The 72,089-nt window shown below is 33.9% G+C and overlaps 1 protein-coding gene across 1 annotated transcript; it reads right to left on the bottom strand.

The window, feature by feature from the left end:
* Nucleotides 1-32,963: 32,963 nt before the first annotated feature.
* Nucleotides 32,964-68,442, bottom strand: LOC134851159 (potassium voltage-gated channel subfamily H member 1-like). Its single transcript, XM_063867124.1, has 13 exons — nucleotides 67,573-68,442; nucleotides 65,172-65,269; nucleotides 64,446-64,578; nucleotides 56,020-56,321; nucleotides 50,840-50,974; nucleotides 49,967-50,257; nucleotides 48,452-48,658; nucleotides 44,624-44,813; nucleotides 38,839-39,038; nucleotides 35,834-36,005; nucleotides 34,834-35,111; nucleotides 34,000-34,351; nucleotides 32,964-33,685 (listed from the first exon to the last, which is right to left on the bottom strand). The coding sequence occupies exons 1-13, from the start codon at nucleotides 67,649-67,651 to the stop codon at nucleotides 33,120-33,122; spliced, it is 3,003 nt and encodes a 1,000-aa protein (XP_063723194.1). The 5' UTR covers nucleotides 67,652-68,442; the 3' UTR covers nucleotides 32,964-33,119.
* Between the last annotated feature and the right edge of the window lie 3,647 nt (nucleotides 68,443-72,089).

Here is a 72,089-nt window from a genome sequence, read left to right as displayed (position 1 = left end):
CCCGACGCTGAATTTACTTCTGAGACGAAGTCGTTCAAATTTTGCACCAAAACCTAAAAAGATAAGACTTGTTAATGTTTAATTACAACGAATACAAAATTTGAATCAAAAATTATTATAAAAGAAGCAAGCAACAATTAGAAACCTGAAGAGCAGAACATTGTGATTATTTCAACATGACGGAAGAGTGTAGTTTGTCCACGCATAACTCTCGTCGTCGAGGTCGATGGCCTTGAAGCGACAGTCGGCCGAGTTCTTCCCATTCTTCTCCATCCCTTCGCAGAACTGACTCATCTGTCTCAGTAGTTCTTGCAACTGATTCCAGATCAATTAACTTTTAGACTACTTTCAATGCATTTAAGTAGAAAAAAATATATATTACAGATAAAAAAGTGCGTGAAAATATTTTCCAAAAATGTTTAATTATGTTTCAAAATTCTTGAAATGAAGAAAGGATGAAAGTTACATCATTTGACTTTCGAGCGCATCATAATAATTTATCTCCCTACTGAAGACGAATTTAGGAATTTCCACAAAAAAACTGATTCTTTTTCGAGCAAGAACAACAAAAAATTAGATGGCACAAAACTTCCAAAAAACTTGCATAACGAAAAATTGTGAACAACTAACTTTTTTCACAACTTGCTACATTTTGCTATGGCAGAAACAAAACTGCTGGGTGGTGTGCATTCTTCATTATCGCAAAACAGTACAGGTCTAGTCTAGAAGGGTTTGATCCATGATGGTTGCTTAAATGTGAAACAACGTGTTTTTGCTTTAAAAACACAACAAAAAATGTGATAGACTTTACTTTTGCCTTGCGATGCTAAAATGTGCGCTGAACAGGCGCAGATTTTTGTGTCTGTATGTTGCTGGATTCTAGATACAGATCTTAAAACAATTAAAAAATTGGTTGAAACGATCAAAGAAAACGACGGAAAAAATAAAGGTCAAAGAGAGCGTCCTTGCTGCGGAATCCGCTTACAATTCACAAAATACACAAGTTGATCTCCCGATGGGGTCCCAACAACGGCACTACGTAGAGTGCCTTTGATTGTATTGTTATGTCAAAAGGTTTTGTCTTTCCGTTGTTCATTGAATCTTTACAGAGGGCAATAACGCCTGTTTATCAACAAACACTTCCGAATGCCTTAAAGATATTATACCTAAATCACTGAGTATGCCAAGTAAGTTAACTGCTTCTTTACTTTCGACTACAGCATTGTGTTCTGCTTCGTTTGTTAAAGTTGACACCCAATGGTGGCGCGTGAAACAAAATCTTGAGGTACTTTTTTTAAACTTTTTTTTAGTGTGTCCAGTCCGCATCCGAATAGCTAACAAGTTTCGAGGCCATACCCCTCCTAAAGATTGAACACAAACGCTTGGTTCTTCGCAGATATGTTAGACAATTATTTCCAGTTTTCTAATGTTAATCAATTTGGTTTTCAATGAAAGAACTTAGACGGTTTGCTGCAAATCAATCAGTTGACAGACTTGATAAAGCAAAGAATTCAAACAACAAACAAATCGTCGATAGTCACAATTTTACATATTGATTTGTTCTATGGTGCCTTCTAAAAAACCGTTTCCTCTTAATAGTTATTCGTTTTTACCTAGGAGTAGTTTTTTGGCTTTGCTTCACTTATCTTCACTCCTGCTAACATCTTATCTCTGTATATCTCTTGGCATTTTCTTTTCAGAGTTTTTTTTTCAAAATGGTTTGACAATTTTGACCGCGCCAAAAACCATTATACTATTCCCACATTCATTAAAAGGTTTTTTTTCCAAAAGACAAATTAGTGAATTTTCTTTTTCGTTAACTGTTAGAATCCTTCAGATGGCTTCATGAAGATATCGTAATCAATTTTAGCATTAAATATGCTGTTCTTTATTTAGTTTGTACTCCTAAACTTAGAAGTTTTTTTTTGGTCGACATCGTTGTAGTAGGTGAAAAAGATCGCTGAAAAGCCCTTCTCTCAACTTGATTAAAGATTTTGATTTGCATCTAGCTTCAAACCTAGTATTAGGTCCCATTAGGTCCATATTTTTTTAGGAAAGTCATCTGCTGCTTAAAGGTTTCTGTCCTCTGTTCTTAAAAAGTTCTCGTATTTCCGTTTTTTTTACAGCGAAATTCAACTTGTTTCCTTGCTTTTCTCTAAAAGCTTCTTTGTCTTTTTTTCTGGTAAATTTTCCACTACTGTTGTGACAAAAGTCCTTTCTCATAAAATTTCAATCACTTTTTATGATCGCTGTTAAAAGCTTGCTCTTTTTCATTTATTTGTCTTTAACTAATAAACGATATTAAATCATTTTTGAACTTGTCTAAACTACTCTCATCTGCTTCTGAACTTTACCTTTGTATAAAAAATTTCAAAATTTTGGGAGACCAATTAAAACAATTGAATTTTTTTTTCACTATGCATCTGGTCCCATAATCTTTCAAAGATAATGCAGCGACAAATGGTTGATTAGCTAAGAAAAAAAATGAGATTTGAACGATTATTCCAGTTGTAATAAAGATCAAAATTATTTGGTGAATCGCCCGCTCAAAATTGCACGAACAAATGGCTAATGGTCATGTTTTGCCAACTAAGTTTATTCAAAAAATTGGGCAGTGATCCAGCAGATCAAATGCTGCTCTTCATAGTGTCTCACTTTTATGTGAATTCAATAGTCAAAAAAATATTTTCTTTGGTCTTAATTAATTAGTGTATATAGTCTTAACTTTTACTTGTCTTAAATTAAGATAAACTTCGTGGGCTCTTTTTCCTTTTCCCCCCACCTCTAACGAGCTTCAATATATCGAGCTTCAATGTAACGAGTGGTTTTACGAGGTTGAGTATGAAGAACAAATATGTTTGTCGTGGCCTTATTAGTCTGTATATGAATTTTCGTAACAATCGGACAATGTGGTCAACAAATTTACATGTAAAAAAATTGCAGGTGGGGGGGGGGGGAGAGGAAAAAGACCCACTTCGTGGTCCAAGTTTTAATTTGTCTTAATTTAAGTTCGATTATTTGGTCTAATTTTTAACGTGCTAGCTTAAGTTCGATTATTTATTTGGTCAAAACTTAATTTGTCATAAGTTAGATTGACTTAACCTAAGTCAGATTATTGTTAGATTATTTGGTCTAAAATTTGACTTGCCTTAATATAATAAATTCGATTGTTTGGTCAAAATTTTGACTGGTCATTTAGATAACTTTGGTTAACTTAAAGTTAGATTAACTTAACTTAAGTCAGATTAATGTTACAATATTTGGTCTAAAATTTGACTGATCCCTGGTTTGACTCCAGTTTTCTGCGAGGCAGTCTTTGCAGGTGAGGATGCCATTCAACCATGAGTGCGTTGATGAAGTGAAGGGCACCGGAGTAGATCAAGTCGGACACTACTTCTATCTCTGAACCCTCAATGTCCAGTTTCGTTATTACTTCTGCAAAAAAACTGGTGCAGTTATGCAATTATGAAAGATAAATGTCTTAGAAGACCTTTGAGCAGAAGAAGCAAATTTGAAGGGGGGGTGGCGGACACCCCCTTACATTAGGGATTAGACCCCTTGCCGACCCAAAGAGTCTCCCCTTTCTACTTTTTTGATATATCAATTTTTGGCTAAGTGACCCAAAAATTTTCTAAAGGCGCCTTCGGTGCCAATCTATTCTAATTTCGAGGGGAGGGGGGGGGGGGGGCGGGAGTATGATTTTCATAAACGTACCTGGTGGTTTATGGCGGCTAATGTTGCCACGCGGGGTTATTTTCCTAGTGGCCACTACTTCTCGTATAAATGACGCCAATCTAATCAGGCGAACTTGCTTGTAGTTTTCCGTTCTGTTCTTGGCAATTGTAATCACATCAGGGGGCAAAATACCCCCACCCCATTCCAAAGCTTTTTGGTCTTCATCGGTGTAAAATTGTCCAACACCTTCTCTATCAGAAACTGCACTTTCAGTGAAAAAGCGAACGAACCATCCACATTTTTTGTAACTTTTCTCAATTGATTTCAGTCTCTCAGTATGGTTTGAATTTGGCTCAAAACCAACCGCGCAAACTGTTTTGAAATTTTCGGCGCCAGATAAATTAGAAGTTAGCAGCCTTCTTTCCTCAATTGACCCAAAATGTGAGTTGAACAGCTCGTGTACTCGTGCGTTCGGATATTTTTCAGGCTCGTACAATTTGCGAACTTGGATTCCTACGTTTGAACCGACGTCCAGATACACATGATAGCAACCATCCAAAAAATTTGGCTCAATAAACGGTCGAGTTGTGGAGTTTTTATGGAGTAAAATGGATGATTTTTGATAAATTGTCAAAACAATTAGAAGGACTATGAAAACGATCGAGTAGAAAAAACATCGTATCCCTTTATTACTGAACATTAACTTCCTAAGATCTTGGCTCTACTCATTACTAAGAGCGCCGATTATTTTACACGTTTTGCTAGTAAGCTCAACTGTAATGAATGGCTGTATTGTGAAACATATGTCTTGTTATTTTGTTACCATTATTCAATATGTTTTTGCGTGAGAACAGCAGCACTCTTTAAAATCATCATCTGTAAAAACAGAGCAAATTTTATATAAGACTTGAGACAAAATGACATAGTAAAACAATTGCTACAGGTGTTTTTTGGTACATTGTAAGCACAATTTTAGCATCCATAATTTCGAAAAAAAAAATCATTTTTTTTCTGACCAAATACTTTAACTTCTTAAAACATATCAATTCAGATTCAATCTATATGAAATTTGTCTTTTAAGATATTCGTAAGCTACAAGAGTTGAATGCGAAAACTTCTTAAGGCATGCCAAAAATACTGATTCGCAATTCCTTTTTTTAACATAAACAAACACTATCAATCTATTTGTTGTTATGGATACAACCTGATGAAAACTAATGAACTTAACTTACGTTTTTGATTAGCCTTGAAATAAGTTACCATTGACCGTGTCTTAGCTTTGATTATCCAAGAGCGAGCGAAAATTGAAAAGCGCTAATTTAAACAAGTGTCAGCATTCCCTTTAAACATGCTAAGTAAGCTTTTGATTTTTCAGTCGAATTAATTGATCAATATATTCTGCGAAGAAATTATCTGTGCTACGTGAAGGAAGAAAATTTAGTCTTTCAAAATGTTACGGTTGTGATAAGAGTATGCAAGACTGCATCAGAACTAGCCCAGGCTGTGATTGGTCAACTTAACGGTGGTTAAATGTTTTAATGTTTGTAATTGAATAAACGCAGAAAAATCTCTCAGGTTCCAGAGAAGCCCTCTCTCAAGGCGAAACCTTGAATGATCCAATTGCCTTTCAAGTGGTCTAATATTTTTTAGCAAAAAAAGACACAAACTTATTGAATGGAAAACACATATACCGCAGTGACAAAATGGATAAAAATCGATTATCCACAAACAAATATACAAATTTCAAATCTGTTTTATTTTTGTATACTATTTGATTATTGTTCCGACTTTCGATACGAAAGTACCGGAATATTTGTGCTCGGGGAGGTTTTTTTTTTTTTTTTTTTTTTTTACAAATTTCGACTTTTTAACTAGCCATTTTTGACGGAATTTTTTATCATTCGAAAGCCCTTGTTATCCTGAACTTAAATTTGAAAAGATATTTCGCCTGTGATCATTTTTCGTAAAGTTATGAGGGTTTAAAGATTGCCATTTTGGCCATTTTAACCAATTTGGGACAATTAACGCGCAATATATTTCGCGCTATTAACGCGTAAGCGGAGATTTAATCCGCCTTATAAATCGTTCCAAATTGGTTGAACGAAGCTTATTTGCCATAATTGATTTGTTACAAGGAACGAAATCTATTTTTTTGTACTTTATATGGCGTGTGGGGTGATGATTGTCATAAAAAATTTCAACTTTTGGCAAAAAAGTTTTCATTTTATTTTATTTCATTTAATTTTTTATGTTATTACTGCTGCTCCATAAACCTTAAAAAGCAGTCGAAACATTCAGGGCTTCGCCCTGATACGAGCAGTCCTGTATTGTTTTCATAATCGATCATTATGCATTTTGTTTTGCAAAGTTTTTGTTCCGACTTTTGATACGAAAGTAACGGAATATTTGTGCTCGGGGTGGGTTTTTTTTTCTTCAGACAAATTTCGACTTTTTAACTACCCATTTTTGACGGAGTTTTTTTAAATCATTCAAAAGCTATTGTTGTCCTGAGCTTAAATTTGAAAAGATATTTCACCTGTGACCATTTTTCGTAAAGTTGTGGGGGTTTAAAGATTGCCATTTTGGCCAATTTGGAACAATTAACGAGCGATATATTTCGCGCTATTAACGTGTAAGCGGAGATTAAATCCGCCTTAGAAATCGTTCCAAATTGGTTCAAGAGAGCTTATATGCCATAATTAATATAATAATAGGAGCGAAATTCATCTTTTTGTATTTTTATATGGCGTGTGGGGGGATGATTGTCATAAAAAATTTCAACTTTTGGAAAAAAATTTTTCATTTTATTTTATTTCATTTAATTTTTTATGTTATTACTGCTGCTCCATAAACCATAAAAAGCAGTCGGAACATTTAGGGCTTCGCCCTGATACGAGCAGTCCTGTACTGTTTTCATAATCGATTATTATGCATTTTGTTTTGCAAAGTTTTTGTTCCGACTTTTGATACGAAAGTAACGGAATATTTGTGCTCGGGGTGGGTTTTTTTCTTCAGACAAATTTCGACTTTTTAACTACCCATTTTTGACGGAATTTTTTTTAATCATTCAAAAGCTATTGTTGTCCTGAGCTTAAATTTGAAAAGATATTTCACCTGTGACCATTTTTCGTAAAGTTGTGGGGGTTTAAAAATTGCCATTTTGGCCAATTTGGAACAATTAACGAGCGATATATTTCGCGCTATTAACAAGTAAGCGGAGATTAAATCCGCCTTAGAAATCGTTCCAAATTGGTTCAAGAGAGCTTATATGCCATAATTAATATAATAATAGGAGCGAAATTTATCTTTTTGTATTTTTATATGGCGTGTGGGAGGATGATTTTCATAAAAATTTTCAACTTTTGGAAAAAAAGTTTTCATTTTATTTTATTTCATTTAATTTTTATGTTATTACTGCTGCTCCATAAACCTTAAAAAGCAGTCAGAACATTCAGGGCTTCGCCCTGATGCGAGCAGTCCTGTACTGTTTTCATAATCGATTATTATGCATTTTGTTTTGCAAAGTTTTTGTTCCGACTTTTGATACGAAAGTAACGGAATATTTGTGCTCGGGGTGGGTTTTTTTTTCTTCAGACAAATTTCGACTTTTTAACTACCCATTTTTGACGGATTTTTTTAATATTATTCAAAAGCTATAGTTGTCTTGAGCTTAAAATTGAAAAGATATTTCACTTGTGACCATTTTTCGTAAAGTTGTGGGGGTTTAAAGATTGCCATTTTGGCCAATTTGGAACAAATAACGTGCGATATATTTCGCGCTATTAACGTGTAAGCGGAGATTAAATCCGCCTTAGAAATCGTTCCAAATTGGTTCAAGAAAGCTTATATGCCATAATTGATATATTAATAGGAGCGAAATCTTTCTTTTTGTACTTTATATGGCGTATGGGGGGATGATTTTCATAAAACTTTTTAAATTTTAGAAAAAAATTTTTCATTTTGTTATTACTGCTCATGAAACCTCAAAAGCAGTCGGAACATCCAATGCTTCGCCCTGATAAGAGCAGTCTCGTTTCTGGTATATCATTGGTGTATAACCATTACCACTCTAAAAATGTTTTCTCTGTATCAAAGTTCATGCATACTTTATACAGATTGCATATAGACTATATACATATTTTCTCATTCATGTTATAGTTACATGTTTTCTAACAAACTTTAAACTGATTATATACAGATTAGATACAGACTACATTTAGATTATATAAGTCTTTGTACAGATTATATATTGATTTTCTCTAGATACTTGCCCATCAAATGATGTGAGTATGATGAAAAAACAGTATAAAATAATAGTTTCAGGTAATTTCTGAGATGTTAGTTGCTGATATTTGATAAAAATTGAATTGTTCTATGCTAATTTTTTTTATTTTTTCGCTGATGTTTTTCAACAAAATTGCACTGAAAAGATATAAATATTCTAAAAAGCATTTGAAATCAAATGCACAAAAAAACTTTGCTTACCGCGGGAACTCTCAGATTGCAAAAGAGGGATCGATTGAAACTCATGGTTAGCGGTAAACATTTGTTCTCAAATGAGGTCAGCTCAATATAACACTAAGGAAGACTTTTCCTGCTCACAGAGTTTCGGTAAAATTTAAGAAAAACACTTGTTAATTAATGTTTTTGATGGTCAAAATTAAACACCTTACGAACACTATAATTTTTAGGCAAGATAACCAATTTATAAAACTATTATTCATATTATTTACAAAACACCTACAGATTACGTAGAGATTGTTTATAGATTATCTACAGATTGTATATACGTTTTATTTTACATAGATTATATTTTGACTATATGCAGATTATCTACAAATTATGTACTGTTCATAGAATTATAACTTTGATTATTTTTGTACTGATATTCATTTTTTGGAGATACAAAAAAATCAATTCTATCTGTCTAGAATCGCTTATTGATCGCAAAATAATTGCAGATGAATCGATTCAATGCTTACTCTACAACTGTAAGATACTGTAACTGTAGTTAATCGATTTTATCCAACTTTGACGCTGCGGGCCCTCACGCACGCACACATACACTCAGTTTAAAGAACATGTGTACACCCTCCCCTTGAAGCATTTTCCTCAGACGTGGTAACCAAAAAGAGCATAACATTTTTTTTTGTATCATGAGGAGTAAAAATTTTTAAAAATATGTATATTGAGTTAGGACCGATGGGTATAACTCATAGAGTAATTTCGGATAGGGTACACCGTCTGCTCGTCACGCTATCTTATTTTCGGCCGGATAGATTCGTGCAACTTCTTAGTCTAATACCGATCCTAATCTTACTCTTATACTGTCTAGTCTCAGGTTGTTTAACTAGTCTCTGCTAGGCTCAATAGATCTAGGGTATACTGGTTTATTGCGGCTGCTGAAGTACTCGGGAGAGTTCAACTAATTTCTAAGTTAAATTCAAATCTCTCTGGTGCTGAAATTACAAGTAATTTTAGCACTTACAAATAAGTGGATTGTTAGTTAGATGGATCATGATTGGTTAATATTAAATACTTTACATTGGTAAAATATCTAATTTATCCAATCATAAAATGTAGTTTAGATCAGGTTCCACCCATCCGGGTTTTACAGAGTTTTTTAGAATAGTCTTTCTGCAATTCAAAAGATGGATGATGGACGTTGGTATTTGGCGAACATCTTATTTCTTCTGGGTTTTCTTATTAGAGAAGTCCCAGATTCAATCGTTGTGTCTTCTCAAGACAACGACTGGGTTTTCGCAACAAACTCAAATCTGATTTCAGAATGGTTGGCTATGTCAGGTTTTTCTGTTTCATTGGTGAGAACTTCTTTGTGTTTGACCTTGTCTGGGAATGGCGTGGAGATTGTGCGTGGAGGGGATGCCTGGTTACTCGGATCTGTACGTATACTTGAACATCGAGGTGGTCATTGGTCTAGTTCAATGAAGTCCTTTTCTGCGAAGTCAAGTCGTACTCTAAATCCTTTGAGTTGTGATTGTGGGCGGCATATTGATTGTAGTTGGCCATTCTTTCTCGAGTGTAGTAGGGTCGTTTTGTCTTTGGATGTTCGTCCTTGGTGTTGTATTCTGATCTATGTATTGCATAATGTAATTTACATTTTATAAAACTTTTATTAGTTTAATATTTTTTAATTATGATTTTAGTTAGTTGTTTTCACAAAAGCTTTTTGTTTTAGTTCAGTTATTTTGAAGAGTTACTCACCCTTGAGTAGCTCTTATTAAAAGTAGGAGTATGGTCACAAAGCGTGGATGTAGCGCGGTGGGTTAGGCCGGCTATAGAGCATGCTCAGGACGTCCTTCCTGGTGGGTTAGGCCAGGAGTGGGAGTATGATTGCATGCGGTTTTTGTGAGAGGTCCTGTTATGTGACAACGTTTTATGTTGGGTTTGTTGTGGTTTTTCTTATGTTTTGTTGGTTGTGTCCTTTTTTCAAAAATCAAATTGTTTGTGGTATGGGTTTGTCTTTCGACTTTTTTGTGTTTTATTATTTCTTTCTTAGACTTTATAATAGTCTTCAAAAGAATAAATTATCCAGTTTTAAACTGGGTTAATCCGGTTTGGGTACCGTTGGTTTCCTTTTCTTAGTCATGCTGTTATGCTATGTGTTGTGGTGTTTAGTAAGCTGCATTGGTTAGTTTTGTTTAGTATATAATTCCTTTCCAACCGGGTTAAAGGAAAGTTTGAAACGTGTTATCTTGTGTTAGAGTTATCGAGTGTGAAAGCTTGAAACTGAAATTCATTATTTTAAACAATTCTTCGTGGGCGAGCTGTGCGAGTTTGGATAGAATTCTTGTGCGAGTGAATGAAAATAGCAAAAGGTTAGTACTGTATTTGCTTCTTATTAATTTACTACATAGAATTTTAATTTTACTGCTAGTTGTTGGGGAAAATTAAGTTACAAATTTTCATCATTATTAGATTTACTGCTTGTGGGGGAAAAATTTATAAATTAATTTACTGCATTGGTATTATATTTATTTAATTGTTGGTGCAAAAATTTAATAGGGTTTTAAACAGTTTTGAAGAAGTTTGCTATTTTTTATTTTTCTTTTGTGAATTTTTCAGATGATCGTTGGATGAAGGCTAAAATTCTAAAGAAAACATGGATAAAGAATGGTGAGTTTCTAATATTTAAATTAGTTAGTAATATGTATAATTCATACTTACCTGTTAGTCGTCGGGGAAGAAACCGTGGGGGAAGATGTCGTGGATGAGATCTGAAGTTGTTAGTAATTTGGCTAAGATGTGGATGATATTTTTAGTTTGAAGCAGTGGCCAAATCAATTGAAGTGCCTTAATGGTGGTTAGTTCTTCAGTGCCAACTGCAAATTCATAAGGTGTGTTTTGGATTAGATTATATAATTTGTGGTTGAATTTAGTGTTATGGATGAATTCTAAAATGGGGATTTCTATAGGTTGTACAAACTCGTGTGGGATGAGGAAGGGTCGGGATTCTTCTGCGTTGAAGGTCTTGGTGATGGGACAAAAGATATACATTTGGGTTATGGGATCATAATTTCGAAGAATACCATGAAGGTTAGTATCTTTAATGCAATATGTGAAGTTAAGAAAGAATGGTGAGGTGTATTTGGAATTGATGAATTGAAAACGATGGTGTGGTTGTCTGGAGGGAGTGTGTAGGTCAAAGTGATTTTGGATGAAACGATAATAAGTATATGTGTGTGTTTGTTTAGTGCGCAACATAATATCGTGTGAGCAGTGCAAATCTCTTTCATGTGGTGCAAGGAAATGAAAGGTTAGTGAAAATATTTGGAAGCGTTCTTTAAAACTTTCGTAGGCTTGCGTGTCTGTTAGTGTTTCTGAAATAATGTGGTCAAACTTGCGATCGAAGATATTTAGTTTAAATACATATGGTGTTTTAATGAAAAATTTCTCGGTGATTTGTGGGTTAGCGAAGCGATCGTCGTCTAAGAATTGATCTTGGTTAGTTCTGAGGATGTTATGATCGTAATGTTCTAGTGTATATTCATTAGCTCGGGGTGCAGTGTGTGTTTTTAGTGATTTTTTATATCCAATGTAAGTAAATTGTCTAGGTGTTAGTGTTGTAGTGAGTCGATATAGTCGTTCTATATCGATATGAGTGTTAGATAAAGGTAAGCAAAGGGGATTTGTAAAATGATAATATGAGGTCCAAGGAAGGGTAGGCATTAAAACGTATTCGTCTACAAAGTTACGTGTCTCGTTAGTGTCATGAGGGGTGTTTAAGGTGTATTGTGGAAATGAGGGTAAGGTGATAGCTAAAAATTCTTTTGTGTTAGTGTGTTGTGGATGGTTGATATATTCACGGGCTGTTCCTGGTTTCGCTGGGAAAGGATGGTTGGGGAACTTCCTTTTAAAAGTGCGGTAAGCTCTATTAGTGCTGAGTGAAGATTCAGTAGTTGTGGATGATGGTGCTAATGATTCAGTATAAATTGAAGAGGGTGTAGGGGTAGGAGGGTTGGATGAATCTATTGTGGATGAGATTTGGTTTATGGTTGGGGTGTCAAGGTGATAGGGTTGTTGTTGTAGGGTAATGAAATTATCTAGTTCTGGGGAGATTCGGGGGGTGTCTGGAGAATGAGATGATTGGTCTGAGTGAAGTGAGGAGTAGGTTGGAGTGACTTGGGAAGCATAAGAGGGTGTAGAATTGGTTGGGTCAGGGTTATTTGGTAGTATGGGTTGAAAAGGGGGTTGGGAAAAATTTAGGGAATTGGTGTGAAAATTATTTGATGGAGATGGTTCAGAGTCGGCAAATTCATCGGGGGTTTCAATATTCGGGTTATTGAGTTGTGAGATGGAGTATAAAACTGAGATGTGTGAATTAGTATCGGAATTCATGCCGGATGTTACATTACTGGATGGGAAATCGGGTGGCGGAAAAGCAAAAAGTGGTATTATTGGGATTGGAGTGGTGAGGTTGGTTGGGTGGGAATTTGATCGGTGTAGGGATCCAAGTTGTCGGCTCATCGTGGGCTAAAAAAATTATTATTTTGAGACTGAAAAGCGGTGGTATGGGGTTGTTCTATAATTTGTTCATAAGTATTTTCATCTTGTGAGTGGTGTGGCATTATATGTTTGATGGGACTTTGTGATATGGTTGATCTAAAATTATTATGTGTTATGGCTAAATTTCGAAAATTACGTGGGACTAGGGATAATGGATGGTTATGTGGTAGGGGTGGTAACTGTGGTGCTGTTGGTGTTGTGTCTGCATTGTTATGTTCTTCGTCGTATGTGTTCTGTCTTGTTGCTATTTTTGTGTTATATTCTTTTATTTGTGCGTCTAAAAGAATTTTGTTTGTAGATGTAGAAAATATTCCAAAAAGTCCTGCAAATAGTATGCGTGCTACACTTGCTTGTCTATTGACTTGTGTGTGTATAGCACATGTGTTATAGATTCCTTTTAAGAGTGAAAAAAGAAATCCAATAAAGTTAAACATTGCGTATAAAATAGTCAGTTTTTCTAAGATGTAGTAGGGCCATCCTAGAAAATCAAGAATTTCATTCTTGAGTGTAACAAAGCTAAAAATATTGAGAGGTGATATATCTTGGGGACGGTATTTTTCACCGTTTAGATATATATAATCTTTAATGTCCTTAAAATATCCGCTATAGTCTTGCGTATAGATGTCTGCAAATCCTGCGGTTTCGGCAAGTTTGCGTAAGTTATGGTCAATTGATTGTCTCTGTATTGTGTCCATTTGTGTTAATAATTCCTGGAATTGTTGTGTTCTAATGTGATGTTGAATATCTGATTTTGAGTATATTCCTATTGATTGTAAGTCTATATTTGGGTTTCGAGCGATAGCGCGAATGCTTTCTGGTGAAAATTTTTTGAGTGATTGCATTAATGTGGGATATGGGGTGAGAAGGTAATATTTATCTTCATCAGGGTTTAGTTGTACTACGTTGTGGCTATTTTCTGATCCACATGGAACTGCGGTATCCCAGAAATAGGTTCTTCGTGAAAGTGTGTCAACGAAATGTACTTTATTCTTATAAAAGATAGGGATTCTTTTATAGCATCGTTTATCTTCAAAAACGTATAGTGGTGATACTTTTTTAGTACAAGTATAAAATCATAAGATGTTTCCTTCATAGTCTAAAAAATTTGATCTATTTCCTGATAGTAAATATCCTGCGTAGGGTATTTTTAATACTGCTAGTGCAAGTGATTGTAATATTTGTGTTCTTTCTAATTCGCATAGTTGGTGTAATGTTTCTAATTCGGAGAGTGACATTTCTTGAAAAATTCGGCTAATCGTGTAGTCTAGTTTCATATCTAAGTGAATATCATAGTGGATATTACCAAAATATGTACTATTCATTAGTGATAGTTCTTGTAAACGTGTGCTTTGATCGTCTTGGGGCTTTAAATGTCCACCAGGTTGACCTGTATTCTTTTGAAAATTAACTGGTATATATGATGTTCCTTCGTTTAGGGGATGACTTGTGGCGTATGGGTCGACTTTTATTTTTCCAGTGGTCATGTCGAATCCATTTTCGTATTCAACTAATATTTCAGAGTTTTGTGTTTTGTGAAGTGGGTTTCTGTATTTACATGCAAGTTCTGTTTCTTGATATATTTGAAAACGTGTTAATTTATTTTCTATATTATGAATGTTTCGAAAATTAGAACTTATTTTTCGTAATGGATTTACTTGTTCATATGGTATTGATTGTATAAAATATTTTTCGTGAAATTTTATCATACGAGCGTGTATTTTTGCTACTTGAAATGTTGTACATGTGTCTTCGGGGAACCAAACAATTGTTGCTTGTGTTCTGGTTGTAGGGTCGCAATAACCTTGGTCGTTTTTACAAGGTAATCTAATTCCTTGATAAATCATTGTGTTGTCTGATAAATCTCGTGTGAGTTGTATTTTTTCGAGTTGTATTTTCCAATCGAAAAACATTATTTCTTGGTATCCTTTATTTTTTGTGTCTGCTTTGCAGTTTGATGGGTCATTTATACCAATGTGTGGTATCCAGTGTTTATCGTGCATGTCATAGGTTAATCGTCCGTGTGCGCCGTTGTATGGGTATTTTTCATCTAATTTTATATGTCCTTGATATCTTTCAAGTTCTGCTTGATGTACAGAATCTGAAAAAACTTGGAAATATACTAAATTTCTATCTGTGTTTTTATTTTTTGTGATGTTTAGTCGGAGTAACTCGTTTTTACAATCTTCGGGATTGAGATGTAAAAGTCGTTCTATATTACTCTGGTAGAATGATTCACGGTCAAGTCGGTTTTTATTTCCGTTTGAGACTTGTGAACAATGTACTTTCTTTTCAGAAAATGTTGCTGTGATTTTATATCCTATAACTGTAGTTGCTCGGGCTTTTGAATAAAGTGTTGCTATTACATTTGTAGTTTCTATGGCTTGGGGTTCTGTTTCGCACTGTGATACTTGATTAATTGCATACTTGTGTAGTGTTTTTTGTTCGTTTTCTTCACAATCGTAATGTGTTACTAATAAATCTTGGGGTCCTGTGCGGGGTGAAGGGTTTATGTTTTGATTTGAGATTACTAGAAAAAGGAGTTGGAGAAAAATTAATAATTTTAGAATATACATGTGTATGATAATCCTGAGTATGGGTTATAAAATGTGATGTAACCAATTGTCTTTTTGGTATATCTGTCGTATTTATATATTACTTCAGTGGTTATAAATGGTGGTGGTAGTGATTGGGCTGTTATGTTTGGTGGGTTTAATGGGTAGGGATGTTGAGTAATGTTGTTTAATTTAACTGTGATTTCAAACTTTAATTGTAACCTGTTTTGTTGGAGTATTTGGATATTGTGATCACGGATATCGTCGTGAATGTCTTGTCGGTATTGTAATCTATTAAGTGCCCAGTTTTGAAGGCGATTACTTTCTAGATGTTGTCCAAATAATGGTGGAGGGGCTGTAAATGTATTCCAATCTAGTCTTAAAGGGATATTTGTTGATGATTGTTCTCGATATCTGGCGTCGAGATTATTTGGAAAATTTAAGTTAAAAGGTGGTGGTGAAATCTGGCTTATTGATGGTGTTGATGGTAGTGATAATGTTTCTGGTAGTGATGAGGATGTTGTTGTATCCGTAGAAATATCTATTGGATCATTGACTAAATTTAATTCACCTTGTGTAAATGAATGTGTTGTCCAATATGGTAGTCGTGATGCCTGGTTTGGGGGGTTAAAGGGATTTTCACGTATTTGTTCAGATGTTGGTGTTGAACCTAAGTAATCTGATGGTAGGCTTGAGGTGCTACGTTGTGAAAGAAGCGTAGGGGTTTCTGGTAATATACCAATGGGGTTTTCTGGAGTGTTTTGTGATGGGGATTGAGGTATGTCAAAATGAACTCGGGGAGTTTGAAAATTTCTGTTTCGTCGAGGATGTATAATTTGTCTATTTATTTCGACTGTATTTTGGTTTTGACTAGGATTTCTTATTCTACTTAATTCTTGTGGTAGTGTTGGGTATAAGTTATATGTTGGTTCGCTTAGAGGTGCTTGTCGTTGAACTGGTTCTAGTGGTTCTGATAAACGAGCGTGTCGTTCTTCAAAAGTGTATGGGTTATCTTGAAAGGAAATTCGTGTAGATGTTTGAGGATTATGGGTAGTTGAAGGTGTTGTTGGGTTATCTTGGGATGATGTCGGTGAAGACTGACTTTGTGACTTTTGGGTAGCAATTTTTGATAGCTTTTTGGTCTATTCTTTTAGTGAAAAAGTTAATGTTTATTATAGTAATCTTCTAAGAAAAGAATTAGGAGGATTGTTGCTAGAGCGAATGTGATGATTGCTTTCTTTATACATTTGCATATGGTCAAAATGAGGGATGATAGAAATGTTATGAAAATTACAAATAGTAGAAAAATATCAGTTCTACTGAAAATAGTTCGTATCATTTAGACAAGTTTTATAAATCGTACCATTGGATATAATCAAGGGTTTTTGAAAGTTGGAGAAATAGTTCGAATATAGTGTAGAAAATTAAAAAAATATTACAAAAAATGATTAAGAGTATTAGAAAAGATTCAAGGATATCAAAAAGAAATATTATGAAAGTTTCAAGTATCGTAAAAAATTGTTTGAGGTTTGTGATAATTTTAGTGAATGTTTGATAGAAGAGCATTTAAGAAATGGCTTCGTGATCGAATATTTTTTGTTGTTTGGGGCAATTTTCAAGTGTGGTCGGATTATTTATTAGTTTTTTGACAAGTGGGTTGAGTTTTGTAAAAAATTGTTGGGGGCAATTTTTATGGTGATCGGGAGGTCTTCTTTGTCTTTATTTTCATTTGTCAAATGATCTGGGGTATTTTTGAGATTTTTATACTTTAGGCTAAATAAAATGGTCGTTCTTTTACTTTAGGCTAATTTAACATATTTGTTTGGGGGATATTTCAGGTCTGAGTTGGGGAAATATTGTTGATCTTTGGTTTATTAGATAAGGGAGGGTTATGATATTATGGTGATATTTATTTTAGTTGTCAAGTTGGAGTGGTTTGCTTATTTTTGACCTGGAGGTCGTAGAGTTATAGTTATAGATATGCCTGGAGTTTAATATTTTTCGTCTAGTTGGTTTGTGTTAAAGTTATAGAAGGTGACGGATTGGATGAATCCTATTGGCTAATTTTGAACTAGAATCGCTGCGTGTTTGTCAGCATGTTATCTTGAAAATTGAAAGTTTAAAATGTTTCAGAGGTGCAAAGATTATTAAATGTAGAATTAAGGTTGTTTTTGAAATTCAACTTTCTTTAATATTTTAGATTGTGGGATGAATACTTTATAATTTTTACGTGGTTGATTTCTAAGTCGTGAAGACTCTCTATGTTCTGGTTTGTCGATTTGTTCTTGGGGTATTATTTGTTCTGTCATTTTTCTATTTTTTCTTTCTTTTTGAGATTTATTTTTGATCTAGATTTTTTGTATTGTTTTTTGTGGTGTTTGATTTTGTATTTTGATTTCCGAGGTGAATATCATTTTGTTCCTTTGTTATGTTGTCCGTATGTGGGTCATTTTGAATAACTTTTAAACCTGTAAAAGAATATAATTGAGTTAGTTCGCGGAGTGCGTATTCTTTTGGATAATAAGGTAATAGGTTATTTCGGTGTTGAACGATTTCTTTTTTATCTGAGTCGGTGATTTTATATGTGACATCAGTGGGTTTTGCAATTATTTGGTATGGTCCTTTACGAAGGGGTTGTAACTTTTTTGAAATTCCTTTTTGAGTATTAAAATTGGGTATTAAAACAAATGTTCCAATTTTTAAATCGGAGGCTGGTGTAAAGCGTGAATTTATTTGTTCATTAATATTTTGCCTTTGTAACAACTTTTTTGTTACCTTTTGGTAAATTTCATTGTGTTTTTTATCTCTGTTTAAAATCCATTCGGTGTGGGTACCGGAGGCTAATTTAAGAATTTGTGGGTGATGAAAATGATCTTCATCGTGTGTATGTAATGGTAGGTTATAACAAATTGAGTCTTTATTTGGTTGACAATAACCTTGTGCGTTTTTATGAGAGTTTGCTGTAAACATTATTGGTTTGCGTGGCTTTTGGTTAAAAACCATTTCATATGGTGACAGTCCTAAAGTTGTCGTGATTTGTGAATTATATGCTAAGGGAAATAGTTTTACATCTGCTGACCATTCGGTATATCTTGTATCATTTCCATTGATGATACATCTGAGATATTCTTGTAATGAACGGTTCATACCTTCGACTAAGCCGTTTGTCCAAGGTGCGTGAGATGTACGTGGTTTGTGTTTAATGTTATATAAATGACATAGTGTGATGATTTCATTATTTATGAATTCTGTACCGTTGTCTGTAACTAAAATTTCTGGTAGTCCGAATTTTGCTATCCAGTGTTCATAGAGTGTTGTGTAAGCGTAATAAGCGTTACAATGTGGTACTGGGTTAAGTGCTACATAATGTGTAAATGCGTCAACAATTACCATAATGTAGGAGTTTCCTTCGGATGAGGGTGAAATTGGTCCTTTGGTATCAAATGAGATACGATGATTAAAGTACAAACTTTGTCCTTTAAAATCTTGTTTTTGTGCTATTTGTTTTTGATTTGGGTAAGGTTTATTTAGTTGACATACTATACAGTCATTGCATAGTACTTTTATCCAAATTGGTGCATTTGGGAAATAAAAGTTTTGTACAAAATTTGAATATGTTTTTTCTGATCCAGAGTGTCCTTTAATATTTTGTGTATGTGAAATATTAAAAGCTATAAGAATCATACTTAAAGGGAGACAGGGAACTGTAGATTCATTTAGTTTGTATTCTAGAAGGTCTGTGTTTTCGTTAATTGTTGTATTATTGAATTTTCGAAAATATCGGAGGAGTGTTTTGTTTCCTAGAATAGTTGAATCTGCTTTGATAGGTTTAGTTTTATATTTGTGCCATGATTTCAGTTGTCGAATTACTGGGTCAAGGTTTTGATATTGTTTCAGTGTTGAAATTGTAATTGTTTCTGTTGGGGGGAGAAAAATGTTTTCAATTTCTAATTTAGATAAGGGTATTGTATCAAGTGGGTCATGGAGGTCAAAAACTTGATTTATTGTGTATTTTGAATCGTTTGTTTGTGGTCCTGATAAGTTTATTTTATCAGTTAAATTTTCTTTTTCAATTAGTGGAAAATGGTCTTTTTTAGGCGGGTGTTGTTTTATTCTTTTTTGTTGGGTGTTATTTTTTATCCATTGTGAATATGGGATTGGTTTAAAAGTTGATGTTCCAAGTAGATCAACTTCATAGTGATTATTTTGACAATCTAAATAAAGTGGGAAATGTTGTAAATTATTTATTTGTGATTGTTCAACGTCAGTTTTTACTGCATATTTGCATTCCAATCGGGGTGATGTTTCATTTTCTGCAAGGTAGAATTTTATGTTTTTGGGTATTTCAACTGTGGTTTTACGTGTAAGTAATTCAGGTGGCGTATTTCGACTTAAGGTGTCTGGTAATGCAAGATTTTTTCCTGCGGTCCAAACTATATGTAAGTTTGGGAATTTCATTAAAATGAGTTGAAATCTATAAACTCGGTGGTTTGGATTAGACTTTTGTGTAAAAAGAAAGATGATTGGTTTATGGTCTGTGAATAGAACTGTGGGATGTTTTGATCCAAGTATCAGAAATTCATATTCTGTTAGTGTATATATTATGGCTGTACATTCTCTCATTAGAGTTGAGAGTCGTAGCTCTGCTTGAGTGAATAATCGAGAATTTGCTGATATGAGGTTCATTTTATTTGTACTATTATGTGATTGTAATAATGCTGCGCCGATGCCAAAGTTCGAAGCATCGCACATTGCATAAAATGGTTGATTTGAATCTGGAATTGTGTTTGAAATTTGTTCAGTTAGAAGTTTTTTAATTTCTTCAAATCGTGCTTGATGTTCTGTATTCCATTCAAAATTATTTTGTTGACTAAGTATGTTAGAGAATGGTCGTAGATATAATTGCATTTTATAAACATATTTGCTTAAAAAGTTTAACATTCCAAGGAATTCTTGGATTTTCTTTTTATTTGTTGGTGGTTGGAGTTTTTGAATAGCGTCTATACGTGATTTCAATGGAGTGATTGTTTTTCTTTCTATATTATGTCCTAAGAATTTAACTTTTGTCAAAAAGAAGTGTGATTTATCGGGGGCGGCCTTCAGATTTTCGTTCTGAAGTATTTGGTGATATTGTTCTAAAACATTGAACATTTCCTCTTTTGTCTGTGATTGCATAAAAACATCGTCTAAATAGGTGATTGCATTTTTCTTGAGTATTAGTGGTCGAAAAATTTTGCTCATAAAAGCTGAAAATGCTGCTGGTCCTATGGATATTCCATAGAATAAGCGGTTGAATTCGCATTGTTGGTTTCCAATAACAAATTGTGTTAAGCGTCGTGATTGTTCATCTAATGGCATTTGATTATATGCACTATTCATATCGGCGGTGGTAAAGTATTTTCCGTTTATTTTTGTTAAAATAACTTGTATTGGTTCAATGGGCCAATTACACTTTGATTCATCTATTAGTGAGTTGAGGTATCTAGCATCGAGAACAATTTTTAATGATTCTCCTTTGGCTAGAATGATAACAGGGTTGATAAATGTGTTGCCTTTTGGTTGTTCCTCTTTGTTTACTGGTGATATGATGTTGTATTGTTCTAAAATGTCGAGTAATCTGTTCACTTTATCGTGTAAGTGAATTGGTACTTTACTTGCTCTTTGTTTTTTGAAAACTGCGTCTGGTTTTAATGGGAGATGTAGTGATGAGCTGATTTTGCCAACATCAAATTTGGATGTTGCATAGACTGATGAATATTTAATTAGCTGTTTTGCTAGTTTTTCAAATTCGTCTTGTGTTATTTGTGAATTTTGGAAATTAAACATTGTTAAAAATTTCTGTTGACTCTCTGTGTAGTTACTTATGTTGAATGTAGGTTTGAAATATGGGGTTTTTGTGAAATAATCCGTATTTCTGTTTTCGTTACTTATTATACTATTTATAGATAATTCTTCATTAAGAATTGTGGATTGGCAAATATCTAGTAATTGGAGTATATTATTTACACGATATGCTTTTTCGTGTATTGGTGATATTGTAGCGTTGGTTTCGCAATAGCCTAAAAGTCCTAAAGGTAATGTTACTTGGTAAGGTGTATTGTTGTATACATGTAAGGAAATAATATCTGAATTCGAGTTTTTCAAATATTTTATTGATGAGATTGTGATTTTGAAAAATTTATGAATAGGTTTGAATTCAAAATCTGACATATAAAATTTTTGTTTGTTTTGTTTTTTATCATATTGGTGAACTTGCTTTATTGAAAAATTGTATATGTTTCCTGATAGTTGTTTCAAGTGTTTTCTTTGTTGGTTATATATTGGATAGAATTTTGAAAAGAATGGTGGTTGTTTATTTAATCTTTGAAAAAATGTTAGGGATGTGTCTTTTGTTTTTGTATATTTATCTTTGATTAATATTTTACTATTCAAGATGTTGATTGTTGGTATATATTTAGAGATAAATGGTATTCCAATGATATTGTGTTTAATATCAGTGATATGGAATATTTGTTTAAATGGTTTGGTTAAAATTTTGTTTTGCTCCATTGTTCTTGTGGGGAGAAGAAATAATTGAATTTTTCCGTAGTTTATTAATGTTGATCCTTGTGCTGTTGCTAGTTTGCTGGAGGTTTCAAGAGGTGTTAGCTTTGGGTGTAAGGTTTTTATTTCATTCCATGTGGGAATGTTTATTATATTTGATTCTGCTCCTGAATCAATTAAAAAATCAATTTCAAGATCTGGTGGTTGAAATTCTTTGCTTCTTGGACTTTCTAAAAGAAATGGTATTGTCCAAATTTTTTCTTTGGGTTGTTCTTTTTGTATGTTTTGATAGATGTGATTTGTATTCAAGCATTTTGTTTTTTCGTTCTCATTGGGTTGATTTGTAGTGTTAATTTCATTAGTTTTTTGTGTCGTCGGTATGGAATGGACGGGTTCAATATAATAATTGTGAAGGAGTTCTGATTGATTCTCATATATGTGTGATGAAAAAGGTTGTTCATATATAACAGGTTCATAGTCATTTTCGACTTTTATCATATTGATGGAGAGAGTGTTTTCTGCATCGCTTTCTGAATCTGATGATCCACAGTTTATTTGATTGAGTTGTAACGTATCAGTTACTGTGTCATCAATACCTGGAGAGTCTGATGTTGTTTCTGGATTAGATTGTAATTGATTAATATATCTTTGATGTTTAAGTGTACTACTTCTGTGGCGATTATTAGAATTATTATAGTTATTATTATTCCGGTGTGGTGATTGGGAATAATTTCTATAACGATTATTATAACTTGAATGTCGATTTTGTGAATTATTTCGCGATCTGTTTTGGTAATTATTGTTTGGTCTGTTATAGTTTGATCTATTATATGAGTTATTCCTTGATTGATTGTTCGGGTAATTCTGGTTTCGGTTGTTTGAATAACTTCTATTCCGATTATTGGAGTAGTTTCTATTCCTATTGTATGATGAATTTCGTGATTGATTGTTTGGGTAGTAATTATTTCTTGATTGGGAATTAGATCTAGAAACAAATCATTGTGTATTTGAATTTGATCTGGAATAGTTATTTCGACTATTTGGTCTATTGTAGTGATTTTGTGATGAATTTTGCGTGTTTCTTCGTTCTGGTGATCTTCCTCTATAACTTGAGTTATATGGTGATTGATTTTTTGTATAATTTGTATTGTTCGGGAGTGGTTTTCCTGAACTGTTGTTGCTGTAGACTGTTTTGTTCGGTAGATTTTGATCTTTTTTCATAGAATGATTTATTTGGTTCTTTATATTTTTGAGGTTTATTTTGATTGTCTTGCTGTTTTTGTCTACATTCAGAAATATTATGTCCGTATCGTCGGCAATAATTACACCATTTTTTGAAAGATGGTTTGCCTTTAAAGTTTGGGTGTTTTTCGTAAATATTGAGTATTTCAGTGATTTTTTCAACGAGGTCTGTATCTGATTCCTGTATATTGTTTATATTTGTGGAAGCTGTTTCAATTCTGTTAACGTATTGTAATTTCAGATTTTCCGTTTCTTCGAGTTTCATTGTGATTTCTGCTGGTTCTAGTTTGTCTACTAGTTTTCGAAAATCTAAATTGGGTTCTCGAATTGACGAAGGATGGGATGCTCTCTTTTTTATTGCTATTTTCCTTAATTGTGGTGTTAAGGTCATCATTAAGATTTCTGTCATCTTTGTGTTTTTATAGTCATGTGTATTTAATGAATATGCTTTTCGAACTAGTGTTTCGATTCGTACTGCTAATTGCTTGATGGTTTCGTTTGGTAATCTGCGAATTACATTACATAAAACTCTTTGTTGTTGTTTGTTTCTTTCGGAGTCAAACATTTTTGAAAATTTTTGTGTAAACCTTTTCCAATTTGATTTTATTTCTATAGGCAATACTGAAAACCATTTTTGGGCTGCGCCATCTAGAGTTGTTTGTATTAACGCTGTGCGTCGATGTATCCAGTTTTGATGTAGTGGCGTATTAATTGGTTCAGGTCCTATATTTAAAATCAAATTTGCTGTGACTGCATTTAAATAGTCTTCTACAGAATATTCAGGGTCTGTTCCTGTGAATACCATTAAAGGTTTTTTTGATGTTATTGATGATCCACCCATAAGGTATGGATTCATCGTCATTTGTAATGATTCTGCTGCATTTGGCATTTGAGAAAAATTTGAAAGTTGATTTCTTGTTATTTCGTGTTGTTGAAGATAATATGGGAGTGGTATTTCATTTTGCATTTGTGCTGGTTGGTACGAGTTTGCAATCATTGGGTTTTGTTGCTGAATTGGTTGAAAAGATTGTGTATTAATTGGGTTTTTGTTGTTGAATTGGTTGTTGGTTTTGTGTATCTATTGGTTGTGGAGAAAAAATTCTATTATATGTATGTGGCTTCTGAATTCCTTGTCCACGATATTCTTGATTATAGGGTGTAAATATATCTGGTTGTAAGAAATCATCATCTGAGGATAAGTAATCCATTTGATAAGATGTTTGTTTTTTATTTTTATTTTGTTGAAAAAATGGATAGTTTTCACTACGATCCTGTGGAGGATGTAAATTTGTTTGGAAATTTACTGAATTAGGTGGTGCCATTGGGTTATCCCAGTTTCGAGATCTTGTATAATTACTAAAATTTTTTCGTGGTTGATAATTTGTTTTTGATGGATGTGTGTAATTATAATTATGGTCTGCAAAGTTGTTTCTAGTGAACGTTTTGCGTGTTTTTGGCGGTATTGTCATGGGTCTGTTTGTTTGGTAATCCATGTGTGAATATTTTGGGGCAACCGAAGGTTTAACGGTTGATTGTAATGTTACCTGTGTTTGTGAAGGATTTGTTTTTCTTGGTGTTGTTAAGTTTGGACGTATTGGTGAAATACTTTGTTGTGTAGTTGTTGTGTGTACGATTTCTTCATTTATGAAGTGTGATGGTGTCTGGATATCTTGTTGAGTAAGATTCCTAGTTCCATTGAGGTTTTCATTGTGTATGACTGTAGAGTTTAAACTATTATTTTGCATATCGGGTAAAATGTATTATAGTTTAATGGTGTTGCATCAATGGTTAATGGTATTACTCGTACATAATCTCTTACATAAGACATCGTACTTATTGCTTGACTTGAGATTGATTGTGGGAAGTTTATGGATGCGGGATGAGACCATTCGGGGTCCCAAACATAGTCTGATTGTTCTGTGATGGCAATATCATCGTTTGAGTTTTGGGGTCTAAAATTTTTTTCTTGCTTGTGAAATTAAATCAATATTATGTGTGAAATAATCTATTATGAACCATGCCAAATTTTTTTTTTAAGTCGTGTTTTGTATGTTGTGAAACTTCATCTTTCGTGAAATTTTCTTTAATTATATTTAGAAAACTAGAGAGTAGTGTGATTTCATGTCGTACTCTTATATGTTTAGATGTTTCTGTCGGTGAGACATTTGGTATCTGGATTTCGTTTTCTAATATCGAGATATAACTATATATTATCGCAAAAACTTCATTGGTGAATATGGAGTTTGCTCTTTGTGAGTTATGATATTGGATGCTTTTTATATATTCTGAGAATACTTTTGAGAATTCTAAATCAAGGTCGTCTGTTTGAATTATATATTTACTGTGATTCTGGTTTGGTGAGCTGAATTCTATGGAGTAGATTCCGTATTGATGTGTTAGGTTACATATATCTTTTAGATAGTGATCGATAATTTGTCTTTTGATTTTTACATCTGGGAACTCTGTTTTACATGGACTGATTCCGGGTTCAAACAAATTTAAGAGTAAATTTTTGCAGAATATATGCTGTCCTCTATCAGTGGTTGCATCTACGATAAAGGGGAAAATATCATCATCATCTGGACTTTCTTCACCTGGGGTGTGCGTTGAGCTCATTTTTTTGTTCGATGACTGTTAATATGTAATTATCAATGTGTCTAATTGGTTGATTCCAATTGTATAAATGTACTGGTTTGTGTTTATACTGCTTTTTTATTCTTCTTTTTCCTCTTTTTGATGAATTTGAAGTTGTTTCTGAGTCAGAGAAATATAATTGATCGTGAATTGGGCAATTTTTATCTATTGATTCTTTTAGTTTATAAAGTTCGTCTAAACTGTTGGTTTCTGATTCTGAAAATGCGTTTCGATTTTTTGAAAATCTTTTTCGTGTTATTTGTCTTCGTTTAGTTATTATTTTTCTCTTTAATGTTTGTCGTTTTGTTCTAATGTATCCAACTGTTTGTGTATGAGGTGTGATTACAAGGTCGTATTTTTTATTATCTATTTCACAATTGTGTAAAACGATTGTTTGTTTATTTCCTAGGTTTTTAAATGACATAAGGTTTAGGATGACGGATGCAAAAGGTTGTTAAATGATTTCTATTTGCTTAAACTGTTAGTCCTTACGATTTTTTTGTTAGCCTAACCTGGGTCTATTTGTTCAGGGTTGGGGAGAAAAGTATATCGATTCCGAAGAATGATTTTATACTTTCTCGTGGATAGTATAAGCTAAGGTGTTAACTTACTTAATCTTACTTAAGGGTAGTGATTGTGTTCAGGGTTGGAGAATAGTAAATCGATCCACAAGGTTCAGGTATAATTAGAACGCGAGTAGTTCGTTAGATACTATTTTAAACTTACTAAGTTTAAGATTTATCCTGGGTCTGGTAAGAGGGGGGATCAAGTGAAGGATGAATAACCGAAGTTCTTCACTGTTTATCCTAATTTGAATGATTAGTTTTGTTCAAAAATTTCTATTAGTCCTGGGTTTTTAGAAAGGGTTGGATAGTGAATCGACGTTTGAGGTCGTTAGACACTAGTTAAGTGGGTGGGGGAGAACAAAGTTGTTCTTTTTGATCCAAGGATAGGCCTTGATGATCAAGTTTTAAATTTAATTAAATAGAAAATGATTTAAGATCCAAGGATAAGCCTTGATGATCTGATTTTAAAATTAAGTGAATTTAAGTTTAAAATGTTTTAAATTTGTGTAAAGAATAGATTTAGTATTTTTATGATATTAGTGAGCTTATGAATGCTGTTATGTTTAGGCGATGAAGCTGGAACAACAGGATGATTTATAATTACTAACCGTTTATTGTCATGCTACTAATTTTTATTTTGATTTTTCAATAAATATTTTTCAAACATGTTTTGTATATTACTGCAGAATTTAGGAAAACGATCTGAGATCTTTTTATCAATCGTTATTGTATATTAATAATTTTGTTTAGCGCCTGAAATGATTTTGAAGATTGACTTCAAAATTTTATGTTTGCAAATGAAAATCTAAATTCATTGCTAGTAGTATTCTAAATACAAAAGTTTGTTCTGGCTTTTGCCGAACTATCATATAACTATATGGTAAGTTTCTGCTTTGTCGTATGTCGTCTCTGGTTCGAGGTCTTCTTCCAATTCCGGGTAGTTCTGTTATCGTTCGGAATATTGGCTCTGATCTATTGAGTCGTAGAGACATTTCGATTAAATTATTGTCGTATAACATTTTGTAAATGTTTTGTCTAAATTCTAATCCATTATTGGTTAATTCTAAGCTATTAAGGTCTTGTTCGAGACTTATGGTCGCACCAGATAAGTTAGGACCGATGGGTATAACTCATAGAGTAATTTCGGATAGGGTACACCGTCTGCTCGTCACGCTATCTTATTTTCGGCCGGATAGATTCGTGCAACTTCTTAGTCTAATACCGATCCTAATCTTACTCTTATACTGTCTAGTCTCAGGTTGTTTAACTAGTCTCTGCTAGGCTCAATAGATCTAGGGTATACTGGTTTATTGCGGCTGCTGAAGTACTCGGGAGAGTTCAACTAATTTCTAAGTTAAATTCAAATCTCTCTGGTGCTGAAATTACAAGTAATTTCAGCACTTACAAATAAGTGGATTGTTAGTTAGATGGATCATGATTGGTTAATATTAAATACTTTACATTGGTAAAATATCTAATTTATCCAATCATAAAACGTAGTTTAGATCAGGTTCCAATATCAAATAACTCAAATTTCAATCAAACTATTTTTTCTCGAATCAAATTGGAAATCAACTGAGCGCGGAAGATCTAGCAAAGAGCGGAACTCCTTTTTGCTCGTTAATTTTTTCAAGCCCACTTTTTTGCCTGGCGAATTTCAATTAAATATGTGTGGAACAACGGTTTTTATACAATTGCTATTCCGGTTTAAATTGTGCGTGGTGAGATTAAATTTCAGAACGAAAAAATAGAAATTAGATATATTCGACTATCATTGTGGAATAGGCCAATTGGAACAAAAATTTAAGAAGAAAAATTACAAGAAAAACAAAAAAAATATTGTTAAGAAATTTCAGAAAAAAATCTAATTTTTTTCCAAAAAGCTTTTGAATTTTGAAGTTTTTGATTCCCAAATTGCCGCTAAAAACTCCAAAACCTAATTTTATTGAGCATAACTAAGTTTCCACGGCCTAAATTAAGCATAAATCATTTTTTCAAGCCTGCTTAGCCTCACTTTATTATCTTGAAATTAGAAAAAACATCAAAAACTTTAGACTGGTTTTTCTCGACCCTGAAAAAAGTTTCAAACTATTGAAACTTTTTTCAGGGTCGAGAAAAACCAGTCTAAAGTTTTTGATGTCTTTCGAATCATGACTGAAACAACTTTGATATGATTCATCACTAACCTATTCCAATGATTGTTTATGGAAAGGATTTTTCGTGGAAAACACTAGATGTTTAAATTACAACATACCCGAATACAAAGCTCCTCCACATTTTTCAAATGGTCGGAAAAAAGAGAAAAAAAGGTCTGCCGTTTAAATAAAATACAGGAACTGAATGAACAACCCAGTTATTTTTTTTGCAATGTGTTAAGAAATTACAAATTAGAGATTCTAATGATTCTAATTACCAAATGCAATCCTCAACATAAATGGAAAAATAAATAACACGGATGGATAAAGTGAGCATTGAATACAGCAAATATCCATTTGTTTCCCTTGGGAAGGGTCAACGGGAAAAAATTGATTTATCTGTTCTAGAAAATGAGACACCATTATTGAGTCTATTAGCAAAATACGAAAGAAAAAATTGCAGCCATGTTCAGGGTAACGTTTATTGCAATCATAAATCGAATTTATAAAATACAGGTATCTAAGATTTCAACTAGCTAATTAAATAATTACCAGAAGATAAAAAACAAAAGTTTTTTCAGAAAACAAAAATTGGACGTTTCAAAAAAATTTAAAAGAAATTTCTCCCATATTTCTGCCAATTTTTTTCGTTTTGCTTTGGCTTAGAATGAAAAATTTTTTCAGAGGACTCGCAAAATTTAGGGAACTGAGTTCTAGAGTAGAGAAGATCTCAATAATTCTTTCATCGGCGGAGACCGTCCTCTCTGCAACAAAATTTCTGAAAGATATCCACACCGTCTAAATTCGGATTCCTTTGATCCACACGGCGGTCTGAACCCGTATGCCTTTAGTCCACGCAGTCTGAATTCCGATTTCTCCGGTCCACAGTGTCTGAAAACAGATTCCTTCAATCCACACGGCCTGAAACCGGATTCCTTCGATCAACACAGTCGAAATCCGAACTCCTTCGATTCACACTGTCTACTAAATCCGGATTCCTTCGATCAGCACGGTCTGATCCCTAATGCTTCGGTCCTCATGGTCGTAAGACATATTCCTTCGGTCCCCACGGCCGTAAGCCCGGTTACTTTGGTCCATACGCTCTGAATCTGTTTTCATTCGTCCCACTGTCTGAAACCGTATGCCTTTAGTCCACACGGTCCGGATACCAATTTCTCCGGTCCACAGTGTCTGATAACAGATTCCTTCATTCCACACGGTGTGAAACCGGAAACCATTGGTCCACATATTCTGAATCCGGATTCGTTTGATTTAAACGGTCTGAAACTAAATTCTGTCTGTCCACACCGTATGAAACCGGATTCCATCGGTCCTCACGTTCTGAATTCAAATTCCTTAGATTCACACGGTCTAAATCCAAATTACTTCGATCCATACTGTCCAAATCCAAATTCCTTCGGTCCACACGGCCTGAAACCGTATTTCTTCGGTCCCCACGGTCTGAAACCGTATGCCTTTAGTCCACACGGTCCGGATACCAATTTCTCCGGTCCACAGTGTCTGATAACAGATTCCTTCAATCCACACGGCCTGAAACCGGATTCCTTCGATCAACACGGTCGAAATCCGAACTCCTTCGATTCACACTGTCTAAATCCGGATTCCTTCGATCAGCACGGTCTGATCCCTAATGCTTCGGTCCTCATGGTCGTAAGACATATTCCTTCGGTCCCCACGGCCGTAAGCCCGGTTACTTTGGTCCATACGCTCTGAATCTGTTTTCATTCGTCCCACTGTCTGAAACCGTATGCCTTTAGACCACACGGTCCGGATACCAATTTCTCCGGTCCACAGTGTCTGATAACATATTCCTTCATTCCACACGGTCTGAAATCTGATTCCGTTGATCTACATGGTCTGAAACCGGATTCCGTTGGTCCTCACGTTCAGATTCTGAATTCATTCGATCCACACGGTTTGAAATCGGATTCCGTAAATTTACATGGTGGTCCACATGATCTGGTCAACACGGCGTTTTCTGGTCCACACGATCTGAATGATGCTAAGTTTTGGTCCACATGTTTGAATTTAAAAACACGACCGTGAAGCCACTTGTAGTGCTGCGTCAGGTGTATAAATAAAATATGTTTGAACTGTTAAGTTTAAAAATACCCGAAAGACTGCTGCTGATACTATTAAATTTAAAAAGAACCAAGTGCTAATAAGAGATCTTGATAGTTTTGTCTGTTTTTTTTTCAGAAGTTTTTATAAAAGTTCTGTAATCACTAACGTTTCTGCTAACACGAACTAGTATAAGCTCAATAAAAACAGTCTATGTTTATTCTTTTTTATACATATTGATTGAGAATTAAGCAGCAGATTAAGCGGCATACAAAATCAAACAAGACTGCTCGTCTCAGGGCGAAACTTTGAATATTCAGGCTGCCTTTTAAGGTATATGGAGTAATATTCACTTTAAAACAAAAAGATAAACTTTCAAAAGAAAATTACTAGATTTTTTTAGAAAAAAGCTATCCTCTGCACGCTATGTGAAGTACAAGTGATATACAGAGCATAAAGAAAAGTATTAGATAGTTCAAAAAGCATGCGTCAACTCGATTTGGAACGATTTGTTTAATGGATTAAATCTCCGTTTACGAATTAATAGCACAAATATATCGCGTGTTAATATCCCAAATTGGCCAAGTTGGCAGTCTTTAAACCTCAAAGCTTAACGAAAATTGACCACAAGCAAAATATCCGAATGATTTTGAGATTAAGACAACAATATTTTTGGGCTGAGGGGAAAAAAATTGTCAAAATTGACTAGTTAGAATGTCGACGGAAATTTGTCTGAAGAAAAAAATTTCCCAAGCTCAATTACTCCGAAGAAGTAAATTTTTTTTCAAATTAATAACTATCATCAAAATCTCACAAAAATGATTCATATCATTTTTTAGGATCGCGAAAAGTTAATAACTTAAACTCTCAAAACTTATTCAATTTATTAATTGTAAGTTGCTTATCACCAAATCTGAGGTAACTCCGTCAAAATCTCATTGTAACTTGACGGAGTTACCTCAGACTTGGAGATAAGCAACTTACAATTAATAAATTGAATAAGTTTTGAGACTATAAGTTATCAAGTTTTCGCGATCCTAAAAAATGATATGAATCATTTTTGTGAGATTTTGATGATAGTTATTAATTTGAAAAAAAATGTATATTGGATTTAGTAGTTGAAACGTTGACTGTGCGAATTCTTGTGAGGACAGAACGTGTTTTAGTTGGATAATTTTATCCTTGTAAAACTTTGTGAGGAAAATCATTTGATGAAAAATTGTTTAGACCCAAACCTTTAATTCAATCTTTTGAGGAAAATTGTTTACACCCAAACCATTAATTTAGGTTTCACAATCTAAAAGCTCACTGGGTGAGAAAATAAAATTTTCTATACAAATTGTATTTGTTTGAAAAGAATTCGTTCTCGCTGTAAAGTTTAGATGTTCTTGATTGTTATAAAAAAAGACGAAAAACTTAAAAACTTTTTCCAAAAAACAAATTTTATGAATATTTTTCATTTTTTTTACTATAACTTCACGAGGCCAAACTGTATTTGGTGTTTGCAGGTCTCTGGAATCCAGAGACTAGTCTTTAAACATGTTCAAATTTTGTCGGAACGATCAAACAGATTGAAAGACCAAAGAAGGATAAAAAGATAGCGTCCATGTTGTGGAATTCGCATACAAATCAAAAAAATACAGTTTGTTCTCGAAATGAACTGCAAATATTTTTGAAAGTTCTTTTTTGCCAGAGTACTCCTAAACAAATTTTTCATAAATAAACTTCCTTACAATAAAATCAAGTATTTTTTGGTCCTACTTGCACAAAAATAGAGGAAAATTAAAAACTTTTACGCAAGTTGAAAAACTTCAGCTAGACGTACGCCATTTTTCGAAAAAAAACAATACCAGAAAAAAAATAGAATTGGTTTTTAAACTTGTGATGCCGACTTCTGTGATTGACTTCCATGCACAAAAATTGCTTTTCTTACATTTCTTAACCAGACAAATGCTTATCAAAAAATTTGATAAATGGAATGTAAAGAAAGAAATGTTTATCATTGAACTTCCGTTGATGGAGACTGTAGGATATGCAATTTTTACTTGAAAATTTCTACAGCAGTAATTTTAAAGTCAACGCCAACATTTTTTGACTGCAGATAAATCAGATAAAACAATTCCAAAATAGACTAAATTTTTTGTTTGGATTGGAAGCAAAAACTTAAGAGCCATATACAATTACATACAGTTCTTAGTTAAAATTCTGATTAAAATTGAATGCAATATCTGAAATGGTAATTTACTAAAATCAGTATATTGGTGCGGTCATAGAAACTTCATATAAATTTCGGTACGTATAGAGTTATATGAACTGTTGAATAAAAAATTTTTCATTTATGGAAACTGTAAAGAAGGAAAGTTTTGTCAATCTGGGTTGCAATGTTAAAAATCCAAAAACCGATTTCAGAAAAAAAATTTAAAAGCAGCTGAACTTCTTGTTTTTCTCAGACTGCTTTAATTTTTAGTTGAAATAAAACTTTTAGGGATAAACATTGAATTGGACCTACGTGTGTGAAATGCACTCAATGTTATAGATAGAAACTATGCAATTAGTATTTAACACCAATATTTTCTTCAATTTAACAATTAAACGCTAATAAATTTGATACAAAATTAAAACAATAATATACAAAAAATACCGAGTAGTTGGTTTATTTATCCCTAACTTTGTCGATTTTCGTCTTTTTTTGCATTGTTTGTCTGATTTTCGTTATTGTTAGAAGAACTTGGAGTTGTCGTTTTAACCATTTTCAAAATTTGAGAATCTAGCAAAGCTAATTCCATGTTAATAGTTTCTACTTGTTGTTTCAGACTGCCTCTAAGCTTGAAAATCGTCTGAACAATATCTTGAGAAGCGGAGATATTCAGCTCGGAGCCTTCTGGAATGTTGATAAGGGAATCCACAACTGATGTGTCTACAACGTTCAGATCATTTTGGGGCAGAGTTTCTTTCAGAGGTGGTAGTGCGCTGGATTTCTGCGCTTGAGTGTTTCCATCCGGAGCTCCTCGAATAAAAGAAGCCAATTTTTTGGTTGGAGCTGAGTTTTCCGCAGTTATTGTTTTCATGTCGTTCAATGGCGAAGCGGAATGTTCACTGTTATTGTCATTGTTATTATTATTGTTGTTGTTGACAGCAGAAAGAGATTTGGTCCATTTGCTGGCTTTGTTTTTCACGAAGTTAGCGTTGTCTTCTTCGTAGAGTTTTCCCGTCTTTCGAGCCATGTTCACTAATGAAAAAAAAAAACATTTCCAAACTCAAAATAGAAAAAATGTCGAATCAGAATTTATGCTTTGGTTTCAAACGACCAGAATTGAGATCAATTTTTGTGTTAAAAAGAAGAATGCATGCTAAAACTCCATTCAAAAAACTATTCAAAAGAAACATTGATATATTTTACAGACAAATTCGTCTCGAAACAAATAACTTGATTTTTTAAAAGTTAGAGTCTAGAACAGGAAAACCTCCTTGACTTCAACCCTAAACCAGAACCCGTCTGGGTTTTATTTTTGAGAAAATAAAAAGTCAGCTTAAAGTCCTTACTCGCTTTGTTTTCCCCCGAGCTCTCAAAATGCATGGACCACGTGCTTTTCATGCTCCGCTCTTGACCTTTGTGACCTCCCGTTAAGACGGAGAGGTCGATCTGCTGCTCTCGCTTCAGATCATTGTTGCTGTTATCTTTTGCCGAATCAGCTACCGGGGCTGGTCCGCCCCCTTGCTTATTTTGCTGAGATTGTTGTTGTTGTTGTTTGTTGGTCTCGTCGTTGGGTTTTTTGAGTTTGTTGAATAGTTTTCGAACTGGGTGATTCATCGGGATCTCCTCCAGGGGTTCGAGACGGCGTCGCTCCTCCTCCGCTTTTTCCTTCAGGACGTCCGTGAATTTCTTCTGGCGCTTCTAAATTCATTAAGCAAATAATTTAGGACAGTTCAAGTTTCAATAAGAATGGTTTTTGCGAAAGGTAATTTCGATATTAATTAACTTTATTAATCTTTTTTTAATTTGATTTTTTGTTATCTCAAAATTTAATACATGCTAAATCTCAGTTTAAAAAATGTTGTTATTTGCTTTGATCAAAAAAATCGGATCGTCTAAAATATAGCCGCCATACATCAAAGGCATTGTGGCATGGCGGCATTATTTAAGAGGGTAGGAAGGTCGGATTTTTTTAATGGATAGTTAAAAGCAAATAACAACCAAATGTTAATTGAGATTTATCATGTTTTAAGTTTTGGGATAACAAAAAGTAAAAATTTGAAAAAAGAATGGAAATTATCTTTCGCAAAAACCATAAACCAAGGAATCAGTCAAACTGCATAACAGACTTATGTGCGCATACCCTTAAATCCGCTACAATAAATATTATAAGTGAAACTAACTCTCTGTCTCAAATTGTACGTCAGCTGAATGTTTCTGGCAAACGCATGTCCAAAATTCTGATAAAACGCCAACACGTCCAGCAAACACTCCCGTTTAATCATGTGAATGTCGCAGTAAGTGAGAGCTCGCACATTGGCCGTCGATTGACCCAGGGTGCTCTCCCGCCAGAAGGCGTCCCCGAAGACGTCGCCCACTCCTAGGAGTCCAGTCACTTCTCCATCCTGGGCGACCTCGAGGGATCCAGAGACAACGAAGCACAAGTAGTCGATACTCTCGCCTAAGAAGAAAATGTCTCCCAAATTATCCCAAACACTAATAAAAGTGCACATTAACCATGGTGCTGGAAAGTTCCGACATCTCAGAGATTTATAATTGCTCATAAATTGTTGCACTGGAAATTTACAAAAAAAATTCAAAATCATGGCCTTAAAGTATCAGATTCTTATACTGCTCAAAGAAAACACGCTTATAGGAAAAAAGCAGCCTTCCCCTCGTTATATGAATATCTTCGGAATGTTTTTATAATGGGGGTTTTTTCTTACAAAGAAAACACGCTTATAGGAAACAAGCAGCCTTCCCCTCGTTATATGAATATCTTCAGAATGTTTTTATAATGGGGGGTTTTTCTTATTCGTACTGTTTTTCCGTATTCAGATCTACAACAGCCTAGCCGATTTCGGTTGCAATATTGGTTCCAAGTGATGCAAAAACAGAGCTTCACACTACAAACAACTCAATCTGGAATTTGGGGAGCGTGGCACCGAGCTAATACAGTTATTTAGAATCAATTAGATATTTATTATTACCTACCGCCATTCAACATGAACTCACTTATTCGGTCAAGGTCAACTACCGACCAAATAGCTGCAGTGCAAATCGCAGAGCTAGAAAATCTCAGTCTTTTGATTAGCACCATCAGAGAAAATTGGTATGGCTAGACAGGCTAAAAAGCCTTTGAGAGATCCTCCGCGTATCGCAGAAACATCAATTATGACTCACCCGTGTGATAGATGAGGTCTCCCGGGGCACTGTGGGCCATTTCGAAGTTGACGGCCAGCGAGCGGAGACAGCCGTCGCTGGCCAGGCGGAATGCGGGATGGCGGCGGAGGATCTGTCTGTTCATGTGGACACACAAGTCTGCCTTCATGTCTTTCGGACAGTAGGACAACACCTTGAACAAAAATAAATAATTTATAATAGAAAAAAAGTTAATCATAATGTTATATATATTATAATAAAAATCATGAAATATTATATGCTTTTAAAAGATTTTCGAGCCAGAAACGTATAGCCAAAATTGTTAGAAGTTTCACGTTCAGAAATTATTGTTCTTCTTGGGAGAATGCCAAAATTGTATCAGCCTGTCGGGTGGCATAAACAGTAATAACGAGTTCTATTATAACACAAACATTATAAACAGTTATAACGAGTTCTATTATAACACTGAATAAAAAGTTGGCACTATTTCATCAAGCCATCAGAAGGGCAACCAATTCTTCTCCGTCTCCTTTACCTGAAATCTCGCCCTTCCTATTTTGCCCGTTTCGGGCCAATTTTTTCCCGGTACTTCCTTTTCAAAATTTGATTTATAGCAAACTTTAGTCGATACCCTGAAAAGAAAGCGTCCGTCCCCCCGCCCCCTAAATCCGCGACTGCATACAATTACTGACAATAAATCTAGGCGAAACGTTAATCATGAAAATTTTGTTCAAAACCAGTGTACAATCAGTTTAATTACATTTTAGGGTCATTTGGGTACAAAAATCATTGTATGGTGACGAAATTATGGGAAAAAAGCTCCGAAAAAGCTCACTGCACAAATTTTCATTTATGTAAAAGTATACCAATAATTGAATTTTCCAGCAAATTTTTACTCAATTTTCTTTAGTTTCCGGCCAACCCTGAGTTTTTGCATTATTTCTGAAATTCAATTCGAATTAATTTTTCTGAACTGGCTCTTTGTTGACTCTTTTTTAACAGTTTGTGATGCGTTGAAAATAGAGGAAACGATATTTCAACACTCTCCTCACTGTACCAATAGATAAAAACTTTCTTGTGACGTTATTTTTTTGAAAATGAAATACAATTCGGTTTTATAATCAAAGCTTACATTATGACTGGCACTTCCAATACATTTTCATCATTAAAAAGTTTCTGCTCCAATAACTGTTGTTTTATGAAGTCCTGCTTTATCCATAGTTCATCAGAGTGTAAATGAGAATATTCTAATTAAAGAATACGTTTTTTTTTCTTGTTGCGTGCCATTGTTGGCGCTAGTTTCGTAGCTCTAAAAATAATATTGTAGCTTTTTATTCAATCAAGTGGTTTTTGCGATTCGCAGAGGATCTATCAAACGCTTTTCAGGCCTGTCTAAGCACAGACCGTTTCTCCATATCAAAACTGACAGCTTACAAAAGGAGGAATAGGATTTTGTTTTCATTTAAATAATTATCTAGATTGCAAAAATAATCTGAGCCTAACTTGACATAAAGGTGAGAAAAGGTCGATTAGAACACAAACCTAATTGACAAAATAAAACATTTTACGGCAAGAAAGTTCTTTTAACCAGAAGAGTTGTCGAAAACCTAGCTTTTTTAGATTACAGTTTCAATTTTTTTTTTCTATTCTTCAACTTATTATAATAAAAAAAATAAAATAAAAGCCAATTGAAGCCGATCAGTGACTCAAGCTTCGTTGCATGGCTTTGAGGATCAAGTGACTGCAGTAGAATCTAAATCGATCTGTTTTTTTGCAACTTTTAAAACTAAATTACAACAAGGTTGCTAACCCGCACTCAGTAAAAAAAAAGCAAACAATCGATTATATTACAATCATAACTGTACTTTTATCAAAAAAATAATAAATTATAAGCGCCAAATTTAGAAATTTTAATGATTTATAATCCGTTATAATGATAAAATTTTTCGTGACATTATAATAAATTATAATCAATTATAATTGATAATAATTTTTTCGAAAGTCTCTCATAATCAACTATAATCTATTATAATAGATTACTATCCTTTATTCTGTCAGAAATTTCTAAAAGTGAGATGTCATGTCACTCTTTGGTTCACAGTTTCATAGAGATCCCTTCACATTAGTTGAAAAAATCCTGCGGTTGGTGAAATATAACTTTTCTGTACAAGTCATGAAACTAAAGAAGTGTGCTGATATTTTGGTGGTCGATTAACCTAAAATGTGCATCATGAAACAACTATAATCAAGAAGAAATGAACAAAAAGTTTGAACTGATTTGAAAACTGTAAAAAAAAATCCCATTTTTCACTTAAACCAAAACGTCTACGAAAAGCATAAAATATAAACAACAATTCAGGTGGAAGGTCGAAGACAAAATGGGCAAAAAAAGGGATTATGAACAATTATAATCACTTATAATGGGTTTTTCTGCAAAACAAATAAATTAGAAATTCGGATAAAAATAATCGATTATAATCAATTATAATGTAATATAAATGATTATATTTGATTTCAAAAATCGATACCCAGGAAAATCAGTCTAAAATTTGAAATGTATATAAATGTATAAAATTTGTATATTTTAAATGAAAAGTCTATATCTAATCTGCATAAAATGTGGAAGTGAACTGTCGGCTTCTGCTTCTCTTAGTTCAAAAGTATGAGCGCGTACTATTTCACCGCTTAGACGTTAGTTATGAGTTTTATGATTAAATTGAAATTACGCAACAACCAATCAATCCTGTTAAGAAGAATTGGTGTTAATTGACTGTCAAATCGCTGGTGAAACATCTGTTAACACTTAGCTCAACAATGCGTTTGCGTTTTTTTTTTGCCACATGTCTTTAAAATTTTTTACGGAAGAATAATAATTCGATTCGCAAAATCAGTAACAGACATGGACGGTTTGGTTTGTTCGACCAAGGTGTCAAACTTCAGAGGCGGAAGAGGGGAAAGGGTATGTTAGCATCAAAACATACCCCCCACCTAGATGCGCCCTTGATTGACACTACTATGGCACTTGCCTTGTCTGAATTGATGCCCTTAGTGGCTGCCCAGGAGGACACGACGTAGTCCATGACTCTCTCGCTGAGCTCCTTGGGCACCTGGTAGAGCTTCATGAACTCCCGGATGTTGTTGAGCATCTCGTGGTACCGGGCACTGCTAGAGTACAGCTGCTGCACTATTGTGGTCACATTTCCAAATATGGCAGCATACAGCAGAGCTAAATCAATACACATTTATATATAATAATATAATGGGGTTCCTGCGAATCGCAGAGAAGCTATCAATAGGCCTCAACACTCCTGTCGAGGATAGTCCATATATCAAAATACACGTGTTTTTAAAAAAGGAAATTAATATTATGATGAGAAAGTGATCAAGTTATCCAGGAGCGGATTAAGTTTCTCGAAGGGGAGAGGAGGGGACGTGTTTTCGAAAACTGTAAAAAAAATTTTGTCGTCCTTTCTCTATGTCGACCAAATTGATCTTCCGAGCTCTCTCAAATCACTTTACAGACCCTATTTGACCAAATTTTCTGCGCCGCAGGCAAATTCTTGAATATATATTTTAAAAAAAAGTTAGGGTCGGTCAGCAAAAATGGGTCGGTTTTAAATTAGTACCACAGGGAGACCATTTGGATCGTCAGGGGGTCGAATCCCTGAGGGGGGAAGGGACGCCCTAAATATGCTACTGAAGTTAACATCTTCTCCGTTCGGAACCCCCCCCCCCAAAAAAAATTGGGCGTGAGAATGTTTGGTCCAAGTTGTAAAGTCGCAGCGCTATTAAAACTTAATCCAAAAAAAGCTGGGGAAGATCTTAACTCGGTCTATCTGGGAAGGGGGAGGAGGATGATAATATTTCGGTCCAGAAAAATTAGATAAAATTACTTGGTCAAAAAATCCGTAATACCAATCTAAATTTGGAGTAAAAACAACATAATTTAAATTTAACAATTATCCCACTCAGTGTTATTGTGACAAAAAAAATTCAAACAAAAATGCGTAAGGCGCAGAAAAAAAACGTTGTTTTTAATATGCCATGGAACAACAAAACTAGTCGCTCAAATCGATGAGCGCTTCATGGCATTTCTAAGAAGCTTTTGTTTGTAATTTGAATTGTAATCTGACCTTGGGTTGTGAAAAAAAACTAAAAAAAGCGAAAGACATTTTTTGAAAGTTCAGAGTTCTGCTACGGGCGCTGAAAATTTGAAACAAAGTCTTCGATGCCCTTTCACACCCCCGCCTGAATGCAAATAATCAGAGACGAAAGTAAAAAAAAAAGAAAAGGAAATAAAAATGAGATTAAACATCACGGTCTTTTTTTAAAAGAGAGAAAAAACTTCAAACGGTATCTTGCAAAAATTCATCATAGAACTCCAGATACTGATATAGTCGAGAAAGTTCACTCTGATTTGAACAGCTTTTTTTCTAAATCTGAAAGGAGTGGACCTGCTTACTGGTGTGCATAGTATTTGACTAACAAGAATAGTTTTAGAAACATTAGAACTGTAGGTTACGCATTTATCCACAAGAAGGGTTTTTAAGAAAAACTTTTGAGATAGATTATTAGAAAAATATTTTACGCACAAAATAAAAGATGTTTCTTTTAAGTTTAAAATAATGAACTAAAGCTTGAAACTACTGCTGTCTGGTCGCGCCATAGTTTATGACAGGATATGCACAGAGGCGAAATGGAGCTTCGCTCCACTTGCAATACAATACAGATAGCTTTTAAGTCGCAGAAAAAACCTACCATGCGTAACAAAGCCGAAAAAACGAGGGCATAAACCCTTAAAATTAAAATATGTTTTTCAAATTAGGATCAACAAAAACAAGACTGCCCGTATAAGGGCAAAACCCTGAATGCTCCGACAGCCCATTAATTTGCCTCGAACAGTTTTTGTAGATAAACTATGGATTTTAGGCTGATAATTGCAAAGTCTTAAAATTTGAGTCGTTCATGGAATCAGTTAGCTTGCCTCAATTCAATTTGTAACGGTTATGAGTTCAGATAATTTGCCATGCATAAATAATTTGCGCATTGAAGCAAAACTTCAACGCTTTATTCCAGCAGTCAAGCCGCACATTTAGCCTAGTGTGAACATACACTCATGACAACCCCAAGATTTCCATATCAATGCCCATAAGCAATAAATTTTTCTACAATCGGTCTGAATAAAAAAAAACCTTGAGCATAATTTTTCCTCAATTTCTTCGAAAGTCGGAACAAAAAACAAATTTTGAATAAAACGGGCATTTAAAATGCAAGCATGTTCAAAACTTATCTGTTAGTTGACGAAAGTACAGATTAGGAGATGAGCTCCAATTTAAGTCGAAATGTGAAGAAAGTTGTTTACCGGAAAAAAATCACTATACATAAACATTGTTTGCAATGATTATTTGCTAATTACAAAAAAAATTTAATGAACAAACCTGAAAAGTAGTTTTTTGTCGCAATATCCCAAAAAAGTTTGAAATATTGTCTTAAGTTTATTTGACGCCAAATTTTTTCATCAATCTTTTTAAAGGCTAATTGACACCGTAAACCAAATTCGAAACATTTGCTGAAAGTCAATGCACAATCAAGTTATGTTACTTCAATCAGAGGTGATCACCGAAAAATTTATTAGCATGTTAAGGAGAAAGATTTGATAGAGTTTTTAGCTGATGGCATATCAAGTCATACCACGTTATGTGGATCTGACTTTAATTGGATTTCGTTTGCAGATTAAAATTTCAGAATTCGGTGGCAGTTTGACATTTAGCCTGCATTAGCTGGACATGAATTAGAAGATAAAAGTCGTCTATTCTTGAACAAAAACCCGGAAACTACCGGAAATTAGCTTAATGCTGTCACGTAGTGCTTTTACATTGCCATATTGGATGCAAAATGTACCAGAAAATTCGACTAATTATTCTCAAAAAATTGTAGAGGTCAAAACACAGCATCCCATTTTCAGTTAGTTTCCTCCTTTTAACTAAAAAATATTCTGAATCTTTTGATTGTTTTCTATTTATATTTTGGTTGTTTTTCGTCAGAATAATTGAAGGGATTCCTTTGAAAAAACATAAAAGCATCTTTGATCGATGATTTTAGGCAAATGAAAGCTAAATTTTAACCTCAGAAACGTAGATTTAGTGTGAACTCAGGTAGCCCTCGGAATGCTTATTATTCCTAATCAGAAGCAGAAAAATACTTTAGTAGAGACGTTTTCTGATTCATTAGCATTTTGAAGGCAAAAAATGGAATAATCCATTGTTTTTCAAATGTCAAGAAGAAAATAACTAGTCGCTGAATCCTATGAGCGCTTTGCGACATTGCTAAGAAGCTTTTGTTTTCATTTGTAATATTGTTATCTAATTGTCTCAGAAAAAAACTAGACTAAAAAGGTGATTTCTGTTAACTGAACTAAAAAGGCACTAATTTTATGAAAATATCAGAAAATCTTTGTGTTTTGTAAATTAACTTAAGTTTCAGACAGTCATCATAACGATTTTAGATGCTAAAACGTTCCATTTTCTGTTTTACAAGCTGTTTTATTTTTTACAACGAATTAAGCAGAAATTTGTTTTCGAGAGCATTTTAAATTTTTTTTCTTCGCGCAAAACCATGTATCACATTAAAACGTCAAGTGATTTTCAAAGATATCTCATCTTAAAGTCTTTTCAGTCATGGTGTGTTTCAAGAACAAAAACTCAAAATTTTCTCAGTTGCAAGAAAAAAGATTTTAAAATACTTCAATTAGAGTCAAGAGTCACTCTCAATGAAGTTATCTGGATTATTTTAATTAATACTCGTTTATATAGAAAACGGTAGTTTTTATTTAAATTTGGATAGCACTCACCACCCGCACAAAAGCAAAAAATTAATACTTGAGAGAAAAAATAATTCAAATTTGTTTGTTAATTTCTTAAGTGTGTATTTTGCTAAATAAAATGTTTTGCAACTATCAATTCTTTTTTAATTTCAAATTAACCACCACGCAGTCAACTATCATTCCTGAGGTTCACAAAAGTTTGAAAAATTTTGACAAAAGGAAGCAACTTTTAAAGTTTTTTATCAATTCTGATTTTGATATCTACTGCAAAAAAAATTTCAAACTGAGCTCCAAGAAACACCTTGATAGTATTAAATTATTCGAGTCCAGATTAGTTTTTTGACCTCTGTTTTCAATATTTTTACTGCTTCCAAATTTGATTTTTCTGATCTGTTAATAATTTTTATTGTGTATGTTATTACATTTTTTGTTTTGATTCTTTGGTTCAAAACTTCCTTTTGCTACATTTGTTTGTTCCGATAAAAAATGCAGTAGAGCAAAAATTCAAAAACACAAAAAATATCATGCCAGCAAAAAATTATTGATAAAAAAAGATCATTTCATTTTTTGGTGATTCAGTACTAGAAACAATTGAAAAATTATTTGCATGATGAAAAACGAAAAAAATCCCTAAGTTCAGTTATGTACTGAAGTGAGAGAATTTACAAAAAACATGATCAGAACGCAGCTCACAACAAAACACATCTCACAAAATGAAATTGATAGTAAACAAAACAAAACTGCTCGTATCAGGCCGAAACCCTGAATATTCCGACTGCTTATTAAAGTATATGGAGTAGTGTTCGTTTCAAAAAAAATTGTTGAAATTTTTTCGTATTTAGTTTTCTTTCCATTTTTTTTTGAAAGCCATACCCACACAAAGTGTTAAGTACAACATATATTTTTAACATAAATCAAAGTAATAACTGGATCAAATATCATTCCACAATTCAATTTTAAACGATTTCTAAGACAGATTGAATCTCCACTTACGCGTTAATGGCACGAAACTTATCGCACGTTATTTGTCCCAAATTTGCCAAATTGGCAATTATAAACCCGCATAACTGTTTTTATTTAAAGTTACTTAAACATCTGTTGAAACTTGAACTCAGAACAAAATTACGTTTCGAATGAAAATGCGGTCAAAAAATTACTGTTTAATTTAAAAATATTCCGTCAAAACTTCTTATAGCATCGCAAAAATGTCTGGAGAATTAACACCAATCCAAGAACAAATATTCAGTCACTTTTTTAAAAGTTGGAACAATGAATTTTAGAATAGTGGCAAAGCCTCATTTTTGCGCAAACATACCCTTCGTGTCAAGCGCTAGAATTGTGGATCAAGCGTTTTTTGTTTGCCAATTCTGCATTTTTGTCATAATTATTAAACTTTTCAAGTTGTCGCCTTTGTTCAACTTCACGAGTTGGGAACTTCTGGGAGTTTCTGCTGCGTGTTTTTGTGAACTTCGTCACTGATGACAGTAATTTAATTTTCGATCAAAAATTCCGTACAACAAAAATTATTTATATTTTTCGCTTGAATTGAACAATTGAAAAGTAAAAAGTAAAAAAACTAGCAAATTGTTTTCAATTTTTTGAGCTCAGAAACTCGATCTTCTGGCCTATTTATAAGGTTTTTTTCCTCATCCCCACTTGCAAGTAAAATTATTGTTCACAGAGCCCGATTATTATGAAAGTTGATATGCAGACTAATTAGGCCATGATAAACATATTTGGTCTTAATAACCCACCTTGTAAAACCACTCGTTACGCCAAAAAATTGATGCTCCTGTGAGGTGGAGGGGGGGGGGAGGAAAAAGAGCTATTTATAATTTGTATGTAGTACCTCCAACGATCATAATGAAGATAGTGAATATTTTCTCGATTTTACCAGGGATGGGGGAACACGGGAAGAGTAACTATTCGGGTGTATGGGGAAGGGGGGGGGTAAGTTAATTATCATATTTATAACGTGTGTTTAGTACCTCCGACTATCATCATGAAGATGGTGAATATCTTCTCGATGTTGGTGTTGGCCGATATGTTTCCGAATCCGATGGAGGTCATGCTGCTGATGGTGTAGTACAGGGATGATATGTAGACGGTGGAGATGTCCTTGCTCTCTATCCGCTTCTGCTCGAACCGAAGCTCCTCCCCAATCTCCTCACTTAGAACCTAATCAAACCGGTCAAGTCAATTAGTCCCAAAGGTCAAAGGTCAAATAAGGTCTCTCTATTTTAGTTGGTTACAACCGCTAAAAATATTGACGCCTTTCTTGTGTGAAACTCACTCAAAAACTTGATTTTTTTTCAACTCGGTTCGATTTCAGTCGACCTAACCGAGTAATTTATGTTTTTCATAGTCGCCCGCTAGTGTGAGCAATTTCTTTAAAAAATTGGGGTTTTTCTTTGATTAAAGGTTTCTATAATATAAAATTTTTTCTGCTGTTATGTTGTTCCGCAAAAAATTGAGTACAATCCTCAATTTGATGATTTGTGTGGGTGTTATTTTGCACCTACCGCGTTTAAACATTAAAAATACTTAGAACGAATCTCTGTGAATATTTTGCTGAGCAAAATTTTGTGTAGAAAAAAATCTATTAACTAAATAAGCTGTTTTGCTAAGGTAAGCACATCGGTCGACTTAAATATCGACAATGTTCGACCAATTTTTGTGGTTGGTCTATAAACTTGAGTGGAAAACAGACTTTTGATTGAACCTTACGGCCGGTAGTAAGCAGGCATTTACTCCGGGTACCTTGTCTCTATTCAACTTGGAATAAATTCTGAGCCTTAAAAATTCTCGCAAATAGCGGGTTTTAATTATTCAAAATTAATGCAACTGGCAGTATTCAAATCCGCAATACTTTTCTAAAAAGCTCGGAGGTGATTTTTTTATTTTGAGCTCAAGGCAGCGTTTTTAAGTCTGCATATAAATTTTTGTCAGATATTGCTACTGAATTTATCGAAATTGTTCTGGAGAACAAAAACACCACGAGAACAACAATTACTTCACTTTTCGAATGTCGAATCAAAACAACACGATAATTAAATAAAATTATTTAATTTTTGTAAATAAAAAAAAATAGTGAATATCAGGCATTAGGTATCCGAACATTTCTAAAATCCTATGATTTTACAAAAAAGCCACAAAAAATTGTGAGTTCAGAGTTTTTTTAGATTGCATAAGTTGATTGAGCCGATATTTTTCAGATTGCATAAAAAATTTCCGTCAAAAATTGTTTGTAAAAAAACGTCGAATTTTGCCTGGAGAATTGAGAACACTCCAAGCACAATTATTCATTCACTTTCTTCTAAAACCAAACAATGTTGAACTCTTTTAACCTCGTTTGTATAGCTCCTTTTTCTACAATTCTTTGAGTATTTTCTTTGATTGGTCCAATTTTCGAAGAAAAGATAGAAATGTTGTTCTCGATGAAGTTTTGCGTCGAATTCAAACTTTTTAACACAGAACCGAAGCTGTGCTTCGCAATTACTTGCGAGAACACGACCAAAAAGCAGCTCCATCAAGTAAAATAAGAAAAAATAGAAATAAGCCTCGAATTAGCAAAAACTCGGCTACGTATAGGAGTCGAACTTGCGACCTCCTGCAATCAAGAGATTTCCAGTCTCACGCACAATTGTCTCAGCCACGGAAGCTTAACAGCCGACAAACACTTATCATCAGTAAAGCAGCTACATATGCTTATAAATTGCCAATGCAATTCAGCAAAAATGGCACCATATACAAATAAACTCAATTTCGCAAGTAAGAATTTAGAAGATAACAAACTGAAGGCATCCACACTAACTTTGTTTATAACAAATTGCAAAGAATAAAACCACAATATGTATAAACTATGCATTTCAGTTAGAAAATTTCTAAAATCGAGTTTTTAATAATTAGATGTTGTTTGAAACAAATACTTTTTTTCTGTTCAATTGATGCATTAAAAATTCATCAATTGTGTTAATTTATTACTACTCGAATGTCAAAGCACATGCTATCAAAAAGCTGTACAGGTGCCCCAAAAATGACACCAGTATTTGCGACATAGGACGTAGAAAAAAGAACGTTTGTACTAATACACTCGCTTCGCAAGAGTAATTAGCCACTTTTATTAGAGTTTTTTCTTAAATGAGCTCCTTTTGAGCATGCAACCTGAAAAAATATCAGCGGAAAATTTTTAATGGAATTTGAAAAATATTGGAATAACATCAATTTTCAGAAGTGACCAATGTTTTTGTTTTGAAGCTTTCGGATACAAAAGAAAAAAATTTTTCAAGTCAAATTTTCTGTCATAAATGTCAAAACGGGTGCAATTTTTGTGCTGACAAATCAACTATTTTTCATGACTGGAATTTAAGTTTACGAGCTATCTTAACCAATTCACTAATTGTTCAATTCTATAAACAATTAAAATTTTGGCACGTTAATTACTGAAAAAGAGCATTCACTAGCTTTGGTATTACAACTAATAAAAAATAACCAAAAATTTTTAAAAAAAACTTCAAAGCTCTACATAATTTTTTTGTGGTTCAGTTCAAGTTTTGCGCCAACTTTTTTTCTCCAAAATGAGATCCTGTTCATCAGAAGAAAAACTTTCAGTTGATTTTGCTTACTAATTTTAAAGAAGTTTGCAAACTAATTGTCTCAAAAATCATGCTATCAATTCATAATCAATCACAATTGATTTGATGAACTGAAAAAATTTTGTTATAGTGTAAAATAGAAATTTTTTACAATAATTTTTCATGTTTCGTTTTTAATTAGCTTCGATCAGATTCCTTGACGGTTTTGTGCCTTAGGAAAAAAGAAATCAAAGTTTAACGATAATATACTAGAAGCTGCAATTAATCTAAGAAAAAAGTAATCGTAATAAAACATTTAGAGTGGAGGAAATTTTGTGCTAATGTTCACCTTATTCCAATGTTGGCAAAAAATCAATTAGATAGCTTGACGCCTTTTTTGCCCAATTAGCAAATGACTTGTTAAAAACTGTCTCTCTTAAGGCCTAAAGACACTCAATTTCACATTCTAGAACAAGGCAAAATGTTTTGTTTTTTGAAAACACAGCTCGAGTCATTGATTAATAAAGAGAATCAAAGATTTTTAATACAAGACTTCATCTGAATTTGATTTACAGTATTCAATTTTGAGCAAAATATATTCTCCATTATCCAAACATTTCTCTCGGCAACGACACGTTTGCAATCGAAACAAAAATGACTTTTGTCGCGTTTTTTCTCCAGACAAAATCAATTTTCAACTAGAAGTTTTCGATGGAATTTTTTTCGTCATTTGAAATGTATTGTTGTCCCGAGCTGAAAATAAAAAAAAATATTTCACTTGTGATTTTTTTCGTAAGGTTATGAGAGTTTGAAAATTGTCAGTTTTTCCAACTTGGACAATTAATATGCAGTGTATTCAGTGTGATGATAGTTTAACGTGTAAGCGTTGAATTGATCCCGCTCAGAAATCGTGGCAAATAGAGTTTTGGACTTATCAATAAAATGTTAGACGTCAATAAAAAAGAATCAAATTTGAAAAAGTCTGAGGCAATTAAATATCTGAAGTTTGTTTCTACGCGTGAAATTAGCAACAAAAAATGGTTGCCGGTGTCAAACTGCGCAACTTAACATAAATAAATTTTGCTCAAATTCGTTCTCCGAAAAGATTAGCGCCAAAAAGTTGACGCAAACTTAATTAAAGCATTACTAGTAGTTACTTTGTTTTTTGGTTATTTTTTGGGTGTGATAAATTTAGAAAAAATAGGCCATTCCTTCGAATTTGAAAAACTTGGAAAAAGGTACCTGGAGCCACCCGTAGTGCAGGTTGATTTCGAAGTGTCCGATGATGTACCATCCACAGGCGAACCAGTGGGCGGCCAGAAGGAACCCACACATGAAGATGACTAATTGAGCACCCCCATACTCCAAGTAGTGGTCCTTCTTCCTCGCCACTCGCCACACTCGAACAGACAGTCGGATTATTTTCAGAGTACTGAACGCGTCTGCTACCTGTGAAAAAAACACCATTGTTCATGTGTGCATGCAGCTGAAACGGTTCCGATCACAAGTAGTTGTTACAAATTTAAAAATTTAATGAACTAGATGTCGTTTTGAGCTCAGTTGATTGAAGTTTTCCGTTTTTAATAGTATCAAAAATGATTTAGTCGATTAAAAAACTTCTGTTTGGTTCTTTAATTCAGAGTTTTTTTGAGTGGAGAGAAAATTGCTCAGCAGTTTTTGTAAAGCCGCAAAAAGGTAAGAAAGATCTCAAAAAGAAATTGCGCAAGTCAAAGGCAGATCTCGGAATTGCATTTGAATTGCTGAATAACCATTTTTGTGATCTTTCTGACTTTTTCGCGCTCCCAGAAAAATGTAAAATCTTTATTTTGTCAAAACTTTCTACGCGACAGGCAAATTTTTGACAAAGCAGGCCCAAAAAGCGTTTTAATTTTTGTTATTGTTTTGGTTTTAGTTCAGTTTTTTCATTTTGGATTTTTTTAATGGACTGATCGTTCCGGAAAGCGCCGAGACAATTATCACAACAGTCGCTTTAGTTTATTGAAAGTTTTGTTTCAGTGGATTGAAAGTTCAGTGGATTTTTGCTATCATTATAATTCTAAAAATTGAAATGACCGCTTTGTTTAAAGAAGTTGGGTTTTCAATTTAGAAAATTATTTAGCTCTTTTAAAAACAATAATAATCCCAAACAGAGCTGAAAAACTTTTGTTTTCTGTCAATGAAGCTTTTTTTGTCATAGTTTTTATGCATGCATAACTTTTACAAGACGAAGAAACGCTTCAGCGGCAGAAAAGGAAGACTTTTCAGCTTTTTTGATATTTCGTTTTGTTTTTAACAGTGCTGAATAATTTTCTAAATTTGAAGATATCAGCTATTTTAAACAAAACAAGCGTTTCGTTTTTTGTTTTTCTTTGTTTGTTGCTACCACTTTCATTTATCAACTTTCTTCTTCACTTTTATTTAAAAAGATTGAGAGGATTTTTCTTTTATATTTCTTCCTTAAAAGCGGAAGTGATTTTTTTAATCTCAAGTATGAATTATCAACAATTTTGAATTGTTTGTTAGTCCTGGCGATATAAACTGAAGAAACAACACAGTGCCGACGAATTAACACACTTAAATTTTGCCGACGAATTAAAAACAACAACACAAACCCTCTCAATCATATTAAGCGCGCTTCAAAATATTTTCAAAAATGAAATTTGTTTAATAAAAAGCGGCGGTATGAAAATTAAAATGACGGAGTAGATGTTTAAAATTTTTTGTTATGTTTTTTTTTTCAGAATGAACTTTACTAACCCCTGTAGACTGTCCAGCGGTGGCGCTGCTGAAAGCTAAGAGGTCAAACACGTCGTAGGGCACACAGGATAACATGTCAATGACAAACCAACTTTTCAAATAGTTCCACCGAATCAACTTCGGATCCGAAATCACCTCTTCCATCGCGCCCACATAAGTCGTATGGAAATTTAAGAGGACATCGATGAAGAAAGCGACGTCAATCAGAGTGTCGGTTATGAAGAGGACAAGTTGGTTCGGATTCGCTAAGTCTCTTTCGACATCTTTCAGGAAGGTTAATTTGTACGGTACCTAAAACAGGCAAAAGCTGATATTGCACGACATAGAGCGAATTATGTGAGTGGGGAACGGGGGGGGGGGGGGGTAATGTTATTTGTAAGTTATTGTATATGTTATCCTAGGCGCTAAAAATCTTCCTCCTAAACTGTCCAAGTTCCAAAAGTCCAAAACTCACTGAGTTTCAATGATTTCTCAAGAAATTTTGAACATTGAATTCTGATCAGACACGAATAGGTTTCAAAAAATTTTGTCTTTCTGAGATGAGGTATTTGCCCCAAAAATTGGGATTTAATTAATTTTAGAGACTCTTACGCGAATGATTGAATGCGCGAAAGTTCTCAGCCAATCAATGCCCTTTAAACGGTCCAAAATTGACAGATTTCATCGCTTATTTCTTTCGAATTCCTGAATGCTGAAATTTGATTGGCTGACAAAATTTTTGCGCACGATGTATTTTCCGTCAAATCAGCATTGTGATGAAAAAACTGCTTGACAGGGTGGGGGTGGGTTGGGGTGTTTGTGGGGGGGGGGGAGGGGGATGTTTGGCAGGGTGGGGGTGGGAGATGGGGGTGGGAGTGGGGTTGGTTTAGTTACCATGATGGCTGTGTGGAAAGTGAGCACTAGTATGGTCCAGTCCCAAGTGGTCTTCAGGGCACTGTAGTGTAGGATGATGCGAGGGGGTGTCTTGGGGGGCTCCAACATGTACCTCGGCAACTCATTCCCATTTGTCTAAACACAACACAACACCAATCAGAAGTACCATAATTATTGTTCCGACTTTCGAAGGAAGCGCGGAATATTCAAGCTTGGGCTGATATTTTTTATTCAGTCAATTTTCGGTTTTTTAACGAGGTATTTTTGACGAAACTTTTCTCTTATCATATTTTTTTATAGTATAGCTTGAAAGGGGATAATTGAAACTAAACTGAAAAAAAAAAGATCTTTACTCTTTACTTTTTAATGTTTATTTCAATTTCACAATCAAATTTTTTTAATTGTTCTTTAAGAAGAGTCGGAGCCTTCAGTGCTTCGCCCTGATATATGAGCAGTCTTGTTTAATATAAGTTTTTAAAATCCCAGTTAATGCTGATAGAATTTGTTATAATACTAATTTAGATCCTCTACGAGCTTTCTGTGAGGTAGACCTGATGCTTCGAATAAAAACACACCACACGCCGTAAATCCTCAATTTCACTTGGTGAAATAGTCGAATTAATATTTTTTTCGAGTAGAGTTTTGAGTCACAAATTTTGAGTCTACCAGCGGTCGGGCACCATTAAGTATTCATGTCATTACGTTCATTTTTTTTTAGCAGTGAGCCATTGCTATACATTTTGTTCCGACTTTCTATGAAAAGATAGAATATTTCTGCTTGGTGTTTTTTTTCAGACAAATTTCAACATTTGATGCAACGTGCAATTTGAACGGTGTTTTTAATACCATCTGAAAAGTATTGAACTCCTGGGCTCAATTATCAAACACAGAGGCGAAGTGGAGCTGCGCTCTATTTGCGATACAACACAATAATAAAAAAGGATGATTCGAAATAAAAATGAAAAAATTATAAGAAAACTTTGTGAACAAAAATTTTCGTATGTCTCGATAAGGGACACCTAGCACTCAGCTTAAACCTATGATATCAGATTTGGTAGGATGGTTATCGAGAGAAGTCCAAAAAACGATCAACAAATAAAACAATTCCGAGAATCATAGCTTGTTGTGTAACAAAACTTGCGATGAGTAGCTTATGCAGAAGAAATTCACGCAACCTGTAATTTTGATTGAACCAAAAATACTCATTTTTTTTAGGATAGCTCCCGAGAAAAGGCAAACGTTTTTAAGAAATGATCCAAAAATCAAAACTTTAATTTTTCCGAGGGCCATAAACTTTTGTGTCAAAAAAGTCGGGCTTAATCGCGTACGCAAAGAGTTTTCCCACAACCACTTCTTTAGATTGAATCCAAAATCTCAGATGATATTTTTAGGTAAGATTTATAAAATTTACAAAAAAAGCTCAAAAACTCAAAAAATTGACTCTCCCGAGAACAAAAACTTTTCAGGTAAAAAAAAACTGGGAGTGGCCCGCTAATGCCCACCACCCGTTATCTCCACTGAACCCACAATCTCAGGGTGAGATGTTAGTTTTTGAGAAAATTTTTAAAAAAAGATTCAAAAAACGGTCAATCAAAATTAAAAAATGGATCAATCCAGGTGCCTCAGTTTTATGTGTAAAAAAAGTGTGGTCGTAGCCGCATATGGAGAGGAGATTTTCAAACCCATTCTTTTCATTAAAATCAAAGTCTCAGATTTGGTAGGTTAGTTTTTGAGAAAACATAAAATAAGTCGAAAACTTCAATCAAATATTTTCATCACAGACCTTTTCGAAGGCTGTCGACAAAATGGAAAGCAAAAAGAGACCAGGTGAGCATGCAGTCACTCAAAAATGTAGACGGTATTTTTATGGATATCCTTTTTTTGAAAATCAGTAGAAAGGTTTTTTATAGAAAGAAAAACAGTATTTTTGCAAAAGTTTTAAAAGTTTCCAAAGCGCCTCGAAAATATAAAAAACAAAAAACCCATTCACTTTCATAAAATCTGTTTTTATCACATAGGAGTTCTATGAAAGATTCAAAATATTCAAGTCGTGAAACTACCCTGTAGTAACTTGTATGCAGCCAGCAGTTAAAATTGAATTTTTATGAAAAAGAAGTATGTCAACTGAAGAGTATGTCAGATGAAGAGCAATGAACATGTCAAGTGATTCAACTGATTTTTGTTAAACTAGTTGTTTACCAGAAAAATTTGCATTCCGATTCAGTAACGCTTGCTAATTGCCAGGGCAAAAATACTGAAGTAACTTATTGTGAAGATTTTTGTCCAACTGAGACAATTCTCGCGTGATGTTTTGTTCTTCTAAAGCGTAAACGGCTACTTCATCAGTCTAAGAAATCTTTACATTCTGATTTATAGCAAAAAAGTGTGAACTATTAAAAAGTTGCTAGACGCTAATAGCATCAATTTGCAACTTGAAGAGCGTGAGGGGGTATATTTTTTTCAATATAAAAACATATTTAGAATTTTCACTTCTTTTAAAAATTTTATCAATTTATATTTTTGTTTCAACAAAAAAGCTGTTGCTTAGATCTTAACGAGTTGTGGGAACACTCGAAACTGGCTTCGGCCCGATACAAAAAGTGTAGTTGAGTTTTTTTCTGGTAGGATTTCGATTTAAAATATGTAACAAGTAATATGAAGAAAAGTTGTTATTAGAAATAAGTAAACTCTAAAGATCATATCGAGTGACATTTATGCAATATAGGATGTCACCACTACCAACGTGTCTGTTTTCAAACATTTCAGGCGAAGAGGACACACTTCGGACAAATTTATTTTGAGACGTTGTGGCCTAAATAAGTTGTGTGACTTTGGCCAATTTAAATTGAGACATTTCAGCCAATTTGACTTTGAGATATCCTAAGCAATCTAGATGAACGGCAAACAGTTCATTCCAATTTTACGAGATTAGACAATTCTGCAAAATGATCTTCAATTTTAATGAGTGGAGGAGAGTCAAACAGAACCTATTCTCTTTGCAAACAGCATACAGTCAGATCCATTTTGCAAACAGCATACAAAATTTTTCCGATCCAATTTTTATAGGATATCCCATCAAACTAGTTGGGACGTATCGTACCAGGACAAAACACTGAACGTTCCAGCTACCTCTTAAGGTTTAAAATCACGGAATTATTTTTCAATCTAAACATATGAAAAAAGTTTCAAAAAAAGTTTTTTTTTCAGATTCTGTTTTTGAAAATCTTCCCCAACACGCTTAGTAAAAGACAGTGATGTAATTAGTGTATGGCAACAAATTGGTAAGTCAAAATGGATAGCATCATTTCTATTTGAAATGATTTCCAAGCTGGGCTTGAAACGCCGCGTACTGTTCAAAAGCACGAAAGGTTTCGCGCAAGAACATCCCCAAAGTATTCAAATTGTAAATGATAACACTATAAAATTTATTTAAAAAAAAATTGTAGTTTTTGAAATAAGCCGAGGGCATCAAAACTTTTCAGTTGATTTTAAAATTACGTTCAAAGTGGTGAGTAATAATGACGAAACTTGTTTGCAGGAAAATCGCACACTAAACACAAATATTCCATTCTTTCTTCGAAAGTCAAAACAAAAAATTTTCGATGACAAATACTCCGTTGCCAAGAAAGATGTGTGCATTTTGGAGTTTTACATTTTGACCAAAATTCGATACTGTAAATCAATTTCAGATAGAGTCTTGCGTTAAAAATCTTTGATTCTCCAAGACTTTAAATAATTATTGACTCGAGCTGCATTTTGAAAATTCAAACCTTTTGACATTATCTAGTGAAAGCTGATGTGAAATTGAATGTTTTAGGCCAGAAAAAAAGAAAGTTTTTAACAGGTCATTTGCTAATTGGGCGAATAAAGATGGGAAAGGCGTCAAGAAAAGTGATTGATTTTTGCCAACCGAGCAATTAAATACAACTTAACACAAAAAACACCTCCACAATAAAAGTTTTTTTTTACGATGACTTTTTTGTTCGAGTAATGGCAATTTCTAGTATTTTTCAATTTCTATCTTTCTTAAGGGGCAAATATGTCAAGAAAGCTGATGTAAGTTAATTAAAAACGAAACTTGAAAGTTTATTAGTTGAAAAAATTCTTTTAAACTTCCTGCTTTACACTATAACAAAAACAGCATTTTCAACATAAAAGTTCAATTTTGATTGATTATGGATTTCCCCAAACTTCATAAAAATTGGTAGAAAAAAAACAACTGACAAAAATATTGCCCAAAGTTTAAACTGAATGGCAAAATATTATGTAGAGCCTTGCTATTTATGTAGAACCCGGTAAATTGAAAAACAAAAAAATATTAATTAAAAAACGATCAAATGCAACAATGCCAACAATCTTCGAGTTTTTAAACGTTTCTGTTTTTTTTTGTGGTTTTAGAATGTTTTTTATTTCCAAGCTAACTACAATATATTTTTGAGCGAATCATATTTTTAGGACACAAAACTTTTTGAATGATCCAATTTTTTTCTGATGCTGCTTAATAACACAAGTCACACAAATCAGAGCTGAGACACCAGTCTAAATAGTTACATAAACTCAAATTTGAAATAAGTAAGTTTTAGTTTGAGGCAAGTTTTGAGACAGAACCATTTGTTGAATGCTACAGTCTCTAATCTTCGTGCGCATCTGTTTAAACCAAATTGGCTAAAATGACAAATTTCAAACGACCGAGCATAACTTTTAATTTAATTTTGAGATCAAGCCTTCAATTGTTGTCTGATGGCATAAAACTTTGGCTCTTTTTCAGCTTCCCTGCTTTACCAAGCTTCGAAGACAGTACCACTCGCATCAAAGCAATGCTCTGAAAGCTTCACCTGCACCTATTTTTTAATGAGTTAATTTTTTCTAATGATTAACCTTTCATCAGCGTTATTCATACTAAATTGGCTAAATAAATCGTTAATTTGTAGATCTCCATAAATTTACGGAAAACGGTCTTATACCAATTTTTTTATGTAAAGCTCGAGGCATGACAATTTTTGAGTGTTAAAAAGTTCCGTCAAAATTGGCTCATTCAAAAGTCAAGTTTTGTCTGAAGAAAAAACCAACCCGAACGCAAATATTCCGTAACTTCTTAAACAGCAAACATAAATATCAAAGTTCCAACAGGCAGAACAGTTTTTATTGGATATGATTCTAAAACTCAAAACTTTACTGACCAATGAAGATTTGGTCGATTTTGGACTGAATCGTTCAACTGTGCTGCCGCCCATTGAAGCCCCCTCCCCTCCGGTTGAGTTAGTATTACCCCCAATAGTGCCTCCCCCCGTTGAATTGCCATTACCCTTGCCCTTTTTCACCGTGCGGGCCAGTCTGGCGATGCGCCCCATGCTCCGGCTGCCCTCTTCATCCGGGGGTATTTTAGTGGAAGTTATGTCCTTGAGAGTCAGCAGGAACAACACCACTTCTCCGGTTTCGTTCGGCACGGGGTTAATTGTAATGCAGAACCACACTGCTGTTTCTAGATATACAAAAAACACCAAATGTATTAGTTTTTTACCTGTAATTAAAAACAGGGTTATAACTTTTGGTCAAAATAGGGACTTTGAGAATCCGGAAAGTCGATTTGGTCGACTTAAAAAAAGTTGGAAAGTTAAAATTTTCCCCTTCCTCGAGAAAATTATTGATCCGCCTCCGTTACTTTGGCGTTGTTGACTGTTTTGAACAAAAACTCAAACGGATCGGTCGTAGAAGAAGGCATAGTACCAAAGGGGCCTTACGTAGCTAAGAGATCGGATTTCTGAAAAAAAACTGAGCGCTTTTCCCCTCCTTCCGTTTCTTAATTCCGCCCCGGTATTTTTACTACATCCCTTTTAGAACTACAATTCAAAAATTTTGCTCGATGCATTCTTTTAAAGTAATGACCTTTTTTGTTGCAGATAACTTCTGTTATCAATTTCAGCGTTGAAAACTAACAGCTATAAACTTGTTTGAATGTAGCATTTTTACTACTTTAAATGACCTTTTCTAATTAGCTGTTTTGACACTAAATCCATCATTTTTGATTTTTGCAAGTGCATATGCATCCAAAAGACTTTAGAAAAAATTTCAGACCAAGTTTATTTATTGTTAGCTCAGAAGAAGCTATACTTATTTGATAACAAAGACTTAGGTTGCGAATCAATCGTTGAAGTGCAAAAGCGAAGGTGAAAGCATCAATATTGATGCCATAACTTGTCAAATTAAATTAATATTTGCATTAGCAGAACTGACTTTGACACCAATTGAATACTTTTTGTAAGATGCTACATCTACACCACTCAAAATTATATTTAGCATCTGTTTTAATTGTAATTTCGAAAATCTTGAGGTTAAAAATAAATGTAGCCAAAACAGCCATCTTTGCATAAAAGTAATCAAGCGTTGTCAAAATCAATTATTTTTCCGACTTTCGTACCAAAAGTTACGGAATATTTGTGCTCGGGGTGGGTTTTTTTCTTCAGACAAATTTCGACTTTTTAACTATCCATTTTTGACGGGATTTTTGATTATCTTTCAAAGGTATTGTTGTTCTGAGCGTTAATTTGAAAAAATGTTTGACCTGTGATTTTTTTTTTTAAGGTTATGGGGGTTTAAAGATGGCCATTTTGGCCAAATTGGCCAAATAATTCGCGCTATTAACGCGTGAGCGAGATTTAACACGTCTTAGATATCGATCCAAATTCCCGGGTTGACCCCCATACGCCGAAAAAGCTTATCCTACAATTCCATACACCAAGTAAAAATTTCGAAAAATGGTTGAAAAAGACAGAAAGTAATTTCTGAGGCTGTCTAATGCTAATAAAACAGCCTGGTGATGAAAAACTGAGGTTTTGTTTTTGGAAATCATACAATTCCTAAATATGGTAATTGTATGACTAGCATTGTTTTGATGGCGACACAAAAAAAATTTCAAAGTAATTTGAAATTTCCTTAAAATTTTTTTGTTTTTTTTTCAACAGAAAATCGAATTTTGTACTCAAAAAAACGTTTTCCTAAAATTTTTTGCGTGCAAAATTTAAACTCTTGTGTGCATAACGTAGTCCTGAATACACTAATAATTGATTTTTTTCGTTCAAAATGGCATGCTTACGTATGCTTTGATCAATAGCTGATAATTTGAAAAATCATATTCAAAAATAATCAACGTTGAAATTTTTTGCCAAATTGAAAAGTTTGTTTTTTTCGTGATATCATTTTTGGAAGACAGTTCTAAGACGATTTCGGTGGTTTTCTACGATTTATAAAAGCAAGACCGTCCAACCTTTGGTGCTTTGAGTAAACCAAGGTCTTTTTCACCTGCGGTCGGTTACGAAATTAAGCAAAAAAATTTCAGAAATTAACTTCAGAAATAAAGTCACATTTTTTGGTTTATGGACAAAGGCTCTTCATACAGTTTTCATACAAGGAAAAATGCTTATCAAAGAGTTTTAATACAATTTTCTGTAGGTATGGAATTGCATGGAATTGTATAAGAAGTTTTGGTTACCCGGGTTGGGTGAAAGAAGCTCATTTGTCATAATTGATTTGTTAAAAGGAGCAAAATCCTTTTGTACTTTAAATGGCGTGTGGGGGGCTGATTTTCACAAAAAATTTCAATTTTTAAATAAATATTTTTCTTATTATTTTTTTTACATTTATTTTTTTTATCTGTTTACTGCTCCATAGACCTTAAAAGGCAGTTGGAACATTCAGAGCTTCACCCTGATATGAGCAGTCTTGTTAATTTGCATTAGAAGAATTTATTTGTAACCACTTGATTAATTTTTTTGTAGTGTAGTTGTTTTGATTAGATTTTTGATAACTGAAAGGCTATCAAATCTACTTTAGCGTTGCAGACCTAAGCAAAAAAAAAACTTAACTTTGAAAAACAAGTAAGTTAACTTTTTTTAAATTAGAAAATAACCTGATGAAAAGACCCAAAAAACGTAACTTGTCAAATGGAATTTAACCAAATTCATTGAAATTGATTGCTGAAAACAAACTAAATAAAGAGTGCAGGTCATAATTATTGGTAGTTATTTTGAATTTTTTCATTGACGAAACAATTTGGCGTTTTTGCTCGCAAAATAGCTCAAGGCTATTATAGGAACTATATTGGCATATAAAAATCCCCTTTCTGCTGCATCATAGGCTGGTCTTATGGCTTTCTTTGATTCCATATAAAAAGTCAGATCGCTTCCAGCAAAACGGCGAGAATGTTCCAGAATCATAATGTTTTTCCATAAGATTTTAAAGTGCCACAAAACAGCCGAAAAAAAAATAAAATGCTACTAATCGTCTGTAACGTATCGTAATTCTATTCTGTCACTTCTGTGAATCGGAAGTATTGAGAAAATCTTTAGTCTGGAATTTCAATAAGTTGGGTCTCAAAATCAGACTGAGTTGCTCGAGTTATATTCCATTTTAAACCATCAAACGATGTCCATTCTCAACATTTTGATACCCACGATGTTTCTTTTGTTGTTCTGATTGAATATAGTGTCGGTTTTTAAATTTTTTTATTTATTCCGGATACAATTCAAATTTTTTTAAATTTCATGGACAGATATTTATTTTTGTTAATTTGTTTAAATTTTTCCATTGCCAAACAAGCCAAATGCGTATTTTGGTACCAAAATAGCCCGAAGCAGTTATTATAATTATATGGACATATAAATGTTCTTTTCTGTCGCACCATATGCGGGCCTTGAGGCTTTGATTTCATAAGAAAAGGTCAGCAAAAAGCAAGAATGATCTAAAATTTTTATGTTTTTCTACAAGGTTGCAAAGTACACAAATGCGTCCAAAAAAACAAAGGTCGACAAATGTAATCAGCCCAAATTGCCGAGCGATTAGATTTTTAATTTTGGAAAAATTTGTTGGAGAGAATGTTACATTTATAGTGCGTTGGCTCTTTTCCTCCCCTCATAACCCCCCCCCCTCCACATTTCACGTGAGCATCATTTTTATGGTGTAACGAGGGGTTTTAGAAGGTTAAGTATGAAGACCAGATATGTTTGTCATGGGATAATAATGTCAATTTTCAAAATAGTCTTCAAATTATTGTCAGCTTCAATCTTCATGCTTTCTTGAACCTTCTTCGGCTAATTTTTTCATTGGCTAGGGTTGAAATATTACATCACAACACTTTTCACTTTTGTTTACTTCTGTTTGTTGTTTTTCAACCCTGATTTATGACTGACTTGTGCATATGGTGCAGAGCAACAAAAAGACTCCCAGAAGACTCGTTAGTCTTTCAACCTTTTAGGGAAAAAGGAATGCGCATAATTGAAAGTGACTTCAAATCAAAACTTTGAGACATTTGTGTGAATATAACCAGCAAACCATAGACCAGAACTACGATAAATTTACTTTAGTTCGTAGCGATTGAACCCACTCTTAAAATGAATTTATTAGCTATATATTTCAGCTTTAAAAAATTATAAAATCTAACTTGCGAAACTGCATCAATTGTCAATTTTTATTTGAAAATGCTTTGATCACTGAACCAAAGTAAAGCATATACGTGAACAAAAAGTAAAATGTAGAAAAAAGTTTAAAAAGATCAAAACTAAAGATATTATTTTATTTCGAAACCTAAATCAATATTGATATCCAAAAAATGCTGTCTGAATCAGTTACGGGGTTCTTTACTTAGAAAACCTAATTTTTCAATTAGGGGGGGGGGGGGGTCTTTGTTAATGTCGGTTTATATCTGGTTTTCTGGAGTATGTTTTTCTTAAGTTGTTTCGCGATATTTCAAACTGTCACTTGCTGTGAATAGAGAGACTTAAGCTTTCCATTAGGCGATGTTTTTGCGGTTCAATAAAAAAATCAATTGACGGCTTGAACATAGCAAAACATCTTTAGAAAACCTTTCAAGAAAACGTTTCGTAAACAGACAGACATTTGCAAAAACCTCACTGGAGATTTTATGAGTGGCCGTTTTGCTTGCTTTTAACGATTTCGAGGACTGAAAATGAATTTTATGCTCGAAAGTTCAAATCCAATCATCCTAATTTCAACTGCTATTTTCAAATGTTAATTTAAACAATCTTAATTTCAAATTACGTTGATAAAATATCTTTCCAAAGGGCGGTTGAGGAAACATTGAACTAAAAAACCATTTCAAGCTGCAGGCGTTACTTAAAAATGTTTTGTGATTCAAAAAATCTAATTTTTTCTCAACCTTGCGATAGGATAATGTTTATCAACGCATGAAAACATTTTCAGTTAAGCTGAGTGAATATGATTATTTGAGCGAAAAAATTATCAGCTCTGAATTCAGTTCTCAAGTTCTTCTTAGGAAAGCAATTTAAAAATTATAAGAAGACTTGATCAGTCAAAACTGACTGTAATTTTGCTGAGGCATCTAAGATTTTAAAACTTAACAAGAATAGCCGGTTACTGTGCAAGTATCACAGAATTTTCCACCCTTGCTTTAAAAATTTACCTAAAACTTTTTTCAAATTAGTGTAGCTTTTTCTGCATGGTCTGATAAAAAAATCTGACATAAAACGATATTTTAGGCGTATTCGACAACCATAGTAACATAGGCAAACAGCTAACATAGGACAACAATTTTGAAGGAAAATGATCTGAAAAACAAAAAAAATCAAAAAAAATCAAAGTTTTTTTCAATATTTTTCGCAGATTTTGATTACCATAATGGCATCATTATCATTCAATCCAGTCGGATGATTATTTGAGGTACCTGATTTTGCCTGGAAAACAGAAACAAAAGTTAAACACACCCAAACACACAGCTCCTCCCCATTTTCAACGGTTGAAACAAAAAAATCTCAGTCTGGAACTTATTGTGTTATAACAATAATTATTGTGTTATTTTTTCCTGTTGTTTTTGAGCAAAACAATCAAATCAGACCGGGTTTCAGTCTGAATCAAACCTTCTAAAAAAATCATACATTTCAAACTCACCTTTGGCACCAATCACCAAAAATTTGATCTTTTTCGCAAAACTATGGTTTTAAAAATGACGATTTGTCTAATTTGGGACAATAAATGCGCGATATATTTCAATCTATCAACGAGCGAAAGGAAATTTATTCTGAGAGAAATAGTTCCAGTACAAAATGAGGCAAGCAATGTTGAACTAGTAAAACGTTGCTGTACGCTAGTCGCATAACTTTTACTTTGAGGGTTGATGAATAACAAATCTGAAAAAAATCATATTTTGAAAAATATTTTAACTTTTAATAATTTTTTAATCTTTTGAAAAGATAACTGATTCCTTAGATCTAAATAGGCAGTCAGAAACTTATAGGCGGTCTCTTCCATGATACGAGCAGTTTTGTGCATATCAAATTGAATTCATTTTAAGTCTCAATTGAATTGAACTGAATTCAGAAACTGAAATTTTATTGTTTGATTTTTGCAATTTAGTCTGAATTGATAATTGAAGTTTGAATTTTTTTATTCAAAGCAAATACAAAAACTAACAAACTGTTCTTACTTTTCGTTTTCAAGCTAGTTTTTGTGGAAACTACTGTGTAAGAAAATGGAAAGTGGGAGCACCCCATCCGATTTTCAAAGATTTGAGAATGTTTACAGTTGTTTAAATCCCTATCTAAGATAAAAACAAACATAAATTAGTGGTTTTGTTTTTTTCATATCAATTTGAATTTTTTGATCAAATTTTTTGACAAAAGTTATTTAAACCATACAAAAATATCCATGCCCTAAGCTCAAATTACAAAGTTCAACCGGTAACTAAAGTTCAAGAAGTAATCTATTCTCAAAAATGGGGCTACTTTAGGCAATTTGGTACAATTAGGATCCGTGACCTTTCAATTTTCAAATTAGCGCGTAGCAAATTTTGCGAGATGATTTAGCTGGGAATTTATTCTCAATTACGTTGAGGCACGTTAGTTAATCCAAATGATGTGCTAATAGATGCAAATTATGTCAACCACATCTTAAAATAATTGTGGGGGGTAAATTTTCAAGAGAAAGAAAATTCAACTTTCTTTCATAAATGATTTTGATTTGCAAAAAATTGTCAAACTTTTAAAATTAAATTTTTTTGAAAAATTACAAAAGGCAGTCGCAGTCACAGCTTTCAATTCCCCGTTCTGATGCGAGCAGTTTTTTACGATTGATTTATTGCTCCATGACTATCATTTATTGCTCTATGCTATGAGTGCGATTAATTGATAGTGAAAAACTAATAATATAAAATACCTTAAAATTTGTCTCCTTGCAAATATGCTGCCTCTCCTAGGCCAACAACAAAAACCTTTGATCAGTTAAAGCTCAATTCCCTTACGTAAATTAGTGTGAAAAACGTCCCCACAAGTCTTGAAATTTAAATAAACCCTATGCCTAGTGCTTTTAGAGGACCTTTGATTGCATAATTGTTAGAAATACAGTTTAAAGGAAACTAATTGAATATTTAGATGGGTCGATCCTTTTGTGTTTTCCGGTATCGAACGAAACCTTTTGAAGTTTAATTATAAACTAGTATATCGAGTAAATCTACTAAAAGCTTGTTCAAAGCTTTCCGTTTTTTATGCCCTCTACATTTCCGCTTTATCATTTGTACGCTTAGTGATTACTTGTTCAACTCGGTGACCCCAGAAACTCTTTTAAGTTTCAAAGTTAAAGTTAATTTGGACAAATTTTTGAAAAAAGTTTGGGACTAAGTAATCATCTCTCCCTCTTAAAGCGCTGGCTATTCGAATGAAAGATGGACCGAATGATAATACAAATTCTACCCAAAAGAATTGTCTAAAAACGTAAGGATTAGTTCCTATTTGATGAAGGATTTGGGCTGCAAACCGAAATCAAAACAAAAACAAATTGAAATTTTACAAACAGTTCTTGAAAACGCCTTTTTTCGCCTATTTTTCAAAAAAATCGCCAGCGGCTCAAAAAAAAGCCAAAACTTTGGAAGAGCTCGGAAGACCTAGAGCTTTGACCTACTTTGGAAGACCTACTTTGGAATACCTAGCTCGGAAGACCTACTTTGGAACACCTAGTGCTTTGGAAGAGCTCGGAAAATCAATTTGGTCGACCTAAAAAAAGGTCGATAAAGTTTTAAAAGATTTTTTTTTGAAAATCCGCTTTTTTTTTGAAAATCCGCTCCCATTCCTCGAGAAAATCCTAGATCCCCCTGACCAGGCGTATTCAAAACAGTTTATGATTCTGAACTGGCAGAGCTCAAAACACGTATCAACTCGAAGGCATTGTCTGCTCATATTATAAAAGGTTAATAAGGATTTCAACCTCGTGGAATCTTTTTTTTAGATACTCGACGTGGTTACAATTTTTCAGGGCTTTTGCCTCAATTAGCTGTTTTCATTTTTGCTTCGGTACTCTTCAACACCACCAACCCATTGAAGGACCTCAAATTTATTCAACCACCGACTCGAAATCCAGTCAGCCAAACGTTAACTTAATTCACAATTTTGTCATTTATTTCCCCCGCCGCCCCTATGATAACTATAGTAACGAATTGCCAACACTAGAAAAAAACTATTTCAACGGTTAACTATATGAAAGAATATGCGAGTTTCGTACCTAGTAACGAACAACTCTACCATTTACAATTGGGGGGATCGTTTAAGAGATGTGTTGTTTAATGTTCAATCAGGACTATACTCACTGTTTTTCTTGTAGAGCAGCACATCGAACTGGTCTCGTTTGATCTCCTCGTAGGCAGTCTGGATCCTCAAGAAGTTCTCCTGGTCCGTGTGCTCCCCCTGCATGAATCTCATGTAGCCTGTCTTCATATTCACCTATGGACAAATTACCAATTTTTCCAAGCCCTCAATGTATTTAACTGATATCCACCCCCCCCCCCCCCATCACCCAAAATGGCGATTCCACAGGGTACCAAGACGGGGAAAAGGCTTGTAAAAAAGGAAAGAGTAGGAGACGAACGTTTCAGACGTTATTAATACCTTTAAAGGATATCTACCTCTTTAAAAGCCTAATTTGGCGCTTAAATTTATTAACGAATATTTCTCGTTTGCATTAGGAAGTTATAACGAAAGAGGATTTGTAACTCGGTTTTCAAGTTTTGTATATGTTTAACCGTTAAATTAGACTTTTCGGGGTAGATAATATATACTTCGCCGCGACGAGCTGTACACCTCGGATGTTCCTATCCCTCGTGGATAAATGATCTTAATTAATCAATTAATACTAGGCAATCACAATGTCAAAAATTTGTTTCTTGTTTCTTTCTTTTTTTCCAAGCATTTTCCTTCTGGGTGCCTTGTTCAATCATCATATTCTGTCATTTAACCTAGTACTTAATGCTCGTTGTCAAAAAGTGTTTATAGATCTATCAGGACCAAAAATTTGACAAATAAGATTTAGATGTTACCTCTGTCCTGGGAAAGCCAGTCTGCTTAGTGAACAGTTCGTTGCAGTACACAATGGGGAAGTCGACTACCCGTGCATTCGTTACAACGAAGCTAATGTCTGAAATGAACAGATACAAGTTTTCAGTATCAGTTAGCAGACAAGTCAGAAAAAGCCAATTGCAGAGCAATCTGTTTTTTTTGAAATCATCTACACAATGTCAAGCACGACACAAAATTTTTTTCTTATATTTACGAAAATTTTTGATCAAGTTTATTTCAATTTGCAACATTTGCTGAGTTTGAGCTCAGTTTGAGCTCACCTTTTTCGAGCTGGCCATCCTAGTTTTAAGACTATTTAAAAAAAGCTTTTAAAATCAGTTAATTAAACAGTCAAACTTGGTCCAAATACAAAACACACCGCGTATAATTATTCAGAAAATTGGAATAGAAAAAAATTGTAATTTTTTTCGATACCTCTCTTATGTTTAAACTTTAAGATGTAAATAATTTTTTCCTAGCAGTGTGTATTAAATTTTTTGAATCAGGTCTGAAAAAAATCTAATTCAAAACAAAAGAACGGATTATTTCAGATCTGTTTTGGGCTTGAAATTTTTTCAAACCACTGTTTATTTCAAAAAAATCTATCGCAGGTCTGAAATTTTGCTCTTCTGAAATTTTCAGATCTAAATTATTCATAATTTGACTCTACTTTGGCTAATTTTGATGTTTCAGTACTTTAAAGGTTCTGTGGATACTTCGCAAATCTCCCACCGAAGACTGCTAAAATATGTTTTCCTAATGAAGAAAGACGCATCTGCATAAAAACAAGGTTTTTAAAATAGATTAATAGTTTTTCAAAATGGGTGGACTAGAAGTGTAGTTTGAACAAAAAGAGGGCGAGTAAATAGTCCGAACTTTTGCCGCTAATTGATCTATACAAAGTTGAATATTGCAAAAAAGTTGGTATTTCAAAGTTGTGCTCAAAATCTATACAATATATGCTGATAAAATGGATTGCAAAAACAAAGTTTGAACACTTTCAGAATGAGTTATGACAGATCTCGTTCGAGATCTAACATTTTAGATTTTCATTGTTATTTCATATCTGAAAAAATTTTCACCAGATCTAAGTTTCGGAAGCGAATAAAAAAGCTTCCGATCTATATATTCAAAAAATTTCTTAACGTTTTCTGGAGCGGATATTCAACAAACCGACATATCTAAGAACCGCCAAACCTTGAAGCCGACGTTACATCATAGTTACGTAAATTACATAAGAGTTACGAAACAATTGTATAACAACAAGGGCAATATGTTATTATTAAGCAGAATCAAATTAGTTTTCGGCTTGTTGGAATGGTAAGCGTGTTTTTGGTTTGTTGGCTCTTCGGCTTGTTGGAGTACCACTGTTTTCTGGATTCACGTTTCCAAATGTACATCATTAAAACCCGCAAAATAATTTTTTAATGCTTATTTTTCGTACAAAAACAATGGAGCATACAAAGCTTAAATAAAAAAGTAGACGTTTGCGTTTGATAGCAGTCTGAAAGAAAAGCTATGACAAAATTGTTTTTTGATCTGCCTCAGCCTCCTCAAAAAGAAAAATGTTATAATTTTACACAGATGCGAAGAAAAGCTTCGCCTCATTTCATCACTTGCAATAAAACCTTGCAACGTGTATTGCAATCTAGCGAATTGAAAAAAGACAGAAATAACAAAGCAGAAAAACGTTTGAAAAAACTCGGGGAAAACAATTTTTTTTATAGAAATAACAAGTCAATTTCAGAAAAAAAGTTGAGAAACTACAATCACTTGTTTCAGATAATTTTTTTAGTTTTTGACAAGTTCCCACTAAGTCAAAATTACGTGGGTAGACGCCCATTAGGTCGAAGACAAAAAATGCTATAGGAAATTTTTGTCCCTTGAGCGGTTAAGCTTGAACGTTTTAAATATTTGCACAATAACCGACTTGAATTAAATTTTTTTTTGATACGACACAAAATAAACTGTCTAATCTAAGCAAACAACAAGTTAACTCTATACCAAGCTGGAAGGAGTGTGGAAGTTAAAGTTTAATAAAAAAGTAAGATTTGCGAGAAAAATGTTGCAAAAAAGTCTAGTTACCGACTAGATACTTTCTTTTTCAAAAACACTAAAAATTCATTTTAAAGTCACAAGTTTACATGCATTTTCTGCGAAGCAGTTTCATAATAATTTCATTGCCGAGCATAGCAAACAAAAAATTAAGCCTATGCTTTCTTTAGAAACACATGTTTGTATATACAAACATAAATTAAATCATATAAATCGATAGTTAAACCAGAATCCAAAACACGGCAAAAATGCGGCAGAAAATTGCGACGAAAACTCGCTACGAAAACATTTAAATTGCGACGAAAAAATTTTTATCCCTCCACTCACTTTGTTCATCAGCTTTCTTGATGACGGAGTCCAGAAAAGTGTTCTGGGGGGCCAGTAGGCCTCTGCGTCCTCCTGGCATACTTCCGGCTCAGTGGTTTTTACGTTTCACCTCCATTTGAGAAAATTGAAATCAAGCCGATCAAAAAATAACTCATTTCACGCAGTTTCCAGGTAATTCTGATTAAAATTGAACTTTAATAAACGTTTTTAATGCATTGAACTTATGTTATTAATTATAAATTAAACATAATTTCAACAAAAAGCCTGTAAAATCGACCAAACTTGGTCTTCGTTTTTAAAATTTTACTGGCATAATCAATATTTCTCATAATTTAAATAAAAAATTGTTGACTTTTGCTAGTAAAAAATCTACACCAAGAGGAAAGCGGCAGTTCTTGTTGATAAAAATCAATTATAAGGGTTTCAAAAAAGGCATCAAAAGGGGGAAAATGTAAAAGAACAAAGGTTAGGAGTATTAGGTTGCCATAGCAAAGTTGTATGTATAATACGGCAAAACCCAAGGAAAACGCAAGGTGAATTTCCGGCTGAGAATTTAGCGTGAAATGTTCAATATTGTTTCATTTCAAAAAGATTCGATAATATGCGGGCTAAACGTCCTTATTTTTGCCCAGAAATAAAAAGAAAATGGAATTTTTCAAGAAATAAATTGAGCTGCATAGACCGGACGCTTAGTTGAATTTCGTCATTAACAGCGACAAAACAGTCAAAATTGAATGAATGGCAAAGCGCTGAAGCTGTAAGAAGGAAATAAGTCACTTTCTGCTCAAAAAACTGCTTTTGTGTAAAATACAAAAACCCACCATCTTTCTGTAACTGCTTATGTAACTGTTGCCTGTTCCTTCGTTGTTTTTCAACCAATTCTTACCAACGAATAGGAATGCAGACTGAATAGGTGCTTTTTTGTTTTATAATCGACGCGAATGCAACCATTTTCTTCCTTTTTCCATTTGAAAATAAGGGAAGTTAACGCTTCGAGCGTTGTTGAAATTGATGCAGGAAAAAGATGTTTGAGTTACCATGGCAAGAATGAACCGAAAACTGTTTTTCCCCTCGTGTGGGTAAAAAGACCATCAAAATAATCTGATAGATAGACAAAACATTGTTCCGATTAGTTTCCCTTCACATTTAGCTGAAAAACAACATTGTTAAATGTAACAAAACTGGACAGGAAATAAACAAAATACGAAAACGATAAATAAAAACAAAAAAAACATATGGGGAAAAGAAACAAACTACATCACTAATAATCCAATCATTTTCGTGCATATATTTATCTGTTTTTATATTCATTCGAGAACTCCCATTTTTACACAAACTAGAACAAAAATGTGTCTCTTAAAAGTAATCATGGATTATTTTCCAAAAAAAATAATTTTTCGATATCAAAAGGCATTGTGTGATAAGGGATGGAATGCTGTGTCTCAATCGAAAACAAATGTTTAGTTCAAAGCGTTAATTTAATCTTTGAAAGCTAAGTTTTGTTTGCTGCTTTTTTCGGTTCCACAAACCAGCTCACAATGCCGTATCTTGTGTACGTAGAGCTTCACACTAAAAATGAGGCAACTCGGTGGTCCACACCAAATGACCTTTACACTAAGTTAATAACAATATAGCAGCATAATTACAAATAACGATATGAGTCCCGAGGTCAGTGAGCAGCAATATCACAATGGCTACTGCACTTGCAGTAAGTGCTGTACCACACTCCCCCTGGGTTAAATAAGTTTTATATACTGTACTTACAAAATTCAATAAATAACTATGAGTTTTACACTCAGTTTTAATTAGTTTTGCAAAAAAATTTGTTTGAGGCTGTCTCTACTTGTCATTTCTCTTGTTTGTCAGGAATTTTGTCTACAAAATTCAGGGGAACACGCCACGATGCATTCCAACTTCTCGAAACGTCTAATGCTTCACTGCCAAATTTTTGTCTGATCAAGTGTTTCTCAAGTAGGCCCAATTTTGTATCCTCCGGTTTGTTCACGTCCGTTCTAAAATTTACCAGTTTTATTCGATAAGCCTCGATAGCTGCCATGTTGAGATCTATTAAATCCTGATTAGAGCTGACCAACTTTACTGAATGCTTATAGGGATTCCCATATCTGCTTGGTCCTTTGTTCTTGAACTGAACCGAATAATTTTCCACATCGTGTGCATGGTTTCTGGTCTGAACGGGGATTTGTACTTTTATTGTCATTCTATCTCTTTTGAGATTGGTTTTTATTTTGTCTTCTGTAGTTTGAATTTTTATTACCAACTGCCATTATGGGTTCTTGTTTTATTTTGATCTGTGTCTCCCGCAATTGGCCCACTCCTGTGCTTCCATTCCCTGATTTCTGAAACGCTTGTGTGGTTTGTTTACTCTGCTCAAATTTGATAGCTCGTTTGAGTACTTCGTCTCGCGTGAAGGCTTCGAACGTCAGAGTATCTTGCAATGCTGTATTTTTCACTCTAGATATGAATAAATTTTGAACCAATTCTTCTTCGAGACCGCTCAGTTCGGCCGTAGCTGCTTGTGCAGTTAGTGCCGCGTGAAACGATTCTAACGTCTCCCCTGTTTCTTGAGCTCTGGTGACTAGTCTATATCGTTCGTACGTAATGTTTCGTGTTTTTTCGAATGATGCTTCGGCCAATGCCACCATTTCTCTTAATTCAAGTTTTGAAACTTCCGCGTGTGGGTTTTTCTGCACGAATTTCTTTTTCCCCTCGGTACCAAGTGCCAGGAATAAACGAGACGTAAGTCGTTTTTGAACTTCATTATAGAACACAGTATGTCCGACTTTAGGTCCGCGTTCCCTCCTTTCTTGGTTCTCAAGTATTACTTTGTCTCTTCTTAATCTATCTCTTGCTTCCCGGTGCGTTACTGCCTATGCACTTTCTGCTTCTCCCAGAGTTTCTGGACGAGGCATTGGCTCATCAACAACTTCTTTTGGGTCTTTTAGTATTACTCGGGATTCACATTTTGTTTCACCGTCACTGCTAGCATAAATTGATCCAACCAAATTATAAAACTCCTCGGTGGATCCGAACTAGCTGACGTCCAGAACACTGGGATGCCCATGTCCGTTCGATTATCCAGTGCCATGTATCCTGCTGGCTGCGCCATGTGATAGGGGATGGAATGCTGTGACTCAATCGAAAACAAATGTTTAGTTCAAAGCGTTAATTTAATCTTTGAAAGCTGAGTTTTGTTTGCTGCTTTTCTCGGTTCCACGAACCAGCTCATAATGCCGTATCTTGTGTACGTAGAGCTTCACACTAAAAATGAGGCAACTCGGTGTTCCACACCAAATGACCTTTATACTAAGTTAATAACAATATAGCAGCATAATTACAAATAACAATATGAATCCCAAGGTCAGTGTGCAGCAATATCACAATGGCTACTGCACTTGCAGTAAGTGCTGTACCACACATTGAAACAAACTTTTCCTGGCATATTTTTTCTATCAGTTAGCTTCAAACACTGAATTAAATTTTTCAATTTTGAAACGAGCAAAAAAATTGGGCCGACTATTAAATATCAAGCCACCAAAAACTAAATGTTTTACAATAAAAAACTTCCTACTTCCTGGTAACTTTTTCAATTAGTTAAACTACGGAAAAATTTTCAAGATTCAGCAGTGGCTCTTAAATTTTGAGAGCTGGGAGTCCGATGAATTGAAAAAACAAATCTAGATTTTTTTAAGTGGCTATTAGCAGGAAAACAATTTTTCGAAAACATTGTTGGAATGTTTTTTTTTAATTCGAACAAATTGTTTCTTTAAAAAATACAGGTCATTTTTTGCTTAGTTTTTAATAGCTTCCGACCAAAAATTTGCACGTTGGGACGCGCACTTCTTCTTAAACTTCAGTGTAATTTCTCGTCAAAGACACTTTAAAAAGTGAATTTGATCAGCCACCAATGAATGCTGCTAAAGTCTCCGGAGACTCGAAGTCTTCGACTTTTTTACAAAAAATTCTGAGCATGGTAGTTTACATACAAGCCAGAAATTTAATCACCAAACCGTTTCTGACATCATTGTCCCTTTCTTTCAGTTTCCACGATAAACTCGAAGTTTTTAGCAAGAGAGTAAGATTTCTTTTGAAACCATACATCACAAAAAAACAGTACTGAATCTAATTTCTGCTTTGGTTGATGCCAATTTCGTGATATTTACCATTAAAAAACCAAAAATTAGTGAGCAATTTATTTTCTCAAAAATTTTTCTCATAACACTTTGCATTTTGTGGGAATATGTAGAGCTCAAATTACTTAATTCAACTTTAATTTGAATACTTGAACTCACTTAGTGGTAAAAAGCACTACTATGTGTCATTTAGCAGTGGTAAGGCGCTCAGTTTAAGATTGTCAGATCGTGTCTTGCATCCCTCGCCATGGCAATGATAGTGTACGAAAACAAGTTCTCACCATTACGAGGCCAAACTGTGCAATCTGTGCATTGTAAGCGGACTCCGCAACAGGTCAAAATCAAAAGTGTTGCGGAATCCGCAAC

Source organism: Symsagittifera roscoffensis, chromosome 7 (assembly GCF_963678635.1).
Source record: "Symsagittifera roscoffensis chromosome 7, txSymRosc1.1, whole genome shotgun sequence".
In the NCBI taxonomy this organism is placed as follows: domain Eukaryota; kingdom Metazoa; phylum Xenacoelomorpha; order Acoela; family Convolutidae; genus Symsagittifera; species Symsagittifera roscoffensis.
The sequence above is the reverse complement of the archived record's forward strand: the minus strand, read 5'-3'. Positions and strand labels throughout refer to the sequence as shown.

Coding starts and splice junctions, on each gene's coding strand:
- LOC134851159 (XM_063867124.1), bottom strand. CDS start 67,651: ATGCCAGGAGGACGCAGAGGCCTACTGGCCCCCCAGAACACTTTTCTG. Junction 48,659..49,966: donor CCGCTGGACAGTCTACAGGG/GTTAGTAAAGTT, acceptor TTTTTTTCACAG/GTAGCAGACGCGTTCAGTAC. Junction 34,352..34,833: donor CGTACAATTTGAGACAGAGA/GTTAGTTTCACT, acceptor TAATGAATTTAG/AAGCGCCAGAAGAAATTCAC.